This window comes from Betta splendens, chromosome 21, assembly GCF_900634795.4.
Source record: "Betta splendens chromosome 21, fBetSpl5.4, whole genome shotgun sequence".
Classification (NCBI taxonomy): domain Eukaryota; kingdom Metazoa; phylum Chordata; class Actinopteri; order Anabantiformes; family Osphronemidae; genus Betta; species Betta splendens.
The window spans coordinates 18,040,699-18,112,787 of NC_040899.1; positions in this window are offsets into that span (position 1 = coordinate 18,040,699).

Here is a 72,089-nt window from a genome sequence, read left to right on the forward strand (position 1 = left end):
TTTGGGATACTAGATCGAATTTGTAGTGAAAACGGACCACACAGATTTTTCCTACCTGCTGCTATCAGACTATATAACCAGAACTGTGAACTTCCTATAGCTACATTAACTCACTTACTGCATCAGTGATTTATGTAATAATCTCCTCTGTGCAACATTTGTGCAAATCAGAACAATATTTAAATTTACACAACCCTTCCAATTCTGTCCATATGTCAAAAGTGTTAAAACACCACAAGAAATGTTTTTTTTTCTGAAAGATGTGCCTTGCCCACAGGAGGGACCACTGCAGGTTGGTGACTGGGTGTTCATCAGAGTCATAAAGCGCAAGAACTGGACCTCACCCTGATAGAAGGCCCACACAGAGTGACGCTGGCAACACCTACAGCCTGCAAAATCAAAGGCATCTCTAGGTGGATAAATAACACACACTGCAAAAGACAACAGGTACAGGCAACCGAGTAGTATTGTCCGTGAGAAAAAACCCAACCGAGGGAGGGGAAAAGTCTGCCTACAAAGGGGGTCAGCAGCATTTAGAGCACTGGTCGTCTCAACGGCAGTGAAGAAACCAGCGGTACCTTCTCTCACTTAGGGGACATTCTCATCAGGAGATACTATGAGGGGAAACTGTCCAGCCACGGGAGTTGTACTAACTGCCTTTGTACTGTTGATTGATGCTAGGCCACTCCCAAACCTCATCGAGGATGAGGAAAGACTTCCTGACCAGTATCACACTAACTCGTGGTATCGTTACATGAAGTTTCTTGCTAAACAGAACACTCATAACTTTACTGAAAGTGGCTGTTATGTGTGTGGAAACATGTCAAAATCTGTTGCAAACCCTGATTTACAAATTCAGCCTGTGTAGACCCACAACATGAGCGATTATATCCAGACACTTTACGTTCACTGGTTTCATCTGATGCTTTCTATACCTCATTCCAAAGTCAAACGAAAGAGATCGACCTGACAGAAAGTGATCGGATCTGGGGATCAGACGTTCCCATGGACAAAAAGCTCTGGATTACAGGCCAGAAAGTGGCACTATCCCTATTTCCAAGGTTGGGGGTAGGAACAATCATGCTAAGAGTTGAAACCATTAATTACTGAATGACCCAACAGGCACTCCGTAACCTACAGCACATATCCAATGAGCAATGTGCTAACATAGTGAAGGACAAATCCTGGTTTGATTGGTTTATGTCTGGCACAAGGACTGACATCCTGAAGATCTTTGGACCGGTTCTCGTGATTCTCCTGGTTCTGATGCTGATTGTGTTGTGCGTAATTCCTTGTTTGAGGGCCATTATCATCAGGCTTGTGAATCAAGGCCTTCTCAGGGTGTGCACAGTCATGAACAAATACACTATACACCTTTAAAGCTTGATAACTTTGAAGAGAACCTCCACGATTTTAACAGAAATGGACGCTAAGCTGTAAATATTGTGCTTCTGTGCTTTTGACCCTGCCTACGATGTTGTAACATGTATTCCATGTTTAATGACGACTGCACTAAAAAAAAGACGTTGTGCTGTTCTGATGTATGCATAATTGTTTAATGAATGTTTCAATGTTAAACATTAGAGAAATGTTGGAAAAATAGTGCATTTAATCATTAAAATATTGTTGGAATTTATTTTGCTGATCTGCCGAAACTTCGGTATTCCCTGCTATATTTTTCTTCTCCTGTATCACACTCTGTGCTGTTGTGAGACGAAATTTACCCATTGTGGGACTATTAAAGGTTTTCTTATTTTTATTCTTTTTATTCTTATTATTTCTGGCACCCTAACAGAAACTGGTGTGAGAAAGAGTACAGAAAAATTAACCTCTAATGTAATTCTCTACCTTAAATTCAACCATTTTTGTTTCCTTTGTGAACATACACGTTTTAAAAAAAACAAATTGTTAGATATATTTATCTATGCATGCAACTTTTCAGCTCTTTCAAGCAATGTTTTCAATGCTTTAGCTGCTTTCAGCAATTTTCAGCAAAACATTCAGTTTAGTAGTTTTTCAAATAGTATATAGTGCTGCTTATAGTTATATTATATCAGCAGTTACTGTGGCTCAGTGGTTAGGTGTATAACTCTGACATTGAAGACTCTGGTTCAAGTCCTGAATAAGGTAGCAGTAAAATCTAATATATAATATAAATTTTTGAAACGATGAAAGTATTTAGAATATATGCAAAACAGATTTTTTAGATTTTTTTATATGAAGCTATGCATTCAATTCCGCTTCCAGCTGTTTTCAGTGCTTAAGCTACATTGAGCAATTTCTCAGCAATACATTCAGTATAGAAGCATTCGCTGTATTGTCTTATGGAAATGCTTTTGCTAGTTTGAAATTCAACTGCTTGCTGTATGTGTAGCATGTGAACTATGGTGTTTTATATTTTACCAATTATCCATCCATTGTTTTTTGTTTTATGTCATATTTTTGTATTATGTGCATGGTTTATGTGATCTTTATTTTGAGGGAATTTTTATTTATTTATTTATTATTTTTTGAATTTATTTTCTTTATGTGACCTCTGTAGCAATCCACGTCTGGACTGGACTGTAGTTGGACCTACATGTGAACTTAACTCCCTCCTTTGAAGAGCCCCTACGTCCCTTTCAGTCCCCAGAGATAAGGGACCCTGAATCTTTCTCCACAACAGGAGACTGGCTTCTATCACCACAGGCACCAATTGACGCCAACATCTCAAAGGTCCATATCAAAGAACCATGAGTCCACTTTGTTGATCTACCTGTAAATCCCTCAGGATTCCACCCTGCTTATCATGACAAAAGGAGAGGCTGTCACGTTTATCACCAAGAAGCTGTCTCTCCCAGAACTGGGACCACCAGCCATAAAATGTGGAATGTGCTCATCAAGAGAACAAGAGACTTCATTTGGACACAAGTTCTGGTTCAGATGCACCAGAACTTTCAACTTCCATGAAACTGATGCCATTGTATTCTGTGGACAAAATGTTTTCATTTGGTATTAGATTAGTTTCTGTGCAACGTTTAATGCCTGATCTACAGATTTGCCAGGAAATTCCTAAAGTTACAAAGGGACTTCAACTCATCACCCTGCTTTCCTTTGTGTGTAGGCACAAAGTTGAAATAGAGAGACTCACCTTCTTTACTTCTTTTAATCTGTGCAACATACACATGGACTATTTCCACCAGCTACAATTCGGTATCCTCATTATTGTATCACTTTTTTAAGTGTTACAATTGTTTAATTAGTAATGTCCAGATTAGGTCATTTATAATTTGATTGTGCTTGCATTTATTATTCGTGTATGTGTTAGTGTTACTGGGTGTTACATAAGACAAGACCAGTCATCATGAATAACATTTAATTTATTACAGCATTGTAAGGGACCACATATAAGACCTTAAGATTCTATGCATTTAATGTTGCTGGTTAACCATTCTGACTTCTCTGCTTATTTGAGTGTCAAAGTGATCATTACATGTTTATTGTGTTATGGTGTGATGGAACTTTGAGCTTGATGAAAAGAGGAAAGCTTAGTTATCCCAGATTAAGGAGCGATCCAAATCAAATAGTTTGATTCCTGATCTAAAAGAGGTGGAACTCTTCACCACTGGTTGAACTCATTTCTCCGCCCTGCAGTGACCACTGCCCCAGGGGTATTTAAACCAGTGACACCCAAGGCAAAACGGATTTCCCTCTATCTTCAAACTTCTTTCACCTTCTCTTTTTGCGTCGCATTACTTTTCTTTAATTTTCCTTTGTTCTTAAATTTTGTAAACCTAAGTTAAACTTAGAAACACGAACAAACAACGATTTTTGTAACGTTAGAAAGTCATCAAGAAACTCCGCGAAACTGAAACTATTACAACCAGTCCTTAATTGACTCGCTATTTTTGATCGAACCAATTAAATTAGATTCCAGCCCGTTTGCTTTTGGGCTAGTTTAAGTAGCGCCGACGCTTTGAAACACCTTGGAAAGTCCAGCCTGGCTGACTGTTACTTCGCTGAACCCGAGCCGTCCTCATCAATCGCGGGCGACGATTCCTGGCTCAGAAGCCGTGGCACCTGGACCAGAGAGGGCATGCCTGCTCAACCCACCGGTAACAGGAGACGCTGCACAGCGGCTACAGCTCCAAACTAAGGCAAGACGAACATTCTTTGGGTTTTCACTCATTGATTCATTCACTGTTCATCATCTCATTCTGATCGTTCTCTCATTTTCTATTCTGTTTATTTGAGTATTTCCATATTATGTTATTCATATATCCAGTAGTGTTAGATTAATAAAACGTTAAAAGGAATCTGGTTTTGTGTGCATTGTTCTTCAGATTTAAACGGAGGTCACAGAACCGCGACAAGAATTCATGGCATAAGAGACTGATTTGGTTTTATCACAAGAAAGTGGTTATTGGTGGTCATGAGTGGTAACTCATTGAATTGATATCTGGCGTTGACTAGATTGACACAAGCGTGGTTTCAGCTTTAAAACAAACCTGGTGCCCCAACTTCGAGGTATATTAATGTTTTGCATTAATATCAAACTATTAATAATTTGAATCCGCTACACCTCTTACCTTTTAGCTTAGGTCAAGGCGGCACGGTGGTGCGGTGGGTAGCACTGTCGCCTCACAGCAAGAAGGTTCTGGGTTCGATTCCCGGAGGTGGCCCTGGTGCCTTTCTGTGTGGAGTTTGCACGTTCTCCCCATGTTTGCGTGGGTTCTCTCCGGGTTCTCCGGCTTCCTCCCACAGTTCAAAGACGTGCATTAGGTTGATTGGCTTCTCTCCTTTGCCCGTAGGTGTGAGTGTGTGAGTGAATGGTTGTCTATGTGTTGCCCTGCGATGGACTGGCGACCTGTCCAGGGTGTACCCTGCCTCTCGCCCGTAGCCAGCTGGGATAGGCTCCAGCACCCCCGTGACCCCCGGTTAAGAAAATGGATGGATGGAATTTCCTTGAACTTCCGGTCAAGTCGCACTACTTTCCTTAGTCGGCTTCAAGCCTCATTGAGGTAAGGCGAATTTATGCGGGTGCTCCTGTATATATGTTAACACGTTGTTGATAAACAATAGTTCTAAACTTGCATCTCAAAGTTAATAAATTAAATTATTTTTGTTTAAGCGTCAGTATTTATTTATATGTATTTTGTAAGACTGTACAGCACTGAAATGAAATGCTAAAGTTAGCCGTTCGCAAGCTAGGTTTTTGGAGCATGTGGTCAGTCTTTCATGCGGTGGTTCTGTGTTTTTTTTGTAGGGTGTGTATGTGAGAGACCGGTTGATGGAGTCGCTGTGCTGTGTTTACTTTATTTTATACAGATTTGCAAATAAACCAGTCGGCAAGGCAGCAGTCGTCCTGTTCTCAATATACGAAAACACAACGCAGAAGATCTTTTCGGCCAAGATTAAGAGTCAGGAGAGGCCGGCTACATTGGTGCCGTGACCCGGATCCACACTGCTTCAGTTCAGTTTATCGTGGTTCCTGGAGCCGTGGATCAGCGTCAGCTTGGTCAACGGGGTACTGCAAGCAGCATACGGTATTGAAAGAGACTGTTAAGAGTTATTAAGATAACGAAAAGGACATTTGAATGCCGTCTTCTGACAATTAACTTCGCATTTCACATTTGCAATTTGGAGATCTGTCATAATTTTTTTTATATACTGTTGAGTGTCGTACGACCTTGCTAAAAATGACATATGTTGCAGAAAAGAACAAAGCCCCAGCTGACTGTTTTAGTTTAACCTTTGGGAGAGGGAAGATTATCAGCGAGTTACCGTCTACGCCAGTTTTCTGTTCCACTCGTATACATGCAGCTCCTGGTTTTAGGCATGGTGATACACCTTCAGATATTCCAGCCACAATTGATCAGTCACTCAATGACTTAATAACACATATTGCTCAGCAAGTGGGACAGACTAGAAGAGTTAAAGAAGAGTTAAAGGGAGATTGTGGGGTGGGAAGTGTCGGTAGCACACAAGCTCAGAGCAGTGAAAGCCATTTGCCCAGTGAACCCACTTACCTTAACTTGACTGGTGCAAAGTTAGTCCTACAGTCTGATGTGAGAGAGCCTCCTCTCTTCAGGGGAGATGGGTCAGATAAAAACACAGTGTCTGAATGGAAAGAGTTGGTGGAAGTGTATCTGAGGAAACAAACTACACCTGTTAAGGAACAGTACTTAGAAATTATGTCTAAGTTAATGGGCAAGGCTAAGGATGTTGTGAGGATTACCCTGAGGAGCAGCCCATCCTCAAAGCCTCAAGAGAACCCAAAGGCCATCTTTGACATCCTTATGCAGCACTTTGGTGAAGTGACTTATTCATGTACGCCTATGGCCGATTTCTATAGCACAGTTCCAGTAGCAGGAGAGACCCCTGTGGAGTATTGGGTTAGACTCAATAAGGCAGTTGACGCAGCAGGGGAGGGCTGAAAGAGGCTAGGACGACATCTAGAGGACCCATGTCAAGAGGCTGCAATGATGTTTGTCAAGTACTGTCCAGATCCCACACTTGCTGCCATTCTCAAGTTTAAGGCACCAGATAAATGGGCAGCCAGTGAAATTCAGGAGCATGTTAATCGCTATCAAATGGAAATGAAAGAGCGGGTGACTTACAGATCAAAAAGTACCAGACCAGCTACAGTTCAAGCTCAGACTCTTGCACCTGATGATTCTCATATGACACACCACACAGTTGAGGCACCCACACAGACAGAGACAAATGCAACAGTCAAACCCCCTTGTAATGATGACTGCATGAAGATGCTTATTAACCTCTTTGACCGTGCAATGTCACACAACTATCAGGCTGTAGACAACTTGATCCCTCCCGCTCAACTCCACATTAGATCGTGTAGAGTCTGCCAGTCTTCAGAGCACTCCACCCATGCACACTGCAGGCAGAAACACCTATGCCTGGAGTGCTTTAAGCCAAACCACATCAAAAGAAACTGTCCCAATCGCCAGCTTTCTCAAAGTCAGCATATTCCCCAGCCTTTAAACTAGACGGCCCGCATTGGACGAGGGGATGTGTGGGCACAGATGGAAAAACCCTCAGCAGTGATGATATGAAGGAGCACTATGTGAAGGTGTATGCAGCAGCACCAGTTGGCGCTAAAGTAATAGTTCAGAACACACAGAAAGTTTATCTGTTTGATGAACTGTTCTACACTTCTATCACCGTCAACAACAAATTCCAGGTACAGGGGATGCTTGACTCGGGTTCCATGGCCTGCACTCTCAGTGAGAAAGCAGAGCAGAAGATGTTGAGTGACAATCTACTCACAGCATCCATTCCCATGGCTCAGGAGATTGTATGAGGTGGAGATGAAAATCTATGGTGAAACCTGTATTGTTCCCATCCTTGTAGTGCCTGGGCAGCGTGATGATTTGATCGTAGGCACAAATGTAATCAGATTTCTCATGCAGCAGCTGAAGATAATCAGTGAATGCTGGCGTCTCATCTCCAGTGGCAGTCTTCCTTCAGAGTGTGAGCAGTTTCTCAACCTCATGGCAAACTCATGCCAGTGGGGAGATGAGGAACCCCCAGACAAGATTGGCACAGTTAAGCTCCACCAGTCTGTTACCCTGCTGGCGAAACAAGAGCACCTGGTTTGGGGTAAGCTACCAAATAATGTTCCCATGTCACCAGGCAGCGCAGTAATTGTTGAGCCCACTTCATCAAAGTCCATGGCACGCAACATTATGGTTGGACGAGTCATAACTCCATTGTGGGGTGATAGATGGGTTCCCATGAAAATTGCTAATCTGTCAGATAAGTCCAATATCCTCAGGAAAAACTGTAAATTGGCAGATGTGTCTCCTTGTCTGGCTGTGGAGGAATTTGAGGTTTTCCAAGGCATCAACCAACCCGAGGACCTCAAACAGGAGATGCAGCATGAACATGTCAAACCTGTAGACCTAAACAGCGGCTGCAACAGGTTGGACTTCAAGATGTGGACATTGATCTTTGTTGTGCTAACATAGCGGGGAAGGAAACGTTGGTTGGTTTGCTTGAGAAGTACAACGATATATTTTCCAAAAGTGCCCTGGAGTCAAAAGGTTTCATGCATCGCAACCACCTTAACGATGAAAAGCCATTTCGCCTCCCTTACCGTAGAGTACCACCAGCACATTACCAGAAACTGCGACAGGTGTTGTCTGAAATGGAAGGATAATAATATAATAATAATAAGGAAGTCTGTGAGTGACTATGCATCTCCACTCGTGCTAGTGTGGAAAAAGGATGGTAGCTTGAGGATCTGCACTGACTTCAGGTGGCTTAATGCGAGGACTGTCAAGGATGCACACCCACTGCCCCATCAGTCAGACTGTCCTGCCCTGGGTGGAAACACCTACTTCAGCACCATGGACTTGACATCAGGATTCTATAATATCCCAATGGCACAGGAAGACAAGAGATACACTGCATTCACAACTCCCATGGGATTGTATGAGTACAATAGGATGCCACAAGGTCTATGCAACAGCCCTGCCACATTCATGCGAATGATGCTCAGCATATTTGGGGATTTAATATATATATATATATATATATATATATATATATATATATATATATATATATATATATATATATATATATATATATATATATATATATATATATATATATATATATATACACACAAACCTCATGCACTTCCAGTCTACCTGTGGCCCTGGATTACACATCACTGCTCCACCTGGTGCATGAATGTGCATTTGCAGGACGTTTCTTAAAAAGAGATTTAGGCAGCTAAGCATTAAGTACATCACAGTTACCCTAACTCTACATGTCAGATACTAAAGCTCCACCTTTTGGTTTTACTCTGGAAATCCGTCTTTAGTGCAACATTTTTAACACCTTCCCCAGACTGACCAAGGAGGGGGACTGCTGACAATCGGCTAATGAGTGTGTGATCAGCGCCGGAAAGGGCACTGACAGTCGACTGAAATCAGCGAAAACGAACCGCTCCATCTTTAGTTGGGAAGCAAGGCAAAGGGGTCCGCAGAGCCAGGTTCCAGACTAGCTCTGCTACCGATCCCACCGCCCCCCACAACGCCCAGACAGGAAGAGATAGACGAGACCCAGGGACCGAATTAGTTGGTGACTTTGTTCACCGCCTCACCACCGCATACAACACACGAGTTCAACCTCCAGCGGACGGAATGGGAGGGAATATTTGTTCCCCGTATGAGAGCCACCTATGTGAACTTGTGATTAAAGGCTTACTCCCTGAAGTTTCAGAGGCTGTGAAACAGTCAGGAAGGAAGACATGCGTTTGTCTGATCTCACCAGACACGCAGACAGAGACGCCATGTTTATGACACTTTTCAGCAAAAGAAGACAGCAAGGAAAAAAGACAACAGAGTGAGCTGCATTTACCGTCCTTGGAGATGTTCTCTGCGAGAGGCACAATTCATAACAACGGCAGAGGCATGGGAGGCGGGCCCCGCGGGCATGGGAGGGGGAGAGATATCAGATGGGACTGGCCCAACAGAGATGTCAGAGCCGCATTTGGAAATCGACGGAATATTTGCCATTTCTGCGGCAAAACAGGACATTGAAAGAAGAACTGCCTTTTGCTACGTCAGGCTCCACCCGCCCGGGTGCTCTCATCAGACTGACTAGAGGAAGGGCCCAGTGAAGGTTTCCTTTCACATGATGAGGAAGACAGTACCGCAGACACACACACACACACGCTCAGATGGTAACAAACAGCATAATGACAACTGCTGTATGACCTTGCAGTCTGGTGGGTTTAAACATTTTCCTGAGTTTACTTTAAGTCCAAGTGTGGTGTTTTTGGTTGATTCGGGTGCAAGAAATTCAGTAATAAGATATTCTGTTTTCCAATCCACCTAAAATGAGTGGACGGTTTGTGTACACTATAGGTTCGTCTGGCCAGACCATAAAAGAAAAGCTTACTGCTCCTCTGTCTTGTACAACATCAGATGGCAAGACACTCAAACATTCATTTCTGCCTTCAAGCTTATGCCCAGTTTATTTGTTAGGAAAAGATCTTGTAGTATATTTATGTATCATATCATATATTATTATATAGGTAGTGAACAATCTGTTCGGGTCAGGTTAAGATGCAGTGACTGTTCCTCAACCCTTGCAGTTTGGCAGGGTCGTTGTCTGGGGAGCATCTGGGATAGACTCCAGGAAACAGACATTTACATTTACTTTTGTAGTAAAATTGATCATTGCTTATGAGAGAAGTACAGAGAGTAAATGGGTTCGTGTGTCCTTAGTGAATGGGGTGAAAGGGTTTGCTTGAACTGGGTTCGCAGAATCTGTGTTCTCAGAATCTGTTGCGTAAACTGTTTATCTGAGCTGTTCCTAAGGAAATATTCAAAATGTCACGCCGACCTGGGAAAGGAGCTAGGAGGTTGATGGTGGGCCAGATGCTGGACAGATAACACGGCCCAGCGCCAGGACTTTCCGAGTAGCCGAGAAAAACATCTACACGTCCTTATTTGGACATGTGGAAAGATTTTAGGTGGTGGTTAAAAGCAGGCCTTCACAGGCTGGGGTTTTCAGAGCGCTTCGCAGAGGGTCCGCTGGTAGCACACAGCGGACCTTTTCCGACCTCTCGGTTCTCTCTGCAGAGGAACAAGCAGGTGAATTCGGTCTCTGCCTCTCTTGTTATTACTCTTTTGTAATCATTATATGATTGTTTCAATTTGTCATGTATAATAAATTGGTATGCTATTGATTTAAACTTCAAAGTTGAGTTCTTGTGAAATCTCTGTCGTGGTCGAAGAGAAGAGAAAATACACGACAATCTCATTTGTAGTTTATGTATTTCATTGATGTCTACTCCGGAGGGAGTACAGGTTGCAACTACAGACGATGTAAATCCTTTTTCTTTTGTTGGTGTTAATTTCAGCTCAGAGCCTCTGCTCTATTTTTATCAGTGGCTGCTGGGAGGAGGGGCTGTAACTGAGCCCCTCATGCATATTGCACAACAGTTTTTTTTCCTAACAATATGACCTTCAGAGATGCATTTGACCTGTCTTGTACAGCACATGTGTCTACTGGTCCTGATGAGAGGTTTGAAAAATCATGGTTATGATGATTTTTTTACTCATCATGCTGTGCCTCTGAATGCGGGTTGTTCCTGAGGGGGTCATCAAGCAGTTGCCCATCAAATAGTGGGATTTCACTGTGGTGACCACAGGAACATTGTTAATAAAGTAAAGGGGGTTTACTGCACTCATGTATATCAAAGAACAGTCAATTGTTCATGTGGAGGTTTGTAACGGTATAAATACAGGCCTTGTGTCCTCAGTCCTTCAGCGGATACATACATTTACATAGTAAGATAAACAATTCACAATTTTGGGGCTGTGACTATTTCTTATCTTTATTCTTAATAAGCTGTAGACATGAACACATTCCCTATATCCACACAAATACAGGGTAGCAAATATTTAAATTATAGAACGGTTTCGAAACATGCTAACAAACATGCATGTATGCACACAGCGCTCTTTTATCTCCCGTAGCAGCCTTTCTGGCAGGGAAGTCATGATTTAGGCCTTGATCCTTGCATTCCCTGGAGATGTGCTTGATTACTGTGGCCTGCCAGCTGGATCAATGAGTCATCAATAACACTAATAATGTCTAACATAGGGTGGCTAGCCTTTATTTTTGTCTCCACGACAACACCCAGGAAAACAAAGGGAATTAAGTCAATATGTGGATGTTAAGATATACAGTATGACCATGAAGAATATATAAGTCAGGCATAAGTAAGTGTAGGAATGCCTTAAAGATGAAACAAGCCTAATAAACAGAATAATTTAAACACTATTGGTAATAACCAGGGTTTTTAAATGAAATAGACCAGCTGACAAGACAGCTTTATAAGGATTTATTAAAGACTGGCGAATCAGAGATGGGGGTTGCCGGAATTGTTTAAAATGTTTAACTTCCTATGCAAAAAAGAGGCTACAGTGATGTTAATAGACTCATGTGAATAGAAAACCAGTAACCAGGTGCAGAACAGACATGAAACGTTTTTTAACAGATATCACAACCTTACTTTGTACAAATCTGCCATGTTGCTACATTAGCAAACTTTACTATCCATCCATCCACTTTCCATACCGCTGAGTCCCATATGTGGGGTCGCGGGGGTGCTGGAGCCTATCCCAGCTGGCTATGGGCGAGAGGCAGGGTACAACCTGGACAGGTCACCAGTCCATCGCAGGGCAACACATAGACAGACAACCATTCACACACACACTCACACGCACGGGCAATGGAGAGAAGCCAATCAACCCAATGCACGTCTTTTGGGCTGTGGGAAGAAGCTGGAGAACCCTGAGAGAACGTGCAAACTTAACACACAGAAAGGCACCACACAGAAAGGCACCAGGGCCGTCTCCGGCAATCAAATCCAGAACCTTCTTGCCATGCCACCAAACTTTACTATGGTTGGCTTAAATGCTAACATCACCTGCAAAGGTTAGGAAAGTAGAAAGAGTCTGGCATAAACTAATTATAGTATCTCACATACCTGTTGTGTTTACAAACCTTTCAATGAAAACAACAATGTTTTGCTCAACTAAAGTTTCTGTAAACTGTAACATAATTTCTTTACCCCACATCTGTGGTATTTCACGCTGGGCTACTATTTCCATATGTATCTTTCGGAAACTTTTAGCCTGTTTAGACTTATCTTTCTATAAACATAACATAAGAGTTTCTTTCTCAGTGCAAATATCAGAAGATTATTGTTTCTCTTTTTTCTTTGTTTCAAAGTTTAAAGAAAGGCATACATTTAACATTATGCGTGTCAAATGGACTTCACGTTATACCATAGAGCCAGTCTTGACAAATTAAGCTATGATGACTTAATGATAGATTTCTGTAGTATACCTGAAAGAGAGGGAGTGGAGACACTGGCTACAAGACACAAAGTGATGAAAAGTCTTTGAAGCTGCAAAGACAGCTGCTGCATTAAAAAACAAAGGGCTTCAAAGGGAGAGAGTGAGAAACAGACATGCCAAGAGATGCCAAAGTTGGAGCCTTATGGTACAGTTCCTGCCCTGTAATTACCAAAATGTAGGCATTAAACATAAATACATCTTTATGTTAACAATTAATACAATTATGTCAACCCTCCTGGCAAGTATATTCTGCGAATCTAATATGTGCATGTGTCTGGTGTAAGTGTGGGGACTGTGTGTGTGTGTTTTTTTTTTTTTTGTATACGTGTGTTACAGCAGAAAAAGAGCAATATACCTCTTCTTTATTTTCAGCACCGGATTTAAATTCCATTTTCACTCAACACTACCAAAAAGTGTCAAATATGCAAAGCTGAATATCATTAACCTTTTTTGTTCACATCCCCTTTTGCTTTACCCTCACTGGATCCCTCTATATCCACACACTCATTTCAATGTAAAAAAGGCTCCTGTAATGAAACCCACACGTGAATTGTAATACAAAAACAGTAAAAATAATCATCTCATAAGCTGATGTTTGTTTTTCTTTTGACTCTTGGCTTCGCACCATTTACAAAACAGGCCCGTTAGCCAGGCACTTTTGCTGATGTGGAGCCGCCCAGCTTAGCTGCTAGCAGTCCCTAAGCAGGCCCTGAGCAGCTGGGGCGTGACTGGGTGACGGCTTGTACAATAAGAAAAGTAGTTTTAGGCATGCACCCATGGTTCACCACCACCAAACATTTCACGTTTCAAACAGATTTTCCCCACTCAGCGACAAACCCAGAGAAACCCATTATGGTCATTGGTGACTTCGTAGTCCGAATTGTGAATTAAAGGAAAACTTAACAGATTTGCAATGAGGGTTGACCAAAATAATCTCGGGTAGTATGTAAAAATGAAGGAACACTAAGTACCCTCCATATTATCTATGCAGAGAAATTATCATTAATTCCTCCTCCAACACAGCCTGGCAGATTATTTGCCATGGGCTCACAGATTACAATTAGTGCTTCCTGGTTTCCTCTGTACATGCCCCAGCAATGGTCGGACCGAGAGGGGGGCAGAGCCTGCCTGTTGGACTGCTCCGTCCGCAATGGTTTTTCTTCACATACGCTTACAGCACTAATATTCAATGGCCGAAGGTCCTGCTCTAGATTATTTAAAAGACAGAGAGCTCTACAGCACAGCTGCCCCGGCATCCTGCAGCAGCCGAGAGCAAGATGCATCATTTTGGGTCTAAAGTAGCCACAACACTTTTCATACACCGTGAGACGAAGACAACAAAGCACAACAAGCTACAACCTTGTTTGACTTGCAAGGGAAGCCTGTCAGAGGTCTTAGCATTGTAAGCGCTTCACTCAGGAACTGCCAACTCCGGCAATCTTCCCTTGGTGCAGGCTTTTTATTAGAAAATGGGTAACGCCTTGAAGTTGCATGATAGGGTGTACGGTATGTTTACAATGTAATATGAAAGTCATATTGCATACAAGATAATTTCATATATGGATAAAACAATTGATCGATTTGCATAAGCATAAGCGTATAGCATTATTGAACTGTTCAACCCTAACCCTTTTGGGTAACCCAGCAAAAGTCAGCAGCCCTGTTTCCATGTCTGTGTGCAGGGTACAGCTTCAGCAAAGTATAACATGTTCCTGTTACTGGCAGGATTAAAACATTGAAAACATATACCCTTTTTAATGACAGTAAGTGAGAAACAACAAATCAGCCTTGTGAGTGACGTAACATCATTATAGGAAAATCATAAATCAGTCAGTAAATCATATTTACTCTAACATTTTCCCCTGTTTGTCATTATAAGGATATACTATGAAGCATCAATAATACATCACTAAGTCTCCTATTTTCAATGTATGCATCATTACACAGCATCCTCATACTGATCAAACCGGTGGGCATCCTTGTTGTAGTCATAAACCAGTTCATCATCCTCTTGAATTTCAGAGGGGTTAGAAGCCTGTAATAACGTAGTTAATCACAGTGTTCTGTAACATCCTCTGTATAATGGCTCAAAGGCACGGAATCACGCATGTCATTTAGAAGAAAAACATTACAAGTATCACAATCAAACTCCTTCTTGAACCGCCGCCTTATCATGGTGGAGGGGTTTGTGTGCCCAAATGACCCCGGGATCTATGTTGTTGGGGGCTAAATGCCCCTGGTAGGGTCTCCCAAGGCAAACAGGTCCTGGGCGACGGGCCAGACTAAGAGCGGTTCACAAACCCCTTATGAGAAGCAGACGATAATCTACCGAGACGTCGCCCGGTATGGCGCAGCCGGGGCACGACCATGGAGCCAGGTCCGGGGTTGGGGCTCGTTGGGGCTCGTATGTGGGCCTATTCCCACGGGGCCCGGCCGGGCACAGCCGAAAGTGCGACATGGGACCGTCCTCGCGAGGATCCACCATCAGCAGGACGAACCGTAGGGGGGCGGTGCAAAGTGGATTGGGCAGCAGTCGAAGGCGGGAGCCTAGGCGACCCAATCCCTGGATAACCAATCTGGCTATTGGGACATGGAATGTCATGTCACTGGGGGGAAAGAGCCTGAGCTTGTGCAGAAGGTCGAGCGGTACCGGCTAGAAATTGTCGGGCTCACCTCCACACACAGCCTAGGCTCTGGAACCCAACTCCTTGAGAGAGGCTGGGCCCTCTTCTACTCTGGAGTTGCCTGCGGTGAGAGGCGGTGGTCTGGTGTGGGCTTGCTCATAGCTCCCCAGCTTAGTCGCCATGTGTTAGAGTTGTCCCCGGTGGACGAGAGGGTCGCTTCCCTGCGCCTTCGGGTGGGGAATAGGTAACTCACTGTCATTTGTGCTTACGGGCCAAACAGTAGTGTGGAGTACCTGGCCTTCTTGGGGTCTCTGGAGGGAGTGTTGGAAAGCGCTCCAACTGGGGACCCCATCGTTCTTCTGGGAAATTTCAATGCCCACGTAGGTAACGACAGTGATACCTGGAGAGGCGTGATTGGGAGGAACAGCCTCCCTGATCTGAACCCGAATGGTGTTATGTTATTGGACTTCTGTGCTAGTCACAGTTTGGCCATAACAAACACCATGTTCGAACATAAGGGTGTCCATCGGTGCACATGGCACCAGGACATCATAGGCCGGAGGTCGATGATAGACTTTGTAGTCATTTCACCTGACCTTCAGCCATATGTTTTGGACACTCGGGTGAAGAGAGGGGCTGAGCTGTCAACTGATCACTATCGCTCGGCCTCAAAGAGATTCTGGCAAACTGTTCGGCGCCTCAGGAGGGGGAAGCAGTTCTTTACCAACTCTGTTTTCAGTGGAGGTAGGGAGCTGTTGACATCAACTGGGGATGTTATTGGACGGTGGAAGGAGTACTTTGAGGATCTCCTCAACCCCTTCGACATGCCTTCTGCTGAGGAAACAGAGGCAGGTGACTCAGAGGCAGACTCGCCCATCACCCAGGCTGAGGTCACTGAGGTAGTTAGTAAGCTCCTCGGTGGCAGAGCAGCGGGGGTGGATGAGATCTGTCCTGAGTACCTCAAGTCTCTGGATGTTGTGGGGCTGTCTCTTCACCACCGGAGTAGGAGCTTGGTTCGCATTGCCAGCAGTAAGTCAGACCTGTTCCCAGTGCATGTTGGGCTGCCCTTGTTCACCGGTTCTGTTCATTATTTTTATGGACAGAATTTCTAGGCGCAGCCTGGTGCCAGTGGGGGTCTGGTTTGGGGACCACAGGATAACACCTATGCTTTTTGCAGAAGATGTTGTTCTGTTGGCTTCATCGGGCCAGGACCTTCAGCGTGTGCTGGTGCGGTTTGCAGCTGAGTGTGAAGCGGCTGGGATGAGAATCAGTTCCTCCAAATCTGAGGCCATGGTTCTCGACCGGAAAAAGGTGGTTTGCTCTCTTCCGGTTGGAGGAGAGTTCCTGCCCCAAGTGGAGGAGTTTAAGTATCTTGGGGTCTTGTTCACGAGTGAGGGAAGGAAGGAGCGTGAGTTTGACAGACGGATCGGTGTGGCGGCTGCAGTAATGCGGTCGGTGTACCGGTCCATCGTGGTGAAGAGGGAGCTCATCCGAAAAGCAAAGCTCTCAATTTACCGGTCAATCTACGTTCCTACCCTCACCTATGGTCATGAGCTTTGGATCATGACCGAAAGGGCAAGGTCACGGATACAAGCGGCTGAACTGAGCTTCCTCCGTAGGGTGGCTGGGCGCTCCCTTAGAGATTAGATGAGGAGCTCTGTCACCCGGGAGGAGTTGAAGTAGAGTCGCTGCTCCTCCACATCGAGAGGAGCCAGTTGAGGTGGCTCGGGCATCTGATTCGGATGCCTCCTGGACACCTCCCTGGGGAGGTGTTCCGGGCATGTCCCACCGGTAGGAGGCCCCCGAGGAAGACCCAGGACACGCTGGAGAGACTATGTCTCTCGGCTGGCCTGGGAATGTCTTGGGGTCCCACCGGAAGAGCTGGAAGAAGTGTCCAGGGAGAAGGAGGTCTTGAACTCTCTGCTTAGACTGCTGCCCCCACAACCCGGCCTCGGATAAGCGGATGAAAATGGATGGATGGACAATCAAAGGAATCAGTAGTTTCAATAGCAAGTGCCACCAGGGTCCTGACATAAACTAGCCTAGCCAGTTTTTCATTTTTTATTTCACCTGGGATGTGCAGCAGGTGATGCCAAATTTCACACATACTCCTCCTTCATTCGCTGTTAAAGTACTCTTCCTGATTTTGGCCTTGCACAGACATCAAATAAAAACAAACGCTCCTATGATGGTCCATGGGGGTAGCATAAATAGTTAGGTGGGAGAAAGAATGTGGCATGTATGAACATACATACAAGTTAGACTTATCATAGGATTTGGCTAGAACCTTGGCATAACGATACCACATGTTGGTCTCAAAGTGCTCAGCTTCCAGGTTTTTGCAGAGCCAGTCCTTAACCAGTGTCGTCGACCATCTTCTGGTACGGTTTCGGTGCCGTCAGTCATGATGTTCCCCTGTTAGGATTCCCTCCTCATACGGAACAAAGAAGATGAACACGTTAACTGTGCAGATCACCCCCATGAGCTTTACCCCTGGCGCCATAGCGGGAGAGGGGATCAGCTGGTTTCTTCTGCAACCAAAATTTTTGACAGAACAATCTGGCCAGACTTGGACCCAGCCAGCTTCCAGATACACTCTAGGTTCGGTTTTGTTTTTTCGTGTTTGGAGGAAGATTTCTGTCCTGAATCATGGAGTTTACGTGCGCCGACTTGCCCAGCGATCTCCGCAAGTATTTAGAGATTCTTGCAGAGGATTACCGGAGGGCGCCCGGTTCGGAAGCTCAGCGGAGCACCGTGGAGGTACAGATGGAGCGGTTCATTTTTGCTGATTTCAGTCGACTGTCAGTGCCCTTTCTGACGCTGATCACACACTTATCACACCCTCATGAGCCGACTGTCAGTAGCCCCCCTCCTTGGTCTGTCTGGTGAAGGTGTTAAAAATTATAATGAAGCCACCCCCATTGTAGCACCAAAGACGCAATTCCAGGGTAAAACCAAAAGGTGGAGCTTTAGTAGCTGACCTGTAGAGTTACAACAACAATAACAACTTTCTTGTGATAAAACCAAATCAGTCTCTTTGTCAGGTTTTGGTTCTGTTTTCAGTTTTATTTTGAAAGTACTTTGTTCATCAGTCATATCATCATATTTGGGTTCCAGTTTCCATTTCCTGTTTTTATTTTGGTAGTCTCCCGGTTTCTGTTTCTGTTCTAGCATCACTTCCGGTTTACGTCATGTAACAGCTGTCCCTGCTTTACCCGGTCATTATCCACACCTGCACTTCATCAGTAATCAATTCACCTTGCATTTAAGCACCACTTCTCACCCCAGTACCTCGCCAGATCGTTGATTCTATGACCGCACGCTCCAGCATTGTCTTGTTCAGCTTATCCTGTTACCGATCCTGTTCCGTATCTCTGACCATCGCTTCTCGCCTGATCCTGACCGGTATCGCAAATCTCTGACTCTGTTACTGAACTCTGCCTGTTTTTGGACCTGTCTAAGCCTGGCGATTCTGTCTCTGTGATCTGAGCTTTTTGGTATTGACCTACGCCTGCTACTGGACCTGATTACGCCTATCCCCTGTGTGCTGTGAACCCGTGCTTACCCGTGTATGATTTGGACTGTCTGTGACCTTGACTCTTGTATTAAATATCCCTTCAATCATACGTCCCGTCTGCTGCGTCTGCACTGCGCATTTGGGTCCTCTCTCTGCCGTTCCGTGACACTCTTATGCCGTGAATTCTTGTCGCGGTTCAGTGACCTCTGCTTAAATCTGAAGAGCAATGCACACAAAACCAGATTCCTTTTAACGTTTTATTAATCTAACACTACTGGATATATGAATAACATAATATGGAAATACTCAAATAAACAAAATAGAAAATGAGAGAACGATCAGAATGAAATGATGAACAGTGAATGAATCAATGAGCGAAAACACAAAGAATGGTCAAGACCTGAGTGTGTGTGATGGCTTTGATCAAGCGAAAAGAGTATTTGTCTCTAACTAATTCAAATCTAAGTATAACTAATCAATTTGGAATGTTCAATGTTAGTGCTTTGAGAGACACCAGACTTCTCGGAGGATTAGAGATGTTCGTCTTGCCTTAGTTTGGAGCTGTAGCCGCTGTGTAGCGTCTCCCATTACCGGTCGGTTGAGCAGACGTGCCCTCTCTGGTCCAGGTGCCACGGCCTCTGGGCCAGGAATCGTCGCCCGCGGTGATGATGACGGCTCGGGTTCAGCGAAGTAACAGTCAGCCAGGCTGGACTTTCCAAGGTGTTTCAAAGTGTCAGCGCTGCTTAAACTAGCCCAAAAAGGAAACGGGCTGGAATCTAATTTAATTAGTTCGATCAAAAATAGCGAGTCAATTAAGGACTGGTTGTAATAGTTTCAGTTTCGCGGAGTTTCTTGATGACTTTCTAACGTAATAAAAATCGTTGTTCGTTCGTGTTTCTAAGTTTAACTTAGGTTTACAAAATTTAAGAACAAAGGAAAATTAAAGAAAAGTAAAGCGACGCAAAAAGAAAAGGTGAAAGAAGTTTGAAGATAGAGGGAAATCCGATTCACCTTTTCAATGGCATAGTCACTGTGAAAGGATTAGAAAATGAGGGCAATATCCATAAAACAGGATTTTAAATAGCAGGTTGTTGAGTCAAGGAACGATGAGACACAATCTGCCTGCTTGTCTGACTTGTGGCTGGCTATATAGATCTTAGTTATTATCTGTGATCCAAAAGCATGCTGTCTAGCAGTTCAAGATTTATTAAATGAATGTTCACATGCCCTTAGGTGAAGGATATACTTATAGGGATGTAAATGTTGTAGGGCACCTACACTTAATTTGGAGTCACACAAGACAACAGTGGGGGCTGTTCATGATTTGGTTCTGATCGTGCAAGGAACTTCCTACTGCCTGTACAGAAAATGCCTGTGCTGTTTGCCACAGACTGAGCTCTAAATCACTTAATCAAAACTCCAGTTCTCTGCTGATTGCCAGAAGAGCAAGGATTATAAAAATGTTCCTGGATTTGTAATGCACATATTTTTTTAATTTCTGATAAAGAAAATTATTATTTTTTAGTCCATTAGGAATACCTTTATTTTTAAGACAATGCAGTGTAATATTCAACGTATATTTTCCTGTTATTTCAGACAATAGCATACTCCCGCTCATACCTTTTGCAGAAGAAATTGAAATATTATGCATTGTGTGTTTTTATTGCAGTTGTTGGTTGTGATAATCCCCCTGCTCCACAGTCCGTGCACATCATAGCTGAATAGTTTTGTTCTGGCCTGGAGCCTAAGAACTCAGCGGCTCAGCTTCATCTGCACACACACACGAGCGCACCCTCTTTTTTAAATTTATCTCCATCATGAGGCATGCAAAGTCAATAAGTCCCAAGTGCTCATACATACACACATTAATCTACACAAACCCATACATCAACTCCTCTGATATGGGCCCATATCCTTGCTGTACCCCATGCAATGCAGCTGTGAATATGACCTGGATTTATTGTCAGTCACTGGCATCTCTTCTGTCTTCACTGTCACAGAGGTTCATTGCTTGGGACAGTGCCAACCTAAACCCACTCTGTTCTTTACCTTTGCTCTTTCTTTCTTCCCCATGTCTATCTTTTTTCCCCTGTCACCCTGTTTATCTTCCACAGGGCTTCAAACAGTCTTCCCCATGCCGTATTATTGTGTGTACTTGTTGCATGTTTGTGTCGATTTTTGTATGTATGTGTACTTGTACTTGCATCGAAGCGAGAACCAAAAAACATATTTTCTTCTAAGTGAGACATTTTGGCTGGTCCTCACAATTTTGAATGCCGTTTTGAGGGCTAAGATGTGATTTTGGGGCTGAGGTTAGAAATGAGTTATGGTTCGAATTACAGCAAGGGTTAGATGTGATGGTTAGGCTAAAGGGCTAGGACTTCGATTGTACAAGGGTGTGTGTGTGTGTGTGTGTGTGTGTGTGTGTGTGTGTGTGTGTGTGTGTGTGTGTGTGTGTGTGTGTGTGTGTGTGTAAAAATCCAAAATGCTCTGAAATGCTCTTTGCTCAGAAAGATGAGACAGGCTGAGAAAAACAAAGGATTGGAAAGCTTCTCGGGGCCAACCTGAAAGGGTATGGTGAGGAAGGAGCAATGGAGGCAAATTCAAGCCTTGACTCAGATTATGCCTGAAGCTAACGTATATTGTAATGGAAACAGTCTGCTGGGAACCTAATGCTTGTCAGCAAGAAAGGGAAACAAAAGTTAAACATAACATCAATGCATCGTGGTGAGCAGCCGTCGCATTACTTCACAGCATTAGGTTTTTCCAATGCCAAGCAGGACAGTCCAGCACTCAGCAGGAAGCTCTATTAAGCCCAGCAGTTCATATGAGTAGAGAAATTTACTAAAGGCTGCAAAAGTACAACACTGTTTTATTTCGTTCGAATTTCTGATATTTTATTTTATTATATTTGTTTTGTGCTTTAGGAACATTTCATAGATTACCTTTTACTTTTTGTTTTGTCATCTAACACATATAGAATAAACACTCAACTTTATTTTATACAGTTGCAATACAGTCATCATGGATAAGTGATAACTACAATATAAAGGAACAGCAAGTAAGTAATTCTAGTTTCAGTTAAAAAAACAGGAGAAAGGAATGTTCTCAGTTCTTTTCAGTGTTGATTATATCGAGCAGAGATGGTGAGATTTGGATGAATGCCAGCCTTAGCGAGGGAATGTAGAAGGTATGGAGGGATGGTGGTGAGCAGGAGGGGGACATTGCAAGGGAACAGAAAGGGTGAACCAGAAAGGGTGAAAGAGAGAATGTAAGAATGGAGAGACGTAAGGGAACCAGGTGACAGGGGTGGCGAGGGGACAAGATGATTGAAACAGCAGCAGTGGTATTCATCAAGACTTGTGAGAAGCCTGATCCCTGGGCAAAGGATAGATGTGGAGGGAGTGGTTATTGTAGGGCCAGGAATGGACAGATGGCAAATGACATGTGGGGACATGTTGCCCTTATCAAGTTAGTCCTTGTAACATCCTGCTGAGAGAAAGGGAGGTTGGTGTAGAAAGCTAATGGAAGACATGGTGTAATGGGAAAAATTGTGCCTTTGTGCTTTTTTTATCCAACACAGTCATCATGTCCTGGTTAGGTTTAACAACAATCTTACACAAACAACTAATCTCTTATGCCCTGTCATACATCAAGTTTAGACATCTGATGTTCTGTTTGACTGACTAATAGTTTATGAGCTGTCTCTGTCTTCTACACCCCAGTCTCTGGCTCACTCCTACCCGATTCCTTACCAGACCCAAGGTCTTAAAACCAAATGCATCTTGTCTATGATGCTTGGTATTCCTTCCTTTATGATAACAAGACACCGATGATGCAGAAATGAGAATGTGTCTACCATCTGTGTACTGAACTTCACTTGTATCCTGACCGTGAGACTGTTATTAAACACTCAAATTTATCTGACTGTCTCTGTGCTGTGTATGTGGGTCCACTGTTTGAGAAACCATGACACCACTACACATGGCTAATCATATTATCTAAGATAACTAGAATTTCTCAAGAAATTACGTGGGAGAGCTGATCTGCTGCCGCAACGATGCTAAACGCTGATTAATCTGCCGGTGTCAAAAAGTTGACTACGGCAAAACAGTAAAAACGAGAAAACGTTGAGATTAAAACAATGACAAAATATGGCGATAAAAAAAATTCAAAAGTTGACCAAGGTGAAAAGATGTCAAAGATTAAAAAGCTGACCAAGGTGCATTGTTGACAATCATAAATAAGATGACTAGCTTTTTGATTTGAAGAAAGTATTTGTAATTAGTTCCTTAACTGTGTAATAGTTTATTAACTAGTCAAAATTTACTAGTCAGAAACACAAATCTTGCCATTTAAGGTAATAAATTACATTGGGGCTTTTATTTTGAAAGAATTTAGAGTTGTGTGTGAGTGATTACTAATCTATTAAATAGTAATTAAATAGTCATAATTTATCATTCAAAACAAAAATAGCCCTATTAAAGCAAAAGATTTATATTAAGCCCTTTCAGAATAAAACCACAATGAGCGTGAGTGGTTATTTACTGAACTGTAAAATAGTCTCATTATCGATTGGTAATTATTCAGAACCAGAAATTTTTAGAAAATCTTCCCATTAAATTGCATTGGTGCTTTAATCTTGAAAGGATTTAGAGGAAATGTATGGGGGTAATAATGTAACTGTCAATTAGTCTTCAAATAGTTATAATTAACCATTCAAAGGCAAAAAAGTGCAGGTAAAGCTAATCAATTGCATTGGTGCTTTTATTTTGAAAGGACGTAAGAAAAGCATGTGTGGGTAATTACTAAACTCTTAATCAATCTTTAAATAGTCATTATTACCCAGCCAAAAGCAGAACTATTGCTATTAAAGCTAATTATTTGGCTTGTTGCTTTTATTTTTGAAAGGATTTAAAGGAAGTGTGCGCTTAATTACTACACAATCCAACAGAGTAGATGACTAATCAGAAATAAGCATGGAACTGCTCAGATTAAAATTTGGAAAATCCGATCTCTGGACCTGTTTAGTTATAATCACATTTTGGAGAACAGTAGAAGGATAAAATACTGATTAAGTCAGAGACTTTTTAAAGAGGTCATATCATGCAAAATCCACATTTAGACATTTTGGAGCGTTCCTATGACTCTGTGGGTCACATTTACACACACTGAGCACGGTAGAAGTGCATTTCCTCCTTCTTTTACATTATGAGACTTCATCCAATGGAGACAGACGTCGTCCTACTCCGAAACCATTCCTCCCCTGTCGTCACATTTGTAGGAAGTCCTCCCTGCAAATCCTGAACCACCACCCCTACAATGATACCGAACCAAAACTGGACCCTACTCACCTTTGTCTTTTGTTCACATAACAAGCCAGTTCTTTGCAAGTGTGAAGTGAAGCCAAACTGGAGGATAATATGAAACTTCCCTCAGACTGAGGAAGAATTTGGTCTTTGTCCGTTGTCATTCATTCCTGCCTGAAAGTGACTTCTGCCATTTCCCCCCTCTCACTTACCGTGAACAGACGAAGATGGCAGGGCCCAAGTCCTTCCATACAAAGTTTTCAGTCCTTGGGATCAACAAGTGAGGACTTTGTGGGTCACTTTTATTTTAATTGGACCGATGCCAGAAACAGTGCCTCAGCATTTATACTTATGTGCATTTCAAACAAGGGTGCATACATAGCTGGATTTGTTTCTCAGCACCCGTTTCACAGTTCCTGTTGGAAAAAAAAGAATCTAATCCTACAGTCTGTCATCCACTCACTGAAGTAAGTACATGCTTGATACTTATAATGTTTTAAAATGTTAGTTTGTCTGTTTAAAATGTAGTAACCCATGTTTGAGGCAAGCTAGTAGCTAGATATGCTAACGCTACAGCCAGTCGAATGAGCCTTTGTCCCCTTCAAATGTGGTTATGTAGGGTCCTGCAGCCACACACCTGTGTGGAGGAAAGCTAATAGCTATCAGCCTTCGAGCGGCTACAGGCAGGGAGCGGTGGATCTAGCTCACTGTAGTAAGTACATGCTTGATACTTGTGATGTCTAAATATGTTAGTTGGTCTTTTTAAAATGTAGTAACCCACATGTGAGACAAGCTAATAGCTAGCTTTGCAAATGCCTACAGCGAGTGAACAGAGACTTTGTCCCTTTTAAATGTGCTACTGGTACTACGAATTGGTGCAATTACACACCTGTGTGGGGAACAGCTAATAGCTATGGGCCTTCGATCGGTGACAGGCAGGGAGTGGTGGATCGAGCTTTTGTCCCGTTGACATGTGCTGCCGCTCCTGTTTGTGTGTTGCGTAGCCGTTAGCATGCAGTTAGGCCTTTGCACTTTAGAGCTACAGCTGGTCGATCGCTACAATAAGAAATTGCGGATGAACGTGGTTATGTTTGTTATTACCCCGTTCTGTGTCACTGCCTAAATCAACTTGTGATTTGGGGTTATGTCGTTGTTCTATCAAATTCTAACATGATTAGTTGGAATGGTAACTGTGTTGTGTTGCAAGCTTAGTTGCTAATTAGTCACTACAATATCTCTACAATAACAGCTGCTTATCTGGTCAGTTACCTATAGCTTGTGTAGCAATGTGTAGTCAGTACAGTCCTGTCCAGCAGCACTATAGAGTGGCTTCAACTTTTCTCATTTCTCGCCTCCGATCATGTTTCGCCTAAAGGAGCTCCTTGACACCGCTACCTCGGCATCCGACCCCCAGACCCGGACGGATGCCCGTGAAGAGGTGGTGGCACTTCTTCGGAGGATTCCTGTACTTAGGGAGGCACTGGACAATACAACACTGCAGCTGGCCCCAGCACCGCAGCCGGCTCATGCTCCCGGCGCCCAGCCCCGTCTGAACCCCGCTGCACCGGTTGCCCAGTCCCGTCTGAACCCCGCTGCACCGGTCGCCCAGCCCCGTCTCATCCTGAGGAAACCTGCCCTGCGTGAGGCCCTGCAACTCCCAGGTCTGCAGCCAGCAGCCACACCAGGTCCTACGTCGCAGTCAGGTCAGTCATGTCACGCCTGGGTTCCAGCTCAGCCTTGTCACGCTCAGGTCCCAGCTCAGCCTTGTCACGCTCAGGTTCCAGCTCAGCCTTGTCACGCTCAAGTTCCAGTCCAGTCATGTCACCCTCAGGTTCCAGTCCAGTCAGGTTGCGCGCAGGTTACAGGCCAGTCAGGTCGCGCCCTGGTTACAGCCCAGTCAGGTCATGCTCAGGACCCAGACCAGTCAGGCCCGACGTCTACTCAGTCGAGCTCGGCAGCTGCAAGCAGCCCTACCGGCTCCGGAGAGGACGCCGTCCCGATCCCCGTTGGCTCCAGTGAGGAGCAGCACTGCCGGCTCCAGTGAGGAGACAGCGAGCAGCACTGCCGGCTCCAGTGAGGAGACAGCGAGCAGCACTGCGAGGAAGCCACCCCCGTTCCCGTCCCTGTCGGCTCCTGTGAGGACGCCGTTCTAGTTCCCGTTCCTGTCGGCTCCTGTGTGGACGCCGTTCTAGTTCCCGTTCCTGTCGGCTCCTGTGAGGACGCCGTTCTAGTTCTCGTTCCTGTCGGCTCCTGTGAGGACGCCGTTCTAGTTCCTGTAGGCCATGGAGGGGTCGTTTGCGTTCCTGTCGGCCTCGGACAGGCCGCCCCTGCCTCAGGTCCCACTGCGGTTTCCGCCGACTTCCAGGAGGAGGTTGCGCCTGTCGCAGTGCCTGCTGCGGTTCGCGACGACCCCCTCCTAGCCCAACTACCCCAGTTTCTGCCGGCCTCCAGGAGGGGGTCATTCCTGTTGCAGCTTCCGCTGCAATTCCTGTCGGCTCCCAGGAGGAGGTCGTTCCTGTTGCAGCTTCCGCTGCAGTTCCTGTCGGCCTCCAGGAGAAGGTCGTTCTGGCTGCAGTTCCTGGTGGTCCTGCGGAGACTTTGTTTTTGTATCTTTGTGCACAGGCTTCTGGTGATCCGGCGCCTGCCGCATCTGCATCGGTTCCTGGCGGTCCGGTCCCGGCCACGCTCGTCTCAGCTCCTGGTGGCCCGGCGCCTGCCGCATCTGCATCGGTTCCTAGCGGTCCGGTCCCGGCCACGCTTGTCTCAGCTCCTGGTGGTCCGGTCCCGGTCACGCTCGTCTCAGCTCCTGGTGGCCCGGCGCCTGCCGCATCTGCATCGGTTCCTGGTGGCCCGGCGCCTGCCGCATCTGCATCGGTTCCTGGTGATCCGGCTTCGGTCACGCCTGCATCGGTTCCTGGTGGTCCGGCTCCGGTCACGCCTGCATCGGTTCCTGGTGGCCCGGCGTCGGCCACGCCTGCATCGGTCCCTGGTGGTCCGGCTCCGGTCACGTCTGCATCGGTTCCTGGTGGTCTGGCGTGTGCCGCGTCTGCATCGGTTCCTGGTGGTCTGGCGTCTGCCGCGTCTGCATCGGTTCCTGGTGGGCCGGCATCGGCCGCGTCTGCATCGGTTCCTGGTAGGCCGGCATCGGCCATGTCTGCATCGGTTCCTGGTGGGCCGGCATCGGCCACGTCTGCATCGGTTCCTGGTGGGCCGGCTCCGGTCACGTCTGCATCGGTTCCTGGTGGTCTGGCGTGTGCCGCGTCTGCATCGGTTCCTGGTGGTCTGGCGTCTGCCGCGTCTGCATCGGTTCCTGGTGGGCTGGCATCGGCCGCGTCTGCATCGGTTCCTGGTGGGCCGGCATCAGCCACGTCTGCAGTGGTTCCTGGTGGTCCGGCTCCGTCCACGTCTGCAGTGGTTCCACGTCTGTCCTCGTCTCTGGTCCCGGCTCCGCCTCTACGTCCGTCTTCGTCGCTGGTTCCACGTCAGTTCGCACCTCGTCTGCCGGACTGGTCGCCTCACCCTCGGCACCTCCTGCCATTTGGGTGGCACTGCTTCCTGCGGCGCCGTCCACCTCGGCTCTGTCGTCATCATGGCCGCTCATCTGGGGAACGTCCCCTCCTGCCACGACGATGGCGCGGCCTCTGCCGGCGTTGTCCGCCTCGATCCTGGAATCCTCGGATCATCCCCGTCGGGAGGAGGCTAGACTTGCTCCGCCCTCCCGGACTCCGCCAGCCGTTGTGGAGGACTCCCCGCAACCGCCCACCATGGGAGGGGTTTCTGGGTCCCATGGAGTACTTGGGGATGTACTCTGTTGGACTCTCTGCTCTGTTTTCTGTGGACTCAATGGACTTTTGTTTTGACCCTCCTCCAGTCCTCCCTCCGCCCAGGGGGGGGGGCTCCGTGGGCGCCGTGGTAGACGCCCTAGGGGGAGGGGTACTGTCACGACCTGTACTGTTTCCTGTTTTATTTTTGTAGGACTTCCGGTTTTGTTCATGTCAGCTGTTTCCTCTCACTCCCGAGTCACCATGCACACATGTCACGTATTAGTAATCACTCCTGTTTTTAGTCTCCACCTCACACACCAGCCGTATTGCCAGATTGTTAGTTCACGTTTGTGTGTCTACTCGCCAGCATTCAGCCAAGTAAGTCCTTCTTGTGTACCAGCTCTAGTTTTGTTGCTCACCTTGCCTTGCCTGCTCCCTTGATTCTGGTTTTGGACTCTACCTGGTATTTTGACTTTTTAATTCAATTCAATTCAATTTTATTTATATAGCGCCAAATCACAACAAAGTTATTTCAAGGCACTTTACAAAGTAAGGTTTAAAACCTCACACAACTAAACCCAACAAATCCCACATACAGCAAGCATTTAATTGACAGCAACAGTGGAGAGGAAAAACTCCCTCTCTAACGAGGAAGAAACCTCCAGCAGAACCAGACTGGATGTGGGCGGCCATCTGCCTTGACCGGTTGGGGTGAGAGGATAGAGAGAGAGAAAAGCACAGCAACAGCAACAAGCAACAACAAGCAACAACAGAGCACAGGCAGGATGGTAGGACCAGGGACTGGATGCAGGCAGGATGGTTGGATCCGCAGCTGCCCATCACAGACACCAAACTTTGAGTCCAATGATACCTGTAGGTGAGGACAGAGAGGGAGAGAGAGTGGGGGGGGGGGAGAGAGAGAGAGAGAGAGAGAGAGAGAGAGAGAGAGAGGAGAGAAGCACAACTACTGGAGAGAAAGAGACAAGGTTAGTTAAACATGGGACAATGATGGGAGGTTATTGGACAGAGGAGGTAGAAGGAAACAGAGGAGCTCAGTGTATAAATTAAGTCCCCCAGCAGTCTATGTCTATTGCAGCTTAACTAAGAGATGGTTCCTGTGACTAACAATAATTGCCAGTGACCTGAACTATCTCTAACTATAAGCTTTATCAAAAAGGAAGGTTTTAAGCCTAATCTTAAAGGTGGAGAGTGTGTCAGCTTCTCAAACCTGAAGAGGGAGCTGGTTCCAGAGGAGAGGAGCTTGGTAGCTAAAAGCTCTGCCCCCTGTTCTACATTTAAACACTCTAGGAACCGCAAGTAGCCCAGCGCTCTGAGAACGAAGTGTTCTGCTGGGAGCACAAGGAACTATGAGGTCTTTAAGATAAGAAGGAGCTTTATCATTGAGTACTTTGTAGGTGAGTAGGAGAATTTTAAATTCTATCCTACTTTTTACAGGCAGCCAGTGCAGAGAAGCTAATGTAGGAGAAATGTGATCTCTCTTTCTAAGTCCTGTCAGAACTCTGGCTGCAGCATTTTGAATAAGCTGTAGGCTTTTTAATGAGCTGTTAGGACATCCTATGAGTAAGGAGTTACAGTAGTCCAGCCTAGAGGTAACAAATGCATGGATCAGTTTCTCTGCATCGCTCTGAGAGAGGATGCTTCTGATTTTAACTATATTTCTAAGGTGGAAGTAGGCGGTTCTGGAGATTTGTTTAATGTATGATGTAAAAGAGAGATCCTGGTGAAAGATGACACCAAGGTTCCTCACAGTAGAATCTGAAGCTAATGTTATGCCCTCCAGGGTGGCTATCTGACTCAATAGTGTCTCTCTCAGATTTTTAGGTCCAACAATAAGAATCTCTGTTTTATCTGAGTTTAGTTGAAGGAAGTTTTGGGACATCCAGGATTTGATGTCTTTTAAACAACCCTGAATTTTGACTAGTTGTTCTGTTTCATTTGGTTCCAAGGACATGTATAGCTGAGTATCATCTGCGTAAAAATGAAAATTAATAAAACGCTTTCTAATAATCTCACCTAGAGGAGACATGTAAGGGCTAAACAGAATTGGACCCAGCACAGAACCCTGTGGTACTCCATAGCTAATCCTTGTGCATGTGGAGAATTCATCATTAACATGAACAAACTGGAATCTGTTCAACAAATAGGATTTAAACCATCCCAATGCTGTTCCTTTAATCCCGATTCTATGTTCTAGTGTCTGTAATAGAATGTTATGATCAATTGTATCAAATGCAGCACTAAGATCTAACAGGACAAGGACAGAAACTAGACCATTGTCCGAAGCTAATAGAAGATCATTAGTGACTCTAACCAGAGCTGTTTCTGTGCTATGATGTTTTCTAAATCCTGACTGAAAATCTTCGTACAGGTTATTCACACTCAGGTGGTCAGATAATTGTTTAGCCACGATTTTTTCCAAAATCTTGGAAATAAAGGGTAAATTTGAAATGGGCCTATAGTTGGCTAGTTGTCCAGGGTCAAGGGTTGGTTTTTTCAATAGAAGTTTTACCACAGCCACCTTAAAAGCCTGTGGTACATAGCCTAGTTGTAAAGATTGGTTGATTTGATTTAATATGGACGAGCTGATTAAAGGTAGAACTTCTTTGAGTAATCTGGTTGGGATTGGATCTAAAAGACAAGTGGACGACTTGGAAGAGTTAATTATTGAGGTTAACTCCATATGAGTTATGGGGAAGAAGCTGTCTAGGTAAGACAGAGGATTTAATAAATTTAAAGTTGATGGATCTAGACAGTGCTTTCTGTCATTTGGAAGAAGTCGCTGCTGAATGTTTTTTCTAATGATGATAATTTTATTAGTAAAGTAGTTCATAAAGTCATTGCTGCTGAGATTTAAGGGGATAGTAGGCTCAACACAGCTATGACTCTTTGTCAGCCTGGCTACAGTGCTGAAAAGAAACCTGGGGTTGTTTTTGTTTTCCTCAATTAGGGTGGAATAATATATTTTTCTAGCAGCACAAAGTGCTTTTTTATATTTCATTAGACTGTCCTTCCATGCAATGCAGTTTACATTTATTTTGTTGGAACGCCACTGTCTTTCTAGTTGTCTGGTCCTTTGCTTTAGGCTGCGGATCTCTGAGTTATACCACGGAGCTAATCTCCTCTGATTCACTGCCTTTTTCTTCAGAGAAGCCACTGTGTCTAACATTGTACGTAGAGAAGCTGCAGCATCATCCACAAGACAGTCAACCTGTTCATAAGGATCAAGGTGACTGTTCTCTGTGTATCTGCAAGACATTGAGGCAAAAGATGATGGAATCATCTGCTTGAATCTGGCAACAGCATTGTCAGATAAACATCTGCTATAGTAACATTTCTTTCCAGCTGTTATAGGGTCAGTTGTGCTAAATTCAAAAGTTAATAGGAAATGGTCAGATAGCAGAGGGTTTTGGGGAAGACTATTAAATTTTCAATTTCAACCCCATATGTCAGGACAAGATCGAGGGTGTGTTTAAAACGATGAGTGGGTTCATTTACCTGCTGTGTAAAACCAATAGTGTCTATTAAGGAGTTAAAAGCAGTGCTGAGACAGTTGCTGTCAACATCTACATGAATGTTAAAGTCTCCCACTACAATGACTTTATCTGTGCTAAGAACTAAGTCAGATAAGAATTCAGAGAATTCAGTTAAGAACTCCGAATATGGAGCAGGAGGACGGTAAACAATACAAAACACAACTGGCTTCTGAGTTTTAGAGTCTGGGTGAGAAAGGCTCAGAGTGAGGCTCTCAAATGAGTTATAACTATGTTTAGGAGTAATTAATAAATCTGATTTATAAATTGCTGCTACTCCTCCACCTCTACCTGTACTTCTTGGAACATGATAGTCAAAAAAATGTTTAAAGTAACATATTCATCCTGCTGCAGCCAGGTTTCAGTGAGACAGAACAGATCTATGTAATGGTCACTTATCAAGTCATTTATTAAAAAGGATTTAGATGAGAGAGATCTGATATTTAATAAACCACACTTTATTAGCTTACTGTTACTTTGTTCCGTAAGAGGAACTGTTTTGATGTTTATTAAATTCTGGTAAGTCACTCCTCTTTGATTTGTTTGTGACTTGTATAGTTTAGGTGGTCGGGGAGCAGACACAGTCTCTATGCGATAACTAAGACTAAGAGTGGGTGGCGGCTGTAGAGAACGTGCAGAGAGGCGTGTAAGACTGCGACTCTGCGTCCTGGGCTCCACTCTGAATTGTCACGGAGTGGGGAGGCTAAGCAACATAGCCATGTTACTAGAAAACAGGGGGCTCCATTCAACGTGGGATGGACGCCGTCTCTTCTAATCAGCCCAGGTTTTCCCCAAAAAGTGCTCCAATTAGCCACAAAGCCCACATCGTTTGCAGGACACCACCTAGACAACCAGCGGTGGAGCGATGACAGCCGGCTATACATGTCATCGCTGGTCACATTGGGGAGGGGTCCAGAGAAAACTACGGAGTCCGACATTGTTTTGGCGAACAAACACACCGACTCAATGTTAATTTTAGTGACTTCCGATTGGCGTAACCGGGCGTCATTAGCTCCTGCGTGTATTACGATCTTAGCGTACTTACGTTTATCCTTAGACAGGAGCTTAAGATAAGACTCAATATCGCCCGCTCTGGCCCCTCAGGCAAACACTTAACTATGACCGCTGGATTCTCTAACTTCACGTTTCGGACTATAGAGTCACCAATGATCAGAGTGGGTTTCTCAGCGGGTGTGTCGCTGAGTGGGGAAAATCTGTTTGAAACGTGAAGCGGTTGGTGGTGAACCGTGGGCGCCTGCCTAAAGCTACGTTTCTTTTCTCTTTCTTTTCTTTTCTTTTCTTTTTTACGTTTCTCGAAACCCAAAGAATGGTCAAGACCTGAGTGTGTGATGGCTTTGATCAAGCGAAAAGAGTATTTGTCTCTAACTAGTTCGAATCTAAGGATAACTAATGCATTTGGGATGTTCAATTTTAGCGCTTTGAGAAACACCAGAATTCTCAAAGGATTAGAGATGTTCGTCTTGGCTTAGTTTGGAGCTGTAGCCGCTGTACAGCGTCTCCCGTTACCGGTTCGGTTGAGCAGGCGTGCCCTCTCTGGTCCAGGTGCCACGGCCTCTGGGCCAGGAATCGTCGCCTGCGGTGATGATGACGGCTCGGGTTCAGCGAAGTAACAGTCAGCCAGGCTGGACTTTCCAAGGTGTTTCAAAGCGTCAGCGCTACTTAAACTAGCCCAAAAAGGAAACGGGCTGGAATCTAATTTAATTAGTTCGATCAAAAATAGCGAGTCAATTAAGGACTGGTTGTAATAGTTTCAGTTTCGCAGAGTTTCTTGATGACTTTCTAACGTTACAATATTCGTTCGTGTTTCTAAGTTTAACTTAGGTTTACAAAATTTAAGAACAAAGGAAAATTAAAGAAAAGTAATGCGACGCAAAAAGAAAAGGTGAAAGAAGTTTGAAGATAGAGGGTAATCCGATTCGCCTAGGGTGTCACTGGTTTAAATACCCCTGGGGCAGTGGTCACTGCAGGGCGGAGAAATTAGTTCAACCAGTGGTGAAGAGTTCCACCTCTTCAGATCAGAAATCAAACTATTTGTTTAGATTGCTCCTAAATCTGGGATAACTAAGCTTTCCTCTTTTCATCAAGCTTAAAGTTACATCGCACCATAACACAATACACGTGTAACGATCACTTTGACACTCAAATAAGCAGAGACGTCAGAATGGTTAAACAGCAATATTAAATGCATAGAATATTAAGGTCTTATACGTGGTCCCTTACAACGCTGTAACAAACGAAATGTTAGTCACAATGACTGGTCTTGTCTTATGTAACACCCAGTAAACACTACAACATACACAAATAATAAATGCAAGCAAAATCAAATTATAAATGACCTAATCTGGACATTACTAATTAAACAATTGTAACACTTAAAAATGTGATACAATAATGAGGATACCTAATTGTAGCTGGTGGACATAGTCTATGTGTATGTTGCACAGATTAAAAGAAGGTGAGTCTCTCTATTTCAGCTTTGTGTCTACACACAAAGGAAAGGGTGGTGATAAGTCCCTTTGTAACTTTAGGAATTTCCTGGCAAATCTGTAGATAAGGCATTAAACATCACACAGAAACCAATCTAATATCAAATGATAACATTTGATATTAGATTGATATTAGCATAGAGGAGGGAACTGAGCACAAAGGCGGTGAGAAAACGCGAGACTCTGCGAGAACAGCACGAGAGATTCAACAAGGCGGCGCGACACCGGTAGTAAACAACAGCGCAACAAACTATCCGCCAATTTAAATAAATAAATAACTATCTCATTCTATGGAAAATAATCAACCATCTTATTATTCTGGATAACACAGAAGAAAGTTTCGAGTACATCGACAAGTGCTTCGAGCGTCTGGTAATGGGGAAAAAGGACACGCTTCCAAACAAGAGGTCCCGTCCATCTGACTCACCTGAGTCACCTGGAGCTAGCTCGGCGGACAAAAACATCACGGTCAAAAAATATCAAGCTTTGACGCGCGTCTGGCGCAAGGGGAACTCCTCCACAAAGAGTTTATTTTTATACCAGCAGCAGGTGGTTTCTCTCGCCACCGAGAACGAGGCCCTGAAGGGAACGGTGCAGTCCCTGACGGAGGATGTGGCTCAACTAGCGACCGAAAATAAAAAAATAAAAGAAGGCATCATAGAATAGAATAGAATAGAATGCCTTTATTAGTCCCACAGCGGGGAAATTCCCATCAGCAGCCAGGTTACCCGGCGGTAGTCTGACAGTGGAAGCAATTGCAGTACAAACAATAAAAAACACGCACATACAGTGGCACACAGTACAAGTGGAAACCTTGCTGGAATCTTTTCTTGGGTTCATCAGGACAGATAGATAAGGTCAGAGAGCAGGCAGTGAGACTGTAAGGTGGGGTGGGAGGGGGTGTATCTGCATCAGTGTAGTGAGGTGTTGTTTATAGAAGTATGACCGAGGCCGACCAAGATGTTTACATGTCAGTCCAACAGTTGTCCTTGAAGGGAGTAACAACAGGGGAAGAGGATAGATAGAGGCACAGCTGGTAAGCTAGATTGGACCCGGGAAGGGAGGGGTGAGAGAGAAGGGACAGAATCATACATGGCCATTTCTAATACATTTTGACAATCCATGACTACTTTGTCTAGATCAATACTCCAATCGGTCAGAACTCAGGGCTTCATCGCCTCTTGTGGGACCATGGGTCACCCGTGACATCTCCTCAAGCCTGTCAGACAAGGCTGTCACCATAGTAACCAAGTGTTCAGTCTGTCTGCAGATGTTATCCGTCTGTCTCTTGTCTTCCTCCGAACGGGCTGAGATCTTATTAGTCAGTCCTGCAATCCAGGCATCCGAACGAGCTAAGATGTTAATTGTCAGTCCTTCAATCCGGGCCATCCTCTGGTGTAATTCTGTCAGCCGAGTAACCATGGCCCCCATCGGCGTTTGTAGCTCCACGGTCGGTGGACACGCCAATGAGCCGGCCGCAGATTTTCCAATCTTTCCAATCTTCCGATAAAGCAGGGCACCACTGTTGGGGGACCTCATGTGTATAAACGGTTATTAACAGAATCAGTATTAAGGACCCACATGCATTCTCCCCAGACAAAGGAAATTCTGCGGCCTGCATGTAAAGTCCTCATCCTGATAGTGAGTGAGAACAAAGAGATTTCAAATCTCAGCGCCAAAACCAGGCGCCAGGCTGGGGAACCATACCTGGCTCCCCGCTGCGAAGGCCGAACCCCCGTGGATACAAGCGACAGGCGGCGGAGAAATTTGGACGTCAGCCGGAAGAACTTGGACGTCAACCGTCCTGATTGGATCACACAATGGTCCAATCAGGCGTGATTGGACGTGACCAAAAACACGGTTATAAAAGCTGCTGTAACCAAAGACTCTTCCTTTGTTCTCCCCGACCTTCTTCTCTCCGACTTCGTCCCGGTCCCTTCTCTCCTCGCACACGAGACCACTGCAGACCTTTCTTCTCTCCGTCCGCCTGGAGCCTCCGCCGCAGCCATCAGCTGAACCAACGGACACGTCGCCACAGAGAACGGGCCTGATCACCCATCTACTTCCAGCCACACGGCAGGAAACCGCCAGCGTAACCGCCTCACTCGCCGCCGCATCAGCTGATCACGACGCGATCACCGCGACGCACACCTGGACCGGACCGGACCGCAACAGCGCAAGGACGTACGCACGCACGCAACGCCGGATCTTTTCACCAGGATTGAGCAGTAAGGCAGAGGCATTCTTAAGTCTGAGCAGAGTAGAAATCTTAGGGCATCAGTAATTGTTTTATTGTTGTGTTGTTTCTTTTCCTGCACACACGATCTGACCACTGTGTATTTCCGCGATCACGTGACTGTAACGCTGTTACAGATCTACGTGAATCTAAGAGGTGCACATTGAAGTGTTGTAACCTGTGATTTCGCTAGCTGTGCAGTGCTCTGTTTCTGCTGCAACCACGCCAAGCGCACGTTTCAACCACTGCACGCTTCCGCGATCACGTGACTATATCGCAGAATATAGCCCCACGTGTTTGTGTGACCACAAGTTGTATCCACGCTAGTCCCACTTCACACTCCTTTACACGCTTCGTTCCCTGTGAGCGCCAGACACGCGCGCTCCATTCAAAGGGCTCACCGGCACACGCGCGCAGCTGTGCCACCTCACCACGCCCCTAAAGGGGGGCGCCCTCCTCCTCCTCCTCCTTTCTCTTTCTCTCTCTCTCACACACACACACACACACACACACACACACACACACACACACACACACACACACACACATACACACACACACACACACACATACACACACACACACACACACACACACACACAGTGTGTTGACACTAGAGTTAATATTAATTGTTTAATAAAGCGTTTATAATTTAATTGGTCGTTGTCTGTGATTATTTGTATATGGTTTTACAGCACTGCTGAATTGAGTCGGCTATGGTACGGAGTTCATCCTTCAACCAACTTAAATACAAATGAGACTGTATTGGCTATTCCAAATTGGTTATTGGTCCCTGGAAACAGGGTGGTGCCCCGTAAATTAAGTAATTGTTAATTCAATTAATAATTATTAAATCAATAATAGTAAGTTATTCACTTACCAAACTATAGACATTTGTCATATAGTTATATATATTTAAGCTAATAACCAAATTTGTGAATCGAAATTATAGACATAATTGGTACCTCCACTCAGGAGCTATAAATCCAATTATTATACCTTGTGCTTCTCGCATATCCCCAACACCACCAAAGCCAATCATGAGTAGCCCTGTTATCAAAGTCCAAAATATGAATAGATCCTCTGCATCCTCGATGGACAGAGGCTCCAGACACACGGGGCACCAGGAATCCCACGCGTCCCGCACGTAGCCGGAGGCAAAAGTCCCCAAGGGGCAGAGTGGTTCTCCCGGAGATTCTTTTCTTTGTGAAAACATTTTGTCCAATGCGCTGAGTGACCAGTTGATTAGCTCCATGTTCCAATCTGTTATTTCAGAATAGCAGATCAGGGTGCTCAGAAAAAGACAAGACAAGGACACTGCAGGCAAAAGCAGAGTGGGAGCAGAGAGAAAACACGTCTGCACTCCTCAAGAGGCGGAAGTAGAAGTCATTAGATCATTAATCTGCATGATCCATTATTAAAACAAGATGGCGTTTCACCGTTCCCACAGACTTAGATGAAGGCGACCGGATGGCCAGCGCCCTCGGCCCATCGTTGCCAAGTTTCATGACTTTAAGCAGAAGGAACTGGTTAAGAGCCGGGGGCAGACAGCTGAAGGGAACCGACTACAGCGTCAACGACCAGTTCCCCAAGGAGATCCTCGACCGCCGCCGCCGACTGTTCCCCATCCGCAAAAAGTTCATGGCAGAAGGCTGCAGGGCTGTCATCAGCGTCGACAAACTGTACGTCAACGGAGAGCTCTACCGGGACCGGGAAGCAACTCCGTGGCTGTACTAGCAGGTTTGTTAAAAAATAATAGATGCAATGCAACTAAGTTATAAGTTGTTATAACTTTACAACCAATATTCAAACTCGTTCTCTCGCAGATGTTTCATGTAAATGTTTATTGTCATTCTAATGTCTCTCACCCACTCACTTTGCAAAGCGCCCATCATGCTCAATAACTCACTTTCCTTTCACTTTAATTTTCCTTCCCTTTACTCTTTTTCCTTCACCTACTTTCACTCCACACTGTTTACATCCTTCTTTTCTCTATTCTTCTCCCACTTAGTCAGCCAGCTATGTAGCCCTCCAGCAGCCACACACAAACATCTACTGCACAGGGGAAGCACGTGCACATACACATATAACACACAACTCAGAATACACAGGTACTTAAGGTTAGCCACACACCTAAAGTCTGTCACACTACATACACACAAGACTAGTGATCCACAGCAGTCAGGTAAGATATGACACCACTGAAGATTGTAACTTGGAATGTACGTGGAATCAATAAGAAGGAAAAAAGATTTAAAATATTTAATCATTTGAAAACCCTACAAGCAGACATTGTTTTACTACAGGAAACTCATATTCCCAAAATTATAAATAACACTTTGGCATCAGCAGAGTTCCCACATGCTTACTTAGCCGGTTACAATTCTAAACAAAGAGGGGTCGCCATCCTGATAAATAAAAAGATTAACTTTACTCATAACGATACCACTGTAGATCCAGAAGAGAGATATATAATCATTAATATCTTAATAGGGAACCTAGAATATGGCACAGCTAATGTGTATGGCCCTAATGTTGACGACCCCTCTTTCTTTCACAGCTTCTTTACATGACTGTCTGCTCACTCTGGATCCAAACTTATAGTAGGAGGGGACTTTAATTTAGTATTCAACCCAGAGTTGGACAGGCTAAGCAAAGCTGTGAGCATCAGGAACTGGCAATCAGTACAGGCCTTAAATCAGTACATGGATGACTTCGGTCTTTGTGACACATGGCGTTCTCTTCATCCTACATCCAGGGAATATACCTTTTTCTCGCCAGTTCACCACTCTCACTCCCGTATTGATTATATTTTAGTAAATAACTCAGTCTTACAAGATGTCTCTGACACCAATATTCATTCTATCACAATCAGTGATTATGCACCAATGTCCATTTCGTTGATTAAGACAGTCACACCATCAACCAGGAATTGGAGGTTTAATACATCATTACTCAATGATCAAGACTTCATCAGTTATGTCAGGAGAGAATGGACAACCTTTATAGAAATCAACGATACACCGGAAATCTCTCCCTGTGTTCTTTGGGAGACTGGGAAGGCAGTTATGCGCGGTAGAATTATTTCATGTTCATCGCACAAGCAAAAACAAAACATGCTACATGAGTAAAAAATAAAATCTCTAGAGATTAAATATGCTGCCTCTCCAACCAATGATAGAATCCTAGAAGACCTAAGGAATCTAAAGCTGAAATTAAATAATATAATTGATTGCAAAACTCAGTTTCAGATAGACCAATTACGCTGGGAGAACTTTGACCATGCTAACAAATATGGTAAATTTCTAGCTAACCAATTAAAAAATAATAAAGAGAAACAAATCATCCATTCAATAACTAATAAGGAAGGCAACATTACTCGTGATCCCCATGAAATAAATGATACCTTTAAAAACTTTTACCAAGAGTTATATACGTCCCAAATAGATCCACCCACCTCAGCCATAGAGGCGTTTCTGAATAAACTAGAACTGCCAAAGCTAAAGGAAGAACAATCCACAACTCTAGACTCATTATTATCTTTTGGCAGAACTACATGCCCAATAAAAAAGCTCCAGGACCAGATGGATTCCTAACTGAATTTTATAAAGAGTTATGATCCATGCTGGCACCCAGCTATTACAAAATGGTAGCTGAAATTAAACAACAGAATTCATTACCCACAAAAAACCAGGAAAAGACCCTACACTCCCATCGAGTTATAGACCAATTTCACTAATAAATGTAGATATAAAAATAGTGTGTAAAGCACTTGCTAAAAGATTAGAAAAAATCACTCCATATCTGATCAAACAGGCTTCATTAAAGGTAGACAGTCAACAAACAATATGAACAGATTAATCAACTTAATTGATTATGTCACCACCCATAAACTAGAGTCAGCCATCGTCTCCTTAGATGCAGAAAAAGCTTTCGATAGAGTAAACTGGAAGTTTCTTTTAGCCACTCTGCACAAATTAGGCATTGGGAAATCTTTCATGGACTGGATCCAAATATTATACAGCTCAGCAAACGCCGCAGTCAGAACAAACAACCAGATCTCTCCAAGGTTTAATCTGCATAGAGTGACAAGACAGGGCTGCCCACTTTCCCCATGACTATTTGCAAAGTCGCACAAATTTATTGAACCTCTAGCCGCAGTAATAAGACAGCATGAAGGAATTACTGGAATATCGACCAAATCAGGAAATCACAAAATAAGTTTATATGCTGACGATGTGTTACTGTTTCCCCTGGAGCCACAGACATCTCTTCCTACAACTATCAGCCTCAAGCCCCAATTCTCAGGACTTACAGAATACTCATATATATTATATAATAATATTAATATTAATATATCAATATTAACTGGACCAAATCTATAGTGCTACCACTTAACCTTAAGGTGATTAACGTCTCTTCTACCACACTCCATTCATGGAACATTAAATACTTAGGCATTGAATTATTGTCTAGGCTATCAGAGCTTATTGATCTAAACTACAATCCATTATTAAAACAAATAGAAGCCAACTTCAAAAGATGTCAGTCCTTACCCATTTCACTTATGGGAAGAATTGCCACCATAAAAATGATGATCCTGCCAAAAATTAATTACATATTCTCAATGATTCCAACTCAGCCAGCCCAGGCGTGGTTTAAGACATTAGACTCCTACATCTCAGTTTTTGTGGAAAACCAAGCCACCACGAATTAGTTTTAAAAACTCTTCAAAAATCCAGACGCTGTGGCGGCCTAGAACTACCTAACTTCAACCACTATTTTCTTGCCAATAGACTGAACCATGTCCACAAATGGATAAAACCCATGCCAGCAGACTCCTCCTGGATAGACATTGAACAAATATTTTGTGGAAATATTAAAGTTGCAGATCTGCCCTTTATCAGCACCAAAGTTAAACAGTTGTTACCAGAGCATTAGCATAAAAGCATCTCTGACAGCCTGGTGGGATTTTCTTAAAATTAACGGGTCTTCGCTTACTCTTTGCCAAAACACACCTCTCTGGAACAGTCCAGACATCATACAAAACAAAAAGGCAATACACTTTCCAACTTGGCATATCAAAGGGATAACACATCTGAAACATGTTTTCACAAGAGACAAGTTTACCTCTTTTGAAGAATTAGTGTCACATTATGAAATCACTAGTGCCAATTTCTTAGAATACCAACAACTAAAGTCAATAGTAATGCAAAAAGTAAGAATACTCCCATCCACATGCAACCACCACCAGTAATAGAGGGATTTATTGATATATCAGGGAAAAGGACAGTATCCAAAATCTATATCTTAATTTTCAATGTAGACCAGACAGTGAGCCTTCCGATCTCTAAATGGGAAGCTGATCTCAACATCACCACTAATTACACGTTCTGGAATAATATATGTTCTAATCTATTCAGAATGACAAAAAATACAAATTTACAATAACTAATACAATACAAAATCCTTCATAGAACTCACTATACAGGACAAAGGATGTTCCAAATGGGTCTCACAAACTCAAATATTTGCCCTCACTGTACAGATAACACAGCAGATAGATTCCTACATGCATTCTGGTCATGTTCACCTGTGCAGCAATTTTGGCAAAGAGTATGTGAACACCTGTCAACCCAGTTAAGCTGTCCAATCCCAGCGGCCCCTGCACTTTGTCTTCTAGGAGATCTAAGTGGGCTTGATCTAGAGACAAACTCAGCACACACACTTCTTTCTGCCCTCTGTGTCGCAAAGAAAATCATCCTTATGAACTGGAAAACTAAAAAAAATTAAGCATTGCTCAGTACCTGAACAGCTTGTTAGATCATACCACCTTAGACACATTGTCTGCTTCATCAAATCCATCCATCCATCCATCCATTTTCTTAACCGCTTACTCCCTAGTGCGGGGTCATCAAATCAATGACGAAAACTATACTCCTGATTGATTCTATTTCCAGGTAAGGATGCGTGGGGCTCGGGTACTGTGTCATGTCTGGCACAGTGGTGGGGGGGTGACTGGTGGTTAGGGGTGCCTGCCTACCTAAGGAACCAGGACAACAGGACTGGTGGATTCTGGGATGGTCGCATGGGTTCCCTGCAGCGGGGGTGTGGTGGCTGCTGAGACCGGCGGTCCTGTGCCGGAGTAGGGCCATTTTGAGGGTTGGCGTGTGACCGTCTCCGGGGAGCGGAAGCGGGCCTCCCTGCCGGTGTGCGGGGGGTGGACCTGGGGGTGGAGACCTGCGTGACCTGCGTCCTGGGGAGTCCCTCCGGGGGTGCCTGCCTGTACCCAGAGGGGTGTCTCTCCCCTGGGGCCCTGCCCCTGCTCGGGTGGGGCGCTGCCTGCCCTAGCAGTCCGACATCCTCTGGTGACTGCTCGGGCCTGTTGCGGGGGGGGTTGGCGGACTACTCGGGCTACAACCTTCATTGGACCCTGGGCGGAGGTTGGCCCTCAATGCACAACCGCAGAGTATGTGTGTAGGTTTGAGTGTAGCACTACACGGGGCGAGCATGGGCACACTTGAGCGAGAGAATGGGTAAGTGTGAAAAAAAGGATGAGGATGGCTCTGGCTGTGCTGCGTGTGGCGCCTGGGCAGTAGTACTGCAGTCCCTGGGTCTTGGCTGTCTCTTCCTGGCTGGGGGTTGTGGGGGGTGGTGGGATGGGTAGCAGAGCCAGTCGGGAACCTGGCTCTGCGGACCCTGGTGCTCTGCTTCCCAACTACATTTCTCCACATTCATCCACTTAGGTCTGCAAGGGGCGTCCTGCTGATGGAGGGACCGGGGCTACCGGGAAGTGGTTCCGTCCCTCCCAAGTGGGATGCTCTGCAGTTTTAATTGCATTAGTCATACACACTCGTCCAGGAATCTGGGGGCTCCTTCCGGGGGGGCCAGTGGACGGAGCCTTTACATTGATGGCTCTGTCTGCTGGACCCCTCGGAGAATTGACAATCTCCCAAAGTTCCTCATACTAGCCACATACACAACATTTAGGGCCGTGGGTGGGCTCTTTCACTGGGGCCTGGGGCTGAGGCCAGTTGTGGCCTCGCCCACTGGCCCTGGTGGAGAGATCACCACCCAGTTTTAACTGCAAAAAGACATTTAGGGTGAGGGGGGGAACTGTCCGGGGACACACCGTCAGCCAGCGGTCGTGCTCCTGGAGGTGTCACCCACCTTCAGTGCACTTTAGTCTGGGTGGTCTCTTTTCTGCTGACCCCACCAATTGCTGGCCTTGTGCTGCAGGCCGGTGTGGTGCCAGGGGATGAGGTCGGGCCGATGGGGTAGGCCCCGCTCTGCTCGTGTAGGGGTGGTGGACTGGGGGTGGGCCCCACTCTGGGCGCTGGGGCATCTCCTGGCGAGCTCCCTACGGACCGTGGGTCCTCGGGCTCCACTCTTTCAGGCCGAACTTCCCACCGGGGGGAGTGTTGCTTGGTTTCAGCAGCTGGTTGCACCCCTTAACACCCCCCCCCACCCTCCTGCATACACACCATAAAGCAGAACCAACTTAACCTGTCCACCAACACAGCAACATCACACATATTTTGGATCAGCTAAATAAACCATTAAATAAACCATAAATCAAGAAGAGTATATATATTTTATAAATACTCCTCTTGTTAAAGCAAATCTGTCTATCACAATATGAATATGAATATAGACCGCTGGACAGAACAAAAAAAAAAGATTTTGTCCACAGAATACAATGGCATCAGTTTCATGGAAGTTGAAAGTTCTGGTGCATCTGAACCAGAACTTGTGTCCAAATGAAGTCTCTTGTTCTCTTGATGAGCACATTCCACATTTTATGGCTGGTGGTCCCAGTTCTGGGAGGGGCAGCTTCTCGGTGATAAATGTGACAGCCTGTCCTTTTGGAATGATAAGCAGAGGTGGAATCCTGTGAGATTTACAGGTAGATCAACAAAGTGGACTCATGGTTCTTTGATATAGACATTTGAGATGTTGGCGCCAATTGGTGCCTGTTGTGATAGAAACCAGTCTCCTGTGGTGGAGAAAGATTCAGGGTCCCTTATCTCTGGGGTCTGGAAAGGACGTAGAGGCTCTTCAATGAGGGAGGAAAGTTCCTATGTAGGTCAGGCTACCTCAGTCCAGACGTGGATTGCTACAAATTCCCCCACTTAGCTCACGCTGATCGAATGAAGATGGAGATTATCGTGAGGTACTTCCAGGCATCCACGGATGGCAGACAGGAACCTATGGAACATTCTAATCCCATGAATAGACTGGTGCTTCTCTACTTTTTTTTGTATTCCCCTATAAAATCAAAGGGGAAACCTGTCCTATGACTATGGGATGTCACAAGAACTATCGTGAAAGAGTGGGACTCAGTATTAATAACATTCTAACCAATGGGGGTTACATAGCAACATTTCAGGTAACTAGTAGTAAAGAAACTTCTAAATCAAAAGGAAAAATATCTGGCGAAAGAGGGTCAACAAATAAGCCTAGTAAAAAAAATAACATTAGGTCTAGTAAAACAAACAAATCTGCACACTATAATAAATCAGTCAGGTTCCTACTGACTAAGGTGGGTTCCTTTGTTACCTATATGTATGTGTGTATGTATATATGTGTGAAGAAACATAAGGAGGAAAGATACGGGAAAGAGAAAAATTTCTTTTCAGGTTTCTTAAGTTCTAACAGTATTATCTGAAAAAGTTCTGGTCATCATCACCAAACAGTTTTCAAGCTGGTAATACCTTGGTTGATTTTCAAATTGAGCTTTTAGGAAGCAGAGATAGGATATTCAGAATGTCAGCAGGTAACCTACACTTTTTAAAGTAATTACAATGGCGCCTGCACTAAATCAAGCATACTGTACGTAATAAACTGGATTGGATCCTGGGCTTCTAAACTGTCTCCTTAATATTCTCAATGATCTTTACACTAATAGTTTGAACAATCTTCATGCTAAATTCAGATAAAGTTACTTTTATCACTGTACCACCTGTTTACTGAGGAAGTCAGAAATTTCAACATTGCTCATATTGTTCAGATCAAAGATGGTAGCATGTCGTACCATTATCATCCTTTAAATAACTTTGATGGATGGTCTGCGTGTCCCCCACTTAGTGAATAGTTCACAAAATCAAACAACAAAACAACACAATGACTAATAACCACTAATGAATTATTTTGGGTTCTTTAGTGGGCTTGTCCCCCACTTGGAACTTTTGGTGGGAAGCTTTCTGGTTATAATCTGTTAGATCGTTCTTCATATGTGACTTGTTGAAAAGTGTTGCGTGTAGTTTTGATTTGCCTGTGTTTTGCGCGTGGAGGGTCATGGGCCTACGTCATCCTTACCCCCCCTGTGGCTATGGGGCACCACTACCAAAGGAGAGTGAGGGCATCGGAGCCATACGATAGTAGGCACATAATAAAGCACAATGATTTGCAAATGCCGTAAAAATGTTCCAACCAGTTCTGGATCGAATGTACAGGCAGGCCCAGGATGGCGCCTTGTTTGGTCAATGGATCAGCCTGATTAGTGAGGTCGGAGGGTGCCACAATGGTAAGGGTGCAGCATTGGACCTCTGTGGGCTGGTGGTGAGGGAGGGGCACAGGGTCACGGACCTGTGCCCAGATTCTGGAATGCTTGAGATCTATAACTGGTTCCAAGCGGTTGAGTAGGTCTTGGCCTATCAATAGGGGAACCGTTTCCAGAGATGACACGTATTTTGGATGGACAAACTTCATTGGACCAATAGACACATGGATCAAAGCCATGGCTGTAAGAATGGTCCCTGTAGGAGTGTAAGCTTGAACCTTTAGGGAGCATGGATGCAGTGTAAGTTGTTTGCCTGTCTGCTGCATCACTGATGTCAGTTTGTTGAGCAGTGCAGTAGATATTAAAGTGATGTCAGAAGCTGTGTCAAGAAGAGCCTCCTGTTTGAAGGTGTTTTCCATAGTGACTGCTAAGTGAGGTTTTCGTGCAACCCCCATTTTAGTGAGGTTCCCAGGAAATTGTAAGGAGGGCGGGTCACCTGGAATGAGTGGATCATCATCCTTGGGTGACTTATTAGAGTCCAGCTGAACTACCAAGACTGCACTGGGAGACTCTGGTGTCTCAGCCACACATGTGGGGTTTAGGCTGGAATGTGTGAGTGGCCCAGTCCCTGTAGGGTTTAGTGGAAGTTCTTCCTTAATAATCAGATCTAGCTGAGGATCTGGCTGTACAGCTGTCAGTGAAAAAACATCGGCTGTCCTATTCTTTTTTTCTCTGAGGTCTTGGGCAACTTGTTTAAGTGTCTCCAAGTCCTTTTCGTTGAGGCCAGAGGCGTCAAAGTGGGGCTCATGTGGGGTATTTCTGTTCTCCACATAACCATTTCTATTCTCCTTCTTAAAGGATTTGCGCCAAGGAGGACCAGGAGATGTGTAATCTCGATGGTAACCATTCTGTGCATGTGGTTGTTCACCTATGTCCCCCCTTTGCACTCGGAAGTCACTTCTGTGCTGAGGGTTAGGTTGATCTTCAAAGGAAGCAGAGGAAGGAGGTTCCATTTCATACCTCATAGAATTGGGCCTTTTGTCAGACCAAGATGACTTGGAATGCTTACGCCTGGTTCATGACTATATTGAGGTCGATATCAAGGACGTTCTTTCGGTGTCCTTTGAGCCACCATCATAGGCTCCTTCTAATCTCAGAGGCAAATGTTTAGTGTCAATGCTGAACACAGTACTCAGGAATTTTTGGAAGAATCTCTTTGTGTTTTGCAAACCCCAACGATGCCAGTTCACGTAGGTGTTGGCTGGTGGAGTTGCATGGATTTGCAGTTGGATGGAGGTTTTTGATAAAAAGTGTTTTGAAGTTCAAGTCTTCCTCCATTCCTGGTTCATTTCTAGAGCCGAAGTAGGCTCGAAGAAGGCATTGGTAGTAAGCCTGTGGGTCTTCCTGTCGGGCTTGCTTAATAGCAATAGCTGCATTAAGTCCAGATTGGGAGACAGTATCACTGTATTCCCGCTCTGGAGCATCGCATAGCAGGTCATAATCATCTTTGGTTATGCTGGGTTGTCGTTCAATGAAATTGCTAACATCACGACTCGAGGTTAATTTGATAAAACTTATCATGGGTTGTAGACTGTGGATACCTTTGCAGGTAAAAGCTGATGTCCTTTAAGTAGCTGGTGGTATCATGAGAACCACCAGGACTGGGATCAAAGCGCCTGATGTTGCGTGCTATTTTATCCATATCTCTCATAGAAGGTCTTTGTGATGCATTTTGACCTAGAGGGGAAGAAGGCAATGCGTTTGCAACCACTGGTGATGAGCTTCTGTGCGAATATTGTGCTCTCAGTGGTTCAGGTGGGAGGTAGGAATGGAGCACGGCAGGTGGCGGCTCCTCCTCCTTGGGAGAGATTGCTTTCCTTTTTTTTTGCTGGTAAAAGGCATCATGGGAAGTGTGTGTCTTCCCTATTTCAAACGAATAATCAAGATCTCTTTTAACCTTGGCTTATTCTTTCTCCTGTTTTTCTTTGAGGCGTTTAATTTCGCATGTTTTGTTTTCAGCAACAACCAATTGTGTTGGTTCACTTGTTCCTTCTCTAGATGTCTCTCAAGAATGTTGTTTTTGGATTTTAGGTCATCATTCTCATCCGTAGTTTGGGAGAGCAAAGTTTGTGTTTTGTTTAGATCTACTCGTGCTTCTTCAAGCTGTTGTTGAGCAGTAGTGAGCTCTTGCTCACATTGCAGTAGGGATTGTTTTAATTCGTGATTTTCATTTTCTAAATCCTCCTTTTCTGTTTGAAAATCAGCGGCTAATTCACTGGATTTGGCTACTGATTCTGCTTGATCCCGTTTTGACATTTCCAGGAGGTGTTGAAGAAGGTTGTTTTTTTTCTTGCAGTTGGGTGTTTTGTTGTTTGCGGGTATCTAATTTTTTATTGGCTCGCTCTAGTAGTTGGTGTGTTTGTTTTAATTGGATGGACATTATCATGGCCATTCGTCCCAGCATTTTCATCTTATCCTTTTCTTTCAAGGACTGTGTTAGGGCGTCAGCAGTGAAGTCTGTAAACAGATTGTCAAGTTCCTTCACCGTAGATCCCTGGATTTCTGTCATGTATCAAGGAATAAAAGCTTGGGTCAGCTCATTCAATGCTTCTTCAGTGGCGACCCGGATATCTACGCTAGGGTTGGTGGACACGCTTGAATTAGGGTTTTTCAACTCACTGGTTGGCTCCATTTTACCAGTGTTTTGGTTACTGAGGTTGGTCAGCAGTTCTCTAGAATTTAGTGGTTCTCAATTAATCACTTAAGAGAAAAAAAAGTTAACTTTTTCCTGATTGTATCTTTATACAGGCGAGGATGCACCTAATCACAATTTTAAATTCAAGCGATCCTTTAACTAGAGTAGATCAGAGGAATTGATTTTTATGAAAGTTATTTCTAAAAAAAAATTCTATAGAATTTAGAATCTAGATAACAGGTAAAAAAATTATTCAAATAGAATATTATAGTAATAACAAAAGAGTAAAAGCTAAAAATGTGAAGGTAACTTAGCCCAATCAAAAAAAAATCAAAAATAAATTGCAATATCAAAGTATTCACAGTATATATTCAAAAATCAGCAGTTACCTATTTATTATTTTTAAATTTTAAGTAAAGGAGAACTCATTAAAATCCTACAATGTATGATATTATCAAAAGTGGGTAAATAGGATTAAATGTGACTAGTCATAAGCAAAACAACATTTATTAACAATGAAGGCTATTTAAATCCAACTATGAGATGCACTGGGGCCTACTTTCTGACTCAGTTAACCAAATTGGCCACTGGATGGAGGCAGAGAGTATCACTCAGATTTTAATTTCTTTTTAAAGACTACAGGGCGCTCTCGACTGGGAGGCGCTGTAGGACGGTGACGTCAGCACCGACAACTTTTGGGCACGCCCCTTGAAAGGCGCTCGCTGCAGATAAAGTTTTAGGTCAGTTGCGCTCTGGCTGCAGGTCAGAGCATTTAGTTCATACACCTAAATTAGCACGGCGGCTACACGCTTTGGGCTCCAAGGCCTAGCAACAGTTCAACGTTTGAACTCAACAGTATCAAGTCTTAGCAACTTCGGATCATTTATTTTCCACTTGCCATTGCACAGAGGGCAACTTCAACGTTTTCACTATTTAACCGGTTTTCTTCAGTTTCTCCAACAACAAGGAGTCCGTATGACTCACCAAGATAATGCGCAATAAACGTCACTCTTCCCCTGTCAAACAGTTTGTTTTAACAGTTTATAGGGAGCTGGGTAGCTAATCCAGCTGCTCTAAAGGGAAGGTCTGGATCAGAGGTGAATTAACTGGAATACGCAGAGAATCGACTTAATCCAGGGCGCAGCCCTTAGTTCTGGAACACGCAGCAACCAAGGAACTCGCCAACAAGGCCTTTAATTTCACACAAGCGTACGGCGACGCTCAGTTATAACAATGTTTGCAAACACACTTCAATCAAAACAATATTCTTCTTCTACGTATTTCTGACTTCGTCAGCAACGCTTTACTATCCGTGCGCTCCTCTCAGCTGGAAGAAATACTCATAAACAGAACAGAAAATGAGAGAACAATCAGAATGAGATGATGAACAGTGAATGAATCAATGAGTGAAAGCACAAGGAATGGTCAAGACCTGAGTGTGTGATGGCTTTGATCAAGCGAAAAGACTATTTATCTTATCTTAACTAATGCAAATCTAAGGACAACTAATGAATTTGAAATGTTAAATTTTAGCGCTTTTAAGGAAACACCAGAATTCTCAGAGGATTAGAGATGTTCGTCTTGCCTTAGTTTGGAGCTGTAGGCCGCTGTACAGCGTCTCCCGTTACCGGTGGGTTGAGCAGGCGTGCCCTCTCTGGTCCAGGTGCCACGGCCTCTGAGCCAGGAATCGTCGCCCGTGGTGATGATGACGGCTCGGGTTCAGCAAAGTAACAGTCAGCCAGGCTGAACTTTCCAAGGTGTTTCAAAGCGTCAGCGCTACTAAAACTAGCCCAAAAGGGAAACGGGCTGGAATCTAATTTAATTAGTTAGATCAAAAATAGCAATTAAGGACTCTTTGTAATAGTTTCAGTTTAGCAGAGTTCCTTGATGACTTTCTAACGTGACAAAAATCGTTGTTCGTTCGTGTTTCTAAGTTTAACTTAGGTTTACAAAATTTAAGAACAAAGGAAAATTAAAGAAAAGTAATGTGACGCAAAAAGAAAAGATGAAAGAAGTTTGAAGATAGAGGGAAAGCCGATTCGCCTAGGGTGTCACTGGTTTAAATACCCCTGGGGCAGTGGTCACTGCAGGGCGGAGAATTTAGTTCAACCAGTGGTGAAGACTTCCACCTCTTCAGATCAGGAATCAAACTATTGGATTTGGATTGCTCCTAAATCTGGGATAACTAAGCTTTCCTTTTTTCATCAAGCTCAAAGTTCCATCACACCATAACACAATACACGTGTAACGATCACTTTGACACTTACATAAGCAGAGAAGTCAGAATGGTTAAACAGCAATATTAAATGCATAGAATATTAAGGTCTTATACGTGGTCCCTTACAACGCTGTAACAAATGAAATGTTATTCATGATGCCTGGTCTTGTCTTATGTAACAGCCAGTAAACACTAAAACATACACTAATAATAAATGCAAGCAAAATCAAATTATAAATGACCTAATCTGGACATTACTAATTAAACAATTGTAACACTTAAAAATGTAATACAATAATGAGGATACCTAATTGTAGCTGGTGGACATAGTCTATGTGTATGTTGCACAGATTAAAAGAAGGAAAGAAGGTGAGTCTCTCTATTTCAACTTTGTGTCTTCACCCAAAGGAAAGCATGGTGAAAAGTTGAAGTCCCTTTGTAACTTTAGGAATTTCCTGGCAAATCTGTAGATAAGGCAATAAACATCACACAGAAACCAATCTAATATCAAATGAAAACATTTTTCCACAGAATACAATGGCATCTGTTTCATAGAAGTTGAAAGTTCTGGTGCATCTGAACCAGAACTTGTGTCCAAATGAAGTCTCTGGAAAAGAAAATATAAATACATTACTTATTTTGCACATGAGCATGGTATATAGGTGTGTGTGTAGGGGGGTTACACACAGCAGCCACAACAGCATACTAGATTAGGTGACTCAAGAGGAAACCTGCTCAGGTTGTTGTTAGCAGTTGGCTGCTGTTGATGAAAGGATGGATGTAATGTTAGTGAGACTCCTAAATACTGACTTGTTACATTATTACAGGCTTTAACAGCCACTGATCAGTTTAACACCCAGGGTTATCCGAATATAATGATTAAACAATGGTTCTGTTCTTGTTGTCATCACATACAGCTGATATTCATAATGTGGTCTTGAGAAACACGTTAGACATTTTATGTGGAAAACCAACCATATGTGGAAAAGATTTGAGCTGCTGTGTGTCATGTTCTGTGAGAAATTACAAATACAGGAATTAACAGGAGCGTTTGTGTTGTTTAACCAGTCCAGTTTATTGTTTAGGTGAACACTCAGGTATTTAAAGATGTGCACAGTATCAATGTCCAGGCTCTGGATTTTCATCAGTGTGTGTGGTGGAGGGGGCCTCTTGAGGTGGTGCCTCATGCTGAGGTGTGAACAGCTGCACCTGGGAGAAGACGCCTGGTCTAAAAAAGTGTGAAGAGGGGGCTGTGTGGATGGAGACTGGGGGCTGGGTAGAATCAAATCTGCTGAAGTACTGATTCAGTTCATTTGCCCAGGCTTGGTCACCCGTGACCTGCGACCATTTCCAGGTGTTTCAGTCCTCTCTATCACATCACAGACGTTCTGCGCAGTATAGAGTACGAAGTACAGCCTCATTGCGGGTAATTTGCCACTTTGTTTATTGTTTGATGCCCTAATTATGCAATTTGTAAGTTAGTTTTACAGTACCATCATCTTTTTTTCTTTTAATAATTTTTTTGTTTTCAGAAAAAATAAAAAGGCCGTTGCTTGGAACTGTGTATTTCATTCTAACACACTTAGAGGACCTGTATCACTATCAACCTTCTCTCTCCCAGTGCTCTACTCCACTAAGGTGTTGTTTTACTTGGACCACGTCTCCACCAGACCACAACAGCCACACGACAACATTTCTATGAATGATGAGTTTAATGTCATTGTTTTGCTCATCTATGTGTAGGCATCTAGTGACCACATGTTGTCTGAGCAGCTTTATAGTCAACTGTGGAAGTAATTTGTGTACGATCATCAAGTAGGCTGGTGTTTTACTGGATCATAGCTTAATAACAAGCTCTCACATTCGCTAACAGCAAGACAACATAGACCCAACTGTTAGAGACTAGTCATGGTTGTTCATCTGTTGCCACGAGCTTCACAAAGCCTAATTCTCTCCTGAAATTGATATGTGGTGATGAAACAATATTTGTACAAGTTTGTTATTGATGCATTTTTTAATTCATTATTGCATTTATTATATTGTTAGTTTCATACAGACAGATTTCAGTTTAACTTGTTCTTTGTTCTGAGGTATTAGAAAGTCACAATCCTTGTTTGTAGCAACAGACAGCACTGTGGTAAATAAAGGGAAGGATGCACAGGTGGACAAAAGTGTGAGAAAGAAGCACTTGGTAAGAATAGGATACGATAGGATAGGATAGGACTTTATTGATCCCACAATGGGGACATTTTTGTGTTTATTATAGCAGCATGACAAGACAAAAAGAAGTAAAGCAGAAGAAAAAATGTGCAAAAGGAAACCAAAGTAATAATAGTACAGAAAAGTATAGAGTATATAGTAGTATAGAAAAACGACAGTAAACAACAGTAATACCAGTAAAACACCAACAGAAAAGTAAAAAAGGTAAGGTAAGATTGGTTTGATATAGGTTTATAACTGTATGCAAATCAGATATAAAACCTCAAACGTGTAGCACCTGGTAGCAGAAAGCATCTATCGGTTGGATCGAGTTGTGTCATGGACAATAAATTTTCTTTTCAATCATAGAGACTGCTTTTGGATCAGCTTATCAGGTGAAGCTACACAAAGGTCAGTAAGTGTTTGTGTGTGTGCTGTGTAAAAGCTGAACTCCTAGCAAGAAAATCACAAAGCATTGCTGCAAAGAAGCACCAAACCCGCCTGGAGGGAACGGTGTTTTCACAGCAGAAGTTGATGTAATCCGTTACACAGTCTGTTATTGCGTTAATGTCCTCCCCATGTGGGTCGCAGAGCTCCGTCCACACAGTGGTGTTAAAACAGTCCCTGAGAGCCTCCTCGCTCTCAGCTGTCCACCTCTTCACTGTGCGGGGCACCACCGGCTGCCTGTGTACTACAGGTTTATACACAGGCAGGAGATGCAGGATGTTGTGGTCAGCTCTGCCCAGCGGTGGGAGGGAGGATGCAGTGTAGGCCTCTTTGGTGTTGGCGTAGAATAATTTCAGGGTTTTATTGTCTCTGGTGGGGCAGGTCACATACTGGGTGTATGTAGGCAGAGCAGCTGAAGGAGGTGCAAGGTTAAAGTCCCCAGAGATCAGGAAGAGGGCCTGTGTGTGCTGTATTTGCAGCCTGCTGGTGACTGAGAGCAGGGTCTCAGAAGCTGTGTCAGCGTTAGCGGAGGGTGGGACGTACACAGCAATTATTATAACGTGTGTGAACTCCCTTGGCAGGTAGAATGACCTCATGCCCACCGCTAACAGCTCAATGTCTCTGTTACACAGCTTCATTTTGACAGTGCAATGTCCTGGCATACACCACCTGATGTTCACAAACACAGCCAGACCCCCTCCTTTCCTCTTTCAGCTTTTTCCATTCTGTCCGCATGCAGTAGATGAAAGTTGTCCAGTGCGACAGTCGAGTCCGGGATGAGTGACGTCAGCCAGGTCTCTGTGAACAGCAGGACGCTGCTCGTCCTGTACTCCAGCTGGTGTCGTGTAAGCACATTTGAACAGCGTTTGTACTGCGCCAAACTTAGAAAAACTATAAAAAAGCTGTGTACAGGTTGTGTACACTAATGCTACTAACAAAACACTAGAGAGATAAACTTAAATAAGTGAGGAAAGTAATAAATAGAAGTAAGAGAAGGCAGGAGCTGCTATATATATATATATATATTATATATATACCACTCTATTCTCACCCTCCGCGGGTAATCTCATCAACTTTTTCCAAGCTCGGGTCCTCTACCAGAGGCCAGGGAGCTTGAGGGTTCTGCGCAGTATCCTTGCTGTTCCTAGGACTGCACTTTTCTGGACTGAGATTTCGGATGTTTTCCAGGGATCTGTTGTAGCCACTCCTCCAGTTTGGGGGTCACAGCCCCCAGTGCTCCGATCACCACAGGCACCACTGTGGCCTTCACCTTCCAAGCCTTCTCCAGTTCTTCTCTGAGCCCTTGGTATTTCTCTAGTTTCTCATGTTCCTTTTTCCTTATGTTGCCATCGCTTGGTATTGCCACATCCACCACTACGGCTTTCCTCTGCTCTTTATCCACCACCACAATGTCTGGTTGGTTCGCCATTACCATTCTGTCAGTCTGTATCTGGAAGTCCCACAGGATCTTGGCTCGCTCGTTCTCTACCACCTTAGGAGGTGTTTCCCACTTTGACCTTGGAGTTTCCAGTTCATACTCCACGCAGATGTTCCTGTATATTATGCCAGCCAATTGGTTATGGCGTTCCATGTATGCTTTCCTTGCCAGCATCTTACACCCTGCTGTTATGTGCTGGACCGTATCAGGGGCCTTTTTTCACAGTCTACACCATGGGTCTTGTCTGGTGTGGTAGATCTGGGCCTCTATGGCTCTGGTGCTCAGGGCCTGCTCCTGTGCGGCCAGGATGAGTGCCTCTGTGCTGTCCTTCAGCCCGGACCTTTCAAGCCATTGATAGGATTTGTTGACATCAGCCACTTCAGTTATGTTCCGGTGGTACATCCCGTGTAAGGGCTTGTCCTCCCATGACGGTCCCTCTTCCAGCATCTCATCCTCTGTTCTCCACTGCCTGAGACATTCACTCAGCACGTCATCTGTCTAAGGCTTATCCTTGATGTACTTATGGATCTTGGATGTTTCATCCTGGATGGTGGCTCTTACGCTCACTAGTCCTCGGCCTCCTTCCTTGCGGCTAACGTATAGTCTCAGGGTGCTGGATTTGGGGTGGAACCCTCCATGCATGGTAAGGAGCTTTCGTGTCTTAACATCTGTGGTCTGTATCTCTTCCTTTGGCCACCTTATTATTCCCGCAAGGTATCTGATCACTGGCAGGGCGTAGCTGTTTATTGCCTGGGATTTGTTCTTGCCATTGAGCTGGCTTCTTAGGACTTGCCTTACTCGTTGGAGGTATTTGGCTGTTGCCGCATTCCTTGTTGCCTTTTTAAGGTTGCCGTTCGTGTGGTATTCTGTGGTATTCCAAGGTACTTGTAATTGTCCTCAATGTCTGCTATTGTTCCTTCTGGGAGTGAGACCCTTTCTGTGTGGATTACCTTGCCTCTATTTGCCACCACCCTTCCACATTTCTCAAGCCCGAATGACATCCCGATGTCCGAGCTGTAGATCCTGGTGGTGTGGATCAGCGAGTCGATGTCTTGCTCATTCTTAGCGTACAGCTTGATGTCATCCATGTAGAGGAGGTGACTTATGGTGGCCCCGTTCCGGAGTCGGTATCCATAGCCAGTCTTGTTTATTATTTGGCTGAGGGGGTTCAGACCTATGCAGAACAGCAGTGGGGACAGTGCATCTCCTTGGTATATGCCACATTTAAGTGTCAGAGACCTTTTGTGTTGTGTGTCTGATTGAGATCAAAATTGAGAGGTTGGTTTGCTCAGACAGCTGTGTCTGTGTGAAACTAGTTCCTGTAGAAGCTTGGCATAGTCGATGATCTCTGTGAACACTGTGACTGATGGTTGATCTTGATCCTCAATCCCCAAAATTCATGCTATATGCACAAGATTTTGAATTAAAAATAACCACTAAAGTGGTGTAAAACTATGGAATAAATTAAGTGAAGACATAAAAAATATTTATAGAATGATCGAAATATAATAGAAAATATATAATAGATATAATTTAATAATTGTTTTATATTAATATAAAAAATAACCTATAACAGAACAATAATAATATAATTGATGTACTTAAACGGGCGGCACGGTGGTGCGGTGGGTAGCACTGTCGCCTCACAGCAAGAAGGTTCTGGGCCCCGTGTCTCCCCGTGTCTCTGGGTTCGATTCCCGGAGGCGGCCCTGGTGCCTTTCTGTGTGGAGTTTGCACGTTCTCCCCGTGTCTGCGTGGGTTCTCTCCGGGTTCTCCGGCTTCCACCCACAGTCCAAAGACGTGCATTAGGTTGATTGGCTTCTCTCCATTGCCCGTAGGTGTGAGTGTGTGAGTGAATGGTTGTTTGTCTATGTGTTGCCCTGTGATGGACTGGCGACCCATCCAGGGTGTACCCTGCCTCTCGCCCGTAGCCAGCTGGGATAGGCTCCAGCACCACCCGTGACCCCGCACTAGGGAGTAAGCGGTTAAGAAGATGGATGGATGGATGGATGTACTTAAACATAAAGGCATGCGTCAATTAAAATATATGAAAGAACAAGCTCAATGATTAATTAGATGGAACGTTGTGAAAATGGTGCACGAATATTGACATTCTGTTACAATTCCTTATTATTATAATACTTTATGTGATGTATCCAACTAACAGTCTACGTTCAGATATTGAATACAAATCAATTAAATGAAGCAAAAGCAACAATGTTTGTTGTAGACAGTGAAGAATGCTATTGACTCTGACTTATGTGAAAGACTGCATGATTACCCAGAAATTACCCTAATCATATTTGGCAAAAAGGAAAACCTGCAGATGAGGTTGTTAACAGAGTGTATGATTGGAATCCAAAACAAACAAAAAAAAAGATCAACAATTAGCAATAGCGTGCTTTAGGTTTGGTAGAGAGACGCTGCCCATACTGCACGGCTGAGGCCACAGACCAGCTGACTGTCCACAGAATGATTCTGCTGGGGCAAAGTGATGGGCGAGAGGCCGATGGGGTACCAGTGTAGATAACACTGAGGAGGGAGGTGAATGCACTGACAAACACCACAATGAAGACACGCCTACACACACACACACACACGCACGCCGACGCGCGCACCCACACACACACACACACACACACACACACACACACACACACACACACACACACAAATTGATCCAAATAGAGTGTTCAAAAGTAGAGAACCTAGACCAGATTTACAGGACAACCCAATACCTAGTTCTGTATTTCTCTTTGTGGAAGGACCGAGCACAAAGTCTGAAACTAGAAAAACGCAAAGTGGCTGTGCGGTTCTGACTGTTAGTGAGACCTTGAAAGCAGAACCACTACCACCACACTACAGAGCACAAGCAGCAGGAATAATTGCACTGACTGAGGCATGCAAACTCAGGTCAGATAGTTACCATTTATACTGGTAGCAGATACGCACAATGAACTATTCATGTATTTACCAGTCAATGGGAAAGTACAGGCATGATGACAATAACGGGAAAGACTACAATGCAGGTGATTTAATGAAAACTTTGTTAAAAGCAGTACAACTACCAGCAAAAATAACCATCTGATGCACTGCACTCTCAAAAGTAAAAAAAAAATGGACTCAAGGACAAACTGTTAAGTTATTATTATGTTTGACGAGGGGAACCTGTCCTACCAACATCCTTCTATAAATGGGGAGCAATATTGAGCCATGTCTCAACGGGGGGGATGGTACGTATAAAAACAAATACAATACTGCTTATGGATTTACAAATTATTCTAAAAATATTGTTCCCGATGCATCACATGCTCTAAATATAACCCTCAAGGAAATATTCGACAAACAAGAAGAACATTCCCTATAGCAGAATATCCATTTCATTATTTGCATATTGAATTTTTGTGAATTAACTAGGTGTCAATGTAAAAAGTAGTGTTTGACAATTATTAACTTTTTTTTTTTATTAAAAAACCCAACCGAGGGAGGGGAAAAGTCTGCCTACAAAGGGGGTCAGCAGCATTTAGAGCACTGGTCGCCTCAACGGCAGTGAAGAAACCAGCGGTACCTTCTCTCACTTAGGGGGACATTCTCATCAGGAGATACTATGAGGGGAAACTGTCCAGCCACGGGAGTTGTACTAACTGCCTTTGTACTGTTGATTGATGCTAGGCCACTCCCAAACCTCATCGAGGATGAGGAAAGACTTCCTGACCAGTATCACACTAACTCGTAGTATCGTTACATGAAGTTTCTTGCTAAACAGAGCACTCATAACTTTACTGAAAGTGGCTGTTATGTGTGTGGAAACATGCCAAAATCTGTTGCAAACCCTGATTTACAAATTCAGCCTGTGTAGACCCACAACATGAGCCATTATATCCAGACACTTTACGTTCACTGGTGTCACCTGATGCTTTCTATACCTCATTCCAAAGTCAAACAAAAGAACTAGTTCCACGTCCTTAACCATACCAGGGTCGTAATTATACAGTTTTTGAGTGCCAACTTCTCCACAGACATCTTATTTCATCCTTTTCCTCCTCAGTTGAAGAGCAGAGCAGCAGCTTTTCTCTTTTAAAGAATAAGGATTTGGCCATCTCAGTAGGGGAAGTTCCCCTGAAACACTGCCAGACTGTGAAGATGCCTTGCACTCGCAGTGCCACATATTTCAACACTTCTGAGGCACCAAAAGGAGACGTTGTGCTCCTGTTTATGTTTCAGATGGCTCCTACGTGATAACACCACAGCAGACAACTTCCAAGGGACGGCTACGGAAGCGAGAGATCGACCTGACGGAAAGTGATCGGGTCTGGGGATCAGACGTTCCCATGGACAAAAAGCTCTGGACTACAGGCCAGAAAGTGGCTTTATCCCTATTTCCAAGGTTGGGGGTAGGAACAATCATGCTAAGAGTTGAAACCATAAATTACTGAATGACCCAACAGGCACTCCGTAACCTGTGCTAACATGATGAAGGACAAGTCCTGGTTTGATTGGTTTATGTCTGGCACAAGGACTGACATCCTGAAGATCTTTGGACCGGTTCTCGTGATTCTCCTGGTTCTGATGCTGATTGTGTTGTGCGTAATTCCTTGTTTGAGGGCCATTATCATCAGGCTTGTGAATCAAGGCCTTCTCAGGGTGTGCACAGTCATGAACAAATACACTATACACCTTTAAAGCTTGATAACTTTGAAGAGAACCTCCACGATTTTAACAGAAATGGACGCTAAGCTGTAAATATTGTGCTTCTGTGCTTTTGACCCTGCCTACGATGTTGTAACATGTATTCCATGTTTAATGACGACTGCACTAAAAAAAAGACGTTGTGCTGTTCTGATGTATGCATAATTGTTTAATGAATGTTTCAATGTTAAACATTAGAGAAATGTTGGAAAAATAGTGCATTTAATCATTAAAATATTGTTGGAATTTATTTTGCTGATCTGCCCGAAACTTCGGTATTCCCTGCTATATTTTTCTTCTCCTGTATCACACTCTGTGTTGTTGTGAGACGAAATTTACCCATTGTGGGACTATTAAAGGTTTTCTTATTTTTATTCTTTTTATTCTTATTATTTCTGGCACCCTAACAGAAACTGGTGTGAGAAAGAGTACAGAAAAATTAACCTCTAATGTAATTCTCTACCTTAAATTCAACCATTTTTGTTTCCTTTGTTCACATACACCTTTTAAAAAAACAAATTGTTAGAAATATTTATCTATGCATGCAACTTTTCAGCTCTTTCAAGCAATGTTTTCAATGCTTTAGCTGCTTTCAGCAATTTTCAGCAAAACATTCAGTTTAGTAGTTTTTCAAATAGTATATAGTGCTGCTTATAGTTATATTATATAAGCAGTTATTGTGGCTCAGTGGTTAGGTGTATAATTCTGACATCAAAGACTCTGGTTCAAGTCCTGAGTAAGGTAACCCTCTGTTATCTGACCATTTCTTATTAACCTTTGAATTTAGCATAATTGACCTTACAGCAGCTGGAAAGAAATCTTACTATAGCAGATGCCATCTTTTGCCTCAATGTCTTGTAGATACACAGAGGAGAACAGTGACCTTAATCCTTATGAACAGGTTGACTGTCTTGTAGATGATGTTGCAACTTCTTTACGTACAATGTTAGACACAGTGGCTCCTCTGAAGAAGAAGACACTGTATCAGAGGAGGTTAGCTCCGTGGTATAACTCAATGATCCGCAGCCTAGAGCACAGGCCCAGACAACTAGAAAGACAGTGGCGTTCCAACAAAATAAATGTAAACTGCATTGCATGGAAGGACAGTCTAATAATATATAACAAAGCACTTTGTGCTGCTAGGAAAACATATTATTCCTCGTTAAGGTTTCTTTTCAGCACTGTAGCCAGGGTGACTCATAGCTGAGAGTCATAGCTCTGTTGAGCCTACTATCCCCTTATATCTCAGCAGCAATGACTTTATTAACTACTTTACTAATAAAATTATCACCATTAGAGAAGCAACTTCCTCCAAATGACAGAAAGCAGTGTGTAGATCCATTAACTTTAAATTTACCAAATCCTCTGTCTTACCTAGACAGCTTCTTCCCCATAACTCATATGGAGTTAACCTCAATAATCAACTCTTCCAAGTCGTCCACTTGTCTTTTAGATCACATGTTAAAATGACTAAGCATGTCTTTCAGGCAGGCAGCCTGGTAGCTCAGTTGGTAACGCGATGACCTCGGAAGGCAAAAGGTCTGTGGTTCGATCTCCCGCCTCGGCATCAGGTGTGTCCCTAAGTAAGACACCTCGCGCTAACTCCCCGAGCGCCGCTCATGTGGCAGCTCACTGCAAATGCAGAGAATGAATTTCCCCACTGTGGGACTAATAAGGGTTAATTTCTTTCTTCTTCTTCTTCTTCTGTCTTTCCATCTGGAGGAAACTTTTCAGCCAAGTCATCTTGGCCATAGCCCACCTATTTAAGTTCTTGACTCTGGAGTGGGGGATCTGGGTTCAATTCCTGTGTGGACATGTTTACGCAATCACATTGTAATATAAATATTTGTATTTCCCATATAAAGTGAGTTGTATGCTTAATATCACTATATTAGTAATCTATATCATAGATGAAGAACTTTTAGAAAGTTTCAGTTTTTCAAGTTGGATGTATACAGCCCCTCTGAGCAGTGATTTAAACTGATATTTCGTCTCAGTGGCAACAGAGCATGTCTCCGATGCAGGAATTTCTGGTCGAAACCCGACTAGAACAAGTCTTTTGACAAGAAGAAGAAAGATCAGCAGCACTGTAGTCATGCGTGAAACACTTTATAGCTTTTATTGAAATCAAACTTCTGCTTTTGATTGGATAGTTACTGACTCTGTTTTAACTTTAGCAGTTGAACACACACATCCTCCAAATCAAATTAGCTTTCGCCTCATCCACCACTAATACCCTGTGGCTCAATAGTATAAGTCCTTGACTTGGGAGTAATGTAGTTTTGATTCCCTTTGGAGGCGTGTTTATGCATTTAGTTCTTAATATAACTACATTGATTTCCTTCAGATAAATTTAGTTATATATTTAATATATCAGCAACTTTCAGCTATATTATCAAAGGGTCATCTGTTTCTGTTTTTGACTGGATAATTATGATTAGGCCCTGCGATGGACTGGCGACCTGTCCAGGGTGTACCCTGCCTCTCGCCCGTCGCCAGCTGGGATAGGCTCCAGCACCCCCGTGACCCCGCACTAGGGAGTAAGCGGACAAGAAAATGGATGGATGGATTATGATTAGTTAATGAGACTATATTACTGTTTAGCATTTACCTGTTTCCTCAAATGCTCCACCTTTTCCAAATTTAAAATCCAGCTACTCCCTCCACAGCTACTCTCAACGGTTTTAAATGTTTACACAACATTCAACTATTCTTTCAGCTCGTTCATTCTGGTCAGCGTTTGCATTCCAACTCAGGACTGTGTAAAAACAGAACCTGGCTGGCCACGGACATGAAAAGGCAACATCCAGACTTCCTGCTCATCATCATGGGTGACTTTAACAAAGAAAAACTGAGCTCCAGACATAGGCAGCATGTGGAGTGTCCCACCAGAGACATGAACACACTGGACCACTGCTACACTGTATTAATGGATGCCTACCGCTCTGTCACCAGTGCAGCACTAGGCCTCTCTAATCACTGTGTGCTTCACCTCATCCCAGCCTACAGGCAGAAATCCAGGCCCTGTAAACCTGTGGTCAGGACGGTGAAAAGGTGGATGGAGGAGTCCAAACTGCAGCTGCAGGGCTGCTCTGACTGTACTAACTGGGAGGTTTTTGAAGCCGCAGCAAGAGACATTCATGAGCTCACTGACACGGTGACATCGTACATAAGCTTTGTGAGGATGTGTGAGTTCAGAAGAAAACTGTATGCACATTTAACAACAAGCCATGGTTCATACCAGACTTAATAAAGCTGCGCCAGGCCAAGGAAGAAGCTTAAAGAAGTGGTGACCGGTTCCTGTACAGGCAAGCCAGAAACTATCCTATCAATAAACGATCCTGCATCAGTCTGGAGAGGCCTGCAGCACATTACCAATTACAGGAAACCATCTCCACACCCTGAGGGAGGCAAATGTCTGGCAGACGACCTAAACAAGTTTTATTGCCGGTTTGAAAGGAACCACCTCGCACCTCCGGGCCAGACAATAGGCTCACCTACACCCCCTTACATTCACACCCTCCCGCCATCAGACCCCCTACCGGCACTGAAGGTTTGTGAACGAGATGTCTGTCGCCTCTTTCAGAGGCAGAAAACCAGAAAGGCTCTGGGACCAGACGGTATGCCTTCAACCTGTCTGAGAGTCTGTGCTGGCCAGCTGACGCCAATCTTCACAAACAACAAACAAACAATTATTGGATGAAAAATTGTAATTGAAATTGTTCACTGTTTGTGTTAACTTACAGGCAGTCAGTATGTCACTAAGAGGATGATACAAAAGGTAGACAATGGAGGGAGAAGGACACATGGAGAAAGGGAGAAAGATCTTTGTTTAGATTCATTTTATAATGTGCATAGAAACCATCTGCACTGAACACCTAACTTGTTAATACAAAAGAACAAACAAAAGAATCAGTTGTTACAACTTGTGTATTTGATTTCAATGTCAGTTGACACAGTCACAGTGTAAGTCAGTACTTACCAAACGGATGGACACACAGCAGTCAGTAATGCTTTGTCCAACAGAGGAAAAAAATTGTTAGCTATTTTAGAAAGACAAAACTTTGACATAAAGACACTCAGTGAAGCAAAAACTTAAAACTCCTTTACATTTTGCAGGCCAAACAGGATTAAGATTTATGAAACTGTCAAGTAGAGGCAATATTTGATTTGAAACACTTAATTTAAACAGATTAAAGCCTTTTCTTAATTATGTTAAAAATCCATTTGAAAATTCTGGAATACATAGTGCATAGTCAACATTAATGTTAAATAACCATACCCTTTAATTTAAATAAACAAGCTTTCACAGTCTACATCTACAGACCTGCATTGACTTTGACAAGTGTGTTCTAGGATGTAGAAAGACATGTTTAAGCACTGTATAGTCACAGATGAATGTGTTGCTTTCTCCTGCTAAAAGGTGGTGGGAGCACTAGCTTCACTATCACTCCCACAACTGAAGCCAATGACTCATAGTCTATAAACCTACTAAAAGAATTAGAACCTAAAGATGTGTACCTTGCTCTAAGATGAGATGTTTATCTGACAATGCTGTTGCCAGATTCAAGCAGATGATTCCATCATCTTTTGCCTCAATGTCTTGTAGATACACAGAGAACAGTCACCTTAATCCTTATGAGCAGGTTGACTGTCTTGTAGATGATGCTGCAGCTTCTCTACGTACAATGTTAGACATAGTGGCTCCTCTGAAGAAGAAGACAGTGAATCAGAGGAGGTTAGCTCCGTGGTATAACACAGACATCCGCAGTCTGAAGCAAAGGACTAGACAACTAGAAAGACAGTGACGTTCCAACAAAATAAATGTAAACTGCATTGCATGGAAGGACAGTCTAATGAAATATAAAAAAGCACTTTGTGCTGCTAGAAAAACATATTATTCCTCCCTAATTGAGGAAAACAAAAACAACCCCAGGTTTCTTTTCAGCACTGTAGCCAGGCTGACAAAGAGTCATAGCTGTATTGAGTCTACTATCCCCTTAAATCTCAGCAGCAATGACTTTATGAACTACTTTACTAATAAAATTATCATCATTAGAAAAAACATTCAGCAGCGACTTCTTCCAAATGACAGAAAGCACTGTCTAGATCCATCAACTTTAAATTTATTAAATCCTCTGTCTTACCTAGACAGCTTCTCCCCCATAACTCATATGGAGTTAACCTCAATATATAACTCTTCCAAGTCGTCCACTTGTCTTTTAGATCCAATCCCAACCAGATTACTCAAAGAAGTTCTACCTTTAATCAGCTCATCCATATTAAATCAAATCAACCAATCTTTACAACTAGGCTATGTACCACAGGCTTTTAAGGTGGCTGTGGTCAAACCTCTATTGAAAAAAACAACCCTTGACCCTGGACAACTAGCCAACTATAGGCCCATTTCAAATTTACCCTTTATTTCCAAGATTCTGGAAAAAATCGTGGCTAAACAATTATCTGACCACCTTAGTGGGAATAACCTGTACGAAGATTTTCAGTCAGGATTTAGAAAACATCATAGCACAGAAACAGCTCTGGTTAGAGTCACTAATGATCTTCTATTAGCTTCGGACAATGGTCTAGTTTCTGTCCTTGTCCTGTTAGATCTTAGTGCTGCATTTGATACAATTGATCATAACATTCTATTACAGACACTAGAACATAGAATCGGGATTAATGGAACAGCATTGGGATGGTTTAAATCCTATTTCTTGAACAGATTCCAGTTTGTTCATGTTAATGATAAATTCTCCACACACACAAGGATTAGCTATGGAGTTCCACAGGGTTCTGTGCTGGGTCCAATTCTGTTTAGCCTATACATGTCTCCTCTAGGTGAGATTATTAGAAAGCATTCTATTAATTTTCATTTTTACGCAGATGATACTCAGCTATACATGTCCTTGGAACTAAATGAAACAGATCAACTAGTCAAAATTCAGGGTTGTTTAAAAGACATCAAATCCTGGATGTCCCAAAACTTCCTTCAACTAAACTCAGATAAAACCGAGACTCTTATTGTTGGGCCTAAAAATCTGAGAGAGACACTATTGAGTCAGATAGCCACCCTGGATGGCATAACATTAGCTTCAGATTCTACTGTGAGGAACCTTGGTGTCATGTTTGACCAGGATCTCTCTTTTACATCATACATTAAACAAATCTCCAGAACCGCCTACTTCCACCTTAGAAATATAGTTAAAATCAGAAGCATCCTCTCTCAGAGCGATGCAGAGAAACTGATCCATGCATTTGTTACCTCTAGGCTGGACTACTGTAACTCCTTACTCATAGGATGTCCTAACAGCTCCTTAAAAAGCCTACAGCTCATTCAAAATGCTGCAGCCAGAGTTCTGACAGGACTTAGAAAGAGAGATCACATTTCTCCTACATTAGCTTCTCTGCACTGGCTGCCTGTAAAATGTAGGATAGAATTTAAAATTCTCCTACTCACATACAAAGTACTCAATGATAAAGCTCCTTCTTATCTTAAAGACCTTATAGTTCCTTATGCTCCCAGCAGAACACTTCGTTCTCAGAGCGCTGGGCTACTTGTGGTTCCTAGAGTGTTTAAATGTAGAACAGGGGGCAGAGCTTTTAGCTACCAAGCTCCTCTCCTCTGGAACCAGCTCCCTTTTCAGGTTCGAGAAGCTGACACACTCTCCACCTTTAAGATTAGGCTTAAAACCTTCCTCTTTGATAAAGCTTATAGTTAGAGATGGTTCAGGTCACTGGCAATTATTGTTAGTCACAGGAACCATCTCTTAGTTAAGCTGCAATAGACATAGACTGCTGGGGGACTTAATCCCTCCTCTGTTTCCTTCTACCTCCTCTGTCCCATAACCTCCCATCATTGTCCCATGTTTAACTAACCTTGTCTCTTTCTGTCCAGTAGTTGTGCTTCTCTCCTCCTCCCCCCCCACCCCCACTCTTTCTCCCTCTCTGTCCTCACCTACAGGTATCATTGGACTCAAAGTTTGGTGTCTGTGGTGGGCAGCTGCAGATCCAACCATCCTGCCTGCATCCAGTCCCTGGTCCTACCATCCTGCCTGTGCTCTGTTGTTGCTTGTTGTTGCTTGTTGCTGTTGCTGTGCTTTTCTATCTCTCTATCCTCTCACCCCAACCGGTCGAGGCAGATGGCCGCCCACATCCAGTCTGGTTCTGCTGGAGGTTTCTTCCTCGTTAGAGAGGGAGTTTTTCCTCTCCACTGTTGCTGTCAAATTAAATGCTTGCTGTATGTGGGATTTGTTGGGTTTAGTTGTATGAGGTTTTAAACCTTACTTTGTAAAGTGCCTTGAAATAACTTTGTTGTGATTTGGCGCTATATAAATAAAATTGAATTGAATTGAATTGAATTGGGTAGGTCCTAAAAATGGGGGTGGCCTCATTAACATTTTTAACACCAAGACCAAGGAGGGGGGCTGCTGACAGTCAGCTCATGAGGGTGTGATCAGTGTGTGATCAGCGCCGGAAAGGGCACTGACAGTCGACTGAAATCAGTGAAAACGAACCGCTCCATCTATAAGTGTCTCAGCCAGGGGTGACTTTCTGTATTGAGACTGCATGTTCTCTTTGTGCCTACGTTGGTTCTTTCTGGGTACTTCTAAGATTCTTGAAGAAATCATGGCTAAACAATTATCTGACCATCTGAGTAGGAATAACCTGTACGAAGATTTTCAGTCAGGATTTAGAAAACATCATAGCACAGAAATGCCTCTGGTTAGTCACTAATGATCTTAGCTTCAGACAATGGTCTAGTTTCTGTCCTTGTCATGTTAGATCTTAGTGCTGCATTTGATACAATCAATCATAACATTCTTTTACAGAAATTAGAACATACAGGTGTAGCACTTCAAAGCGACCACCTTTTTTCGTGCAGTATGGTCGCGTCGCCACCGCGCAACGGGTGCGTCCCCGACTAAGGATTTTTAATCCTGCAGCAAGCTGAAAAAAATCAACAATCAAAGATGCTAGTCTCGTTTTAACCACAAGGTGGCACAAAGATGTGAGGTCCGACTGTTCATTTCTATCTGTGTCTGCACATTAAGCACAAAAAACAATGTCATGGTATTGTATCATTAAATGTAGAGTAGTTTATTTTTAAATATTATAGATTATTATGCGTCTTTGCTCGCTAGTGCGCTAGGCTTTGTTGTCAATTGCCGAAGCTGCTGATGTCTTTACACAGATCCCAGGCCAGCCGAGAGACGCAGTCCCTCCTCCAGCTAATCCCATACGACAATATAAGTATAATAACATAAAAGAGGAATCTATATTTACCCATCAATCTGTGTTATAAATGTATTTTATATGTATCTCTGTACTTGTCTTCTGGTTTGTTGGTTATGAAGAAAAAAAAACAAAACAAACCGTTTTTTTTCACTGACCGCAATGACCTATAGTTTGCTCTGACTCTGAATTAAAAGTAAGAGCCCGAATGACTGATTAGGTGTCTAGGCCAAGCATAACCAGAAATGTTTGCACGTGCAAATGCAGGCAACGAGACAATCAGGGAAGTGGCCTGATTGTGAAGAAAATGGGAAACGGCTTTAAATCCATTTATTTGTCTGGTTTTGAAAACACTGTTTTCAGCTTGTTTATTCGTTTTTAAAACAATGCTTTAATAAATTGTCGTTTGTCACTTTTATAAAGAGAAACGAGAAAACTGTCCATGTACGTTGTAACAGTTTGATTTCCCCCTTCAGCATAAAGGGTTAGTACGGCGTCATAGGGGCCAGTGTGGGGGCTGATCGCCACCTATAGGCCAAAAAGACATAACACATGCTCCAACGCAGTAAAAACAAGGTCATACCACACTGAAAATGAAAGCTGATACTTTTAAGTGCTACGACAGTAGCATTAGAATTGAAGAAACATCACTGGGCTGGTTTAAATCCTATTTGTTGATCAGATTGCAGTTTGTTCATGTTAATGACAAAGGTTCTGTGCTTGGTCCAATACCGTCAGTCTATACATGTGTCCTCTAGGTGATATTATTAGGAAGCATTCTAAACTTTTTTTATTGTTATGCAGCTGATACTCAGCTATATATGTCTTTGGAACTAAATAAAACAGATCAACTAGTCAAAATTCAAGTTGTTTAACAGACATCAAATCCAAAATCACAGAGAGACAATATTGAGTCAGATAGCCACCTGGGTGACATAACATTTAGATTCTACTTTGAGGAACCTTGGTGCCATCTTTGACCAGGATCTCTCTTTTACAACGTATATTAAACAAATCTCCAGAACCGCCTACTTTCATCTTAGAAATATAGCTAAAATTAGAAGCATCCTCTCTCAATGGAGAGAAACTGATCCATGCATTTGTTACCTCTAGGCTAGACTACTGTAACTCCATACTCGTAGGATGTCGTAACAGCTCCTTAAAAAGCCTACAGTTTATTAAAGACCTCATAGTTCCTTTTGCTCCTAGCAGAACACTTTGTTCTCAGAACACTGAGCTACCTCTGGTTCCTAGGTTCCTAGAGTCTTTAAATGTAAAATGGAAGGCAGAACTTTTAGCTACCAAGCTCCTCTCCTGTGGAACCAGCTCCCTGTTCAGGTTCAAAAAGATGACACACTCGCCACTTTTAAGATCAGGCTTAAAACCTTCCTTTTTGATAAAACATATAGTTAGAGATGGTTTAGGTCACTGGCTATAATTGTTAGTCACAGGAACCATCTCTTAGTTAAGCTGCAATTTATACACTGAGCTCCTCTGTTTCCTTCTACCTCTTCTGTCAAATAACCTCCCATCATTGTTCCATGTTTAACTAGCCTTGTCTCTTTCTCTCCAGTAGTTGTGCTTCTCCTCCGCTCTCTCCCCCACTCTGTCCTCACTTATAGGTATCATCATACTCAGAGCTATGTGTCTGTTATAGGCAGCTGCGGATTCAACCATCCTGTCTGTGTGCAGTCCCTGATTCACCATTCTGCCTGTGCTCTGTTGTTGCTTGTTGTTACTTATTGTTGTTGCTGTGCTTTGCTCTCTCTCTATCCCCTCACCCCAACCGGTCAAGGCTGATGGTTACCCACATCCAGCTTGGTTCTGCTGGAGGTTTCTTTCTTGTTAGACAGGGAGTTTTTCCTGTCCCATTGTAATTTGAGGCTTGCTGTATGTGGGATTTGTTAGGTTTAGTTGTGTAAGCTCTTACCTTACCTTACCTTGTAAAGTGCCTTGAGATAACCTTGTTGTGATTCGGCAATATATAAATAAATATAAATTGAACTGAATACCATTCTGACCTTTGTAACAGTGTGAAACCATGGTGCATTGACCCAATGAATCAGCAGGATATCTAGACCCGTTGAAACCACACCAACAGGATGTCAGGAACCCCCATGAAGAAACTGGAGGTTACTAGATATACAGTCATATCTCTACTAATGTGAGACCCATCTATCTTCAAGATGAATAAAACAGAAAGCAGGAGATAAAAGTTTCTTTCAACCCTTAACCACTCATTTGCATGTTAAACTAGTAGGAGGCTCAGCCTACACTGATGTATTCATCATATATTCAGCATATTCGTCTTTTTGGATTACAAATAGCTTCCACAGGTTAAACTGGATAAAAGCACTCTATGTTGGACTATTGACCTGTTGAGGAACATACTGTTTTTGTATAACATTGTATCATTAATATCTGATTATATACATTTGGAATTACACAATTTTCTGCAACAATATAATTTATTTGGTGTTTGAATTACACCATCAATCTCCTGTTGATTTTGTGATGTGAGATGTGTTTCACTGCTACTGTACATCAGCACAATATATGTGTGGCAGCTCCTTTGTGAGCATATGTGCATTTGCCCTTCTGTGTGACAAGGTCTTGACTGTGGTTATTGCCTCCCTATGTTTAATCAGCCATTTAATCAAACTGCAAGGTCAAACTCTGGACACAAGAGGAAGACAAGTGGCTTCATTGCCTAATGTTTAAGAGTCACTGTAACTGGATCTAAACATACTAAATTATAATTAAAAAAATGTATAGGACAATTGTGGTGCTCTGAAAAATGTATTTACTTGTGATAAATAGTTTTTGTTAAACTAAGTAAAAAGCGGTTGACTAAGGTGCATCTTTGATTCATAATGACTGTTTTTTCATTGTTTCTATGAAGTGTATTTGGGTTAGGTTAGTGTTCAGTTGGGTACCTTCATTATTCTCACATTGCATTATTGATATTTAAGAGACGTGTCAGAACTATGAGCTAGGGTGGTTACAGCAATAATTAAAATAGCTGATGAAGTAGCTACTGCAGCAGAGCAGAATCAAAAAGGCGTTTTTTAAAGGAGACTGATCATACAGCTTTTCACTCTAAAGAATAATGGACTTCAATGTCTCAGCAAGGTCTCTGTACCTTTTCATTCTATAAAACCCTATAGATCATCCACACAGCCTGAACAGGCTGTTTTCTGGGTGCAAGAGAAGCTGCTCGCCACACCTCTGTGCGGAAGCGCATACCTCTTTTGGTACGAGCCACCGCAGGGTTAGGATACGACAGGTGGCAGTAGCGCGACATTGAGGGTACATCCATCCATCCATTTTCATCCGCTTATCCGGGGCCGGGTCGCGGGGGCAGCAGTCTGAGCAGAGAGTTCCAAACTTCCCTCTCCCTGGACACTTCCTCCAACTCTTCTGGTGGGACCCCAAGACGTTCCCAGGCCAGCCGAGAGACGTAGTCTCTCCAGCGAGTCCTGGGTCTTCCTCGGGGCCTCCTATCGGTGGGACATGCCCAGAACATCTCCCCAGGGAGGCGTCCAGGAGGCATCCGAACCAGATGCCTGAGCCTCCTCAACTGGCTCCTCTCGATGTGGAGGAGCAGCGACTCTACTCCGAGCTCCTCCCGGGTGACAGAGCTCCTCACCTTAACTCTAAGGGAGTGCCTAGCCACCCTGTGGAGGAAGCTCATTTTAGCCGCTTGTATCCGTGACCTTGCCCTTTTGGTCATGACCCAAAGCTCATGACCATAGGTGAGGGTAGGAACGTAGATTGACCGCAGCTTTGCTTGAGAGCTTTGCCTTTTGGCTCAGCTCCCTCTCCACCACGACAAACCGATACACCGACCGCATTACTGCAGCCGTGTGGTGGAAATTTTCCGTAAAGAAGCAGATGAGAGAGTTGTCCTTTTGTGCAATTTATTGAAATAATAAAGAAAATAAAAATAATGGGGAAAGCAAATAAAAAGCATGGATGTTGATCGTGCACATCAACAAACCAAAAACCAGCTGGGGAGATCAGTGCACACACCACGAAGGTGATGCAAAGAGCCCACGATCCTCAAGTTGCTTCTGCCTTTTAACCTTTCTCCCTGGACCTGGTGGAATCTCCTTATCACACTGTGGGTGAAGATGTTTACATTACACAGGGAATACACAAGGTTACAGCCTTGGGTCTGGTGAGGCATCAGACAGAAAGGAGCCAGAGCCCAGGGGTAAAAGGCAGACACAGGCCATGAACAATCGGTCACCTTGAGAGGGAGATAG